At 48.6% G+C, this 70,518-nt stretch overlaps 1 protein-coding gene across 9 annotated transcripts; it reads left to right on the top strand.

The window, feature by feature from the left end:
* The first annotated feature begins 16,508 nt into the window (after positions 1–16,508).
* On the top strand, positions 16,509–67,638 carry STX16 (syntaxin 16). 9 transcript variants are annotated; one of them, XM_070801395.1, is made up of 10 exons: positions 16,509–16,670; positions 35,844–35,976; positions 41,082–42,413; positions 56,707–56,814; positions 57,429–57,569; positions 58,667–58,832; positions 59,861–59,952; positions 60,468–60,611; positions 61,981–62,061; positions 64,728–67,638. In XM_070801395.1, exons 3-10 carry the CDS (start codon positions 42,282–42,284, stop codon positions 64,830–64,832), a joined length of 969 nt encoding a protein of 322 aa, XP_070657496.1. In that variant the 5' UTR covers positions 16,509–16,670; positions 35,844–35,976; positions 41,082–42,281; the 3' UTR covers positions 64,833–67,638. The 9 variants fall into 9 exon arrangements, 7 of the variants coding, with proteins under 7 accessions (XP_070657496.1, XP_070657497.1, XP_019827683.1 ...); XR_011570150.1 differs by lacking the exons at positions 16,509–16,670; positions 35,844–35,976; positions 64,728–67,638 and adding exons at positions 40,586–40,737; positions 61,427–61,529; positions 64,265–64,720; XR_011570149.1 differs by lacking the exons at positions 16,509–16,670; positions 35,844–35,976 and adding exons at positions 40,587–40,737; positions 61,427–61,529.
* Positions 67,639–70,518: the final 2,880 nt, after the last annotated feature.

Raw genomic sequence — 70,518 nt, 5'->3', positions numbered from 1 at the left:
GTGACCAGGGACAGGGTCTTGAACCTCAGAACCTCAGGCTCCTCACAAAATAGTCACACCTGCTATACAGATGTCCTGAGGAATCCATGAGTTCAAGGCCACACTCACATTCTCCAAGAGTGGTGTCCCTCCCCACCTCGTATTTATGGGAGGTGGATCAAAAAGGTACTCACTTTATGTTCAAAGCACAGATCCGTAAAGAGATGCAGTTTATTTGGGGTATGAAAATTTCACAGGAAGGGGTGATTAGGAAAAATGGTCTAAAGAGACTCCCTATGGGGACAATGATGAACAATGCGTACAACGTGCCAACATGGAAAATGACGGGGGTTGGGGGGTGGGGGGTTTGGCGGGAATGGGTGGGAGTTAGTGTCTGGAACATAGTATGTGCTCAGCAAATTGGGGCTGCTTTGCAATGACTATTACCGGCAGCAGATGTCAGAGAGGAGTCATTGGGAGCTCTGCCACTTTCCAGCTATGTGACCTTGGACAAGTTGCTTGACTTCCCTGGGTCACCAGGGAAGCCCTTCTTCAGAGCCTGGTATGGTAATTGACTAATAAATGTGAGCTATTATTTATTATTAAATTATTGATATGATTATTACAAGCATGAATTATTAATATGATTATTATAAGCATGGGACTTAAGGACCAATGTTTCTAAATGGGGAGAACCATAAGAGATGGTGAGGTTCTCAGTTAGCCCCTGAAGAGCTTGTTGCTTCTACTAGGCACCTGGTTCCAGCCTCAATTACCAGGGTTCGTGCTTGGCACTGAGGAGGCGCTGGTTGGCAGTGGAAGGAGGAGAGCAGTAGTAACCCAGCAGCCCACTCTGATGTCAATAAGGTGAAGCTCTTTGCTCCCTAATGCACATTGCTGGTGCCCACAGGTATCCAGGGAACAGCTGTGTCTGCCTCAGAGCAAGGGGTCCTAGGTGCATAAACCAGCTGTCACAGGCAGCAGCCAGGGGCCACTGTCCCCAGCCCCCTAGCCACTGCCCACCCACTGCTGGGTGAAGACTTAGGATACCAGGAAAGTCTCACGAGGCCCTGCTCGGTCCAGACCTGCCTCTCTCTCCCACCTCTTCGTCCACCCTCCTCCTTGAGTGGACCCCACCTGCTGCTCATGAACAGGCCAAGCCCATGCTGCCTCAGGGCCTTTGCATGTGCTGTCCCACTGCCTGGCACTCTCTTCCCATATCCATGTCCCTCTCAATCTCCGAGTCACAGCTCCAGAGAAACAGACCTTCCTAGACCACCCAATCTGAAGTGGGCTCCCACACTGCCCACCTCTGGTCTTCCTTGAATTCATTTGTTGTTGCTTTAAGCATGAACAACAATTCTGTTTACTTGTGTACCTGTTTCTTGTTCTTCTTGAGCGAGAGGACAAGTTCTGCGGGATAGGGGCTTTATCATCTCCTCCAGCACCTGCTCTAGAACTGGCAAGGAGCAGGACCTGCTTAGTGTGGGCAAGAGGCCAACCCAGGTCAGTCACCACCGTGGTCATTAACTCCAGTTGTAACCCCATTTTATGGATGTGAACCCTGAGGATAGGTAATCTTTGTGTGTGTGTGTGTGTGTGTGTGTGTGTGTATGTGTGTGTGTCTGGAAAGCTTCCAGAATTTCCACCTGGCACCCAGGGAATTCCCTGGTGGCTCAAACTGAAGAATCTGCCTGCAATGGAGGAGACCCAGGTTTGATCCCTGGGTTGGAAAGATCCCCTGGAGAAGAGAATGGCAACCCACTCCAGTATTCTTGCCTGGAGAATCCCCATGGTCAGAAGAGCCTGGTGGGCTACAGTTCATGGGGTCACAAAGAGTCAGACATAACTGAACGACTAACTTTGACTTTTCACTTTACCTAGGGAGAGAGGGCTAGAAGGGAGGCCTTGGAGGCCACATGCACGGGGTTCAGGCCCCAGCTTTTCTGTTTCTCTTAAGAGGAGCATTTTCCTAAAATTTTCCTGTTGCCTCTGGATATGTGAGCAGGGCCATGGAGGAACCCGGAATTCAATTAGCCGGAAGAGTCTGACAAAGAGGACAGGTGGTGCTAATCAAAGCTGACGCTCAGACAGGCCTGCAAGGGCCCGGGGCTTTGTGAGCTCAGAGCACCTGGTGGAAACTTCCTTCTTTCTGGCTCCAGATAAACAGGGCCCTTGGAAGGAGGGCGACCAGCCAGCACCCTGCCCTGCTGGGGAGCTGTCAGTGGGTGGGGGGATGGGACCACCCCTGGGTCCTGCTAGCCCACTGGTGGGGCTGCCAAAGAAGGAAAGTGGTGCTACACTGATGCTTCTTGGCCCTGTCTCTGTCCAATGTGGGGATGATGAGTTAGGCAGTTTAAACTTCCCTGAGCCTCAGTTTCGCCGCTGTGAAGGCCACGGGCCCAGGAGCCACGCTCTGGCCTACCCTGGTCTCACCCCAAGAGCGGGTGCTCTCTCAGGGTCTGCAAGCCATAGGCTGGGCTATTCCTAGGCTAGGGGTCCTCCCTCTGGGCCCACCTAGAGTCACCTGCCTGCCCTGCCCTCCTGGGAGTGCTCTGATTGACCTCTCACAGCCCACCGCTCTGCACGGCCTCTCTACCTCCTTCTCCCAGGCTAGTACAGTGGCCACATGGACCCAGGCCCTGGCACTGAGCTGTAGGCATGTCCACAAGCCGTAGCCCCTTCAGCCTCCCAGGGGCCCCAGAAACCAGATTCTGTTCTTGTTCTCACTCACAGATGTGGAAGCAGAAATCCAGCAAGGTTAGGAGGTGCCCACAAGGTCTCAGCAGAGCAGGGGTACAGACCCACATTGGACCCCAGAATCTTTGCTCTTTAACCCTGGACTCCTCTGTCCATGGGATTTCCCAGGCAAGGATACTGGAGTGGGTAGGTAGCCATTCCCTTCTCTAGGAGATCTTCCCAACCCAGGGATCAAACCTGGATCTCCTGCGTTGCAGGCAGATTCTTTACCATCTGAGCTGCCAAGGAAGCCTGGATTTCATACTACTTGGTTTCAAACACCTGGGTATCTGGAAAAGAGCCCTCCTTCAGTCCCTCTTCTGTCCCTTTTTCCTCCTGTTTTCACTAGTCCCACCCCACTCCTGTGGTCCATCCATCCCTGCTCCCACGAGTCCTTCATCCCTCCTTCCTCCTCAGTTAGTCAACTCACACTTCTGGCAGCTGCACCTGCCAGGCTGTGAGCTCAAAGGAGGCAGAGGATCTCAGTGCAGCCAGTGCCCCTGCCTGGGTGAAGCCTGCCCCACATAACCCTCCACCTGTGACCCCAACAGTGGGCAGAGGAAAACACCCCTCGGGGACTGGGGTGTTGCTCAGCAGCAAGAGCCCCACGGGTCTAGGTCTGATTTGCTCTGGCATCTGTGAATAGACTTGCAAAGATGCCCTGCACTGGGCTTTCTCGGGAGGGCATATTGCCTTCTTCAAGCCATTGCGTCATGTGGGTAATGCCCATTCTTTCCATGTGGCCATCTGCCAAGATCAATGTTTGTGCTGTTTTAAAAACTTATATCACTGTGGAAATCTATGTGGACAGAAACCTTTGCTTTGTTTCCTTTAAGAGGAGTGGGAGGGAAGCAGAGGTGGAAAGGTTTTCTGTTTTTTTTTTTTTTTTTTTTTCACTTTCCCTCTATTACTTTAACATGAGACACTGAATGACTCTGGCTTCCCAAAGCTCCAAATATAGGAAAATGATAGTTGCTAAGTCATGTCTGACTCTGCGACCCCATGGACTATAGCCCGCCAGGCTCCTCTGTCCTTGGGATTCTCTAGGAAAGAATACTGCAGTGGGTTGCCATGCCCTACTCCAGGGGATCTTCCCGACCCAAGGATCGAACCCAGGTCTCCTGCTATTGCAGGCAGATTCTTTACCGTAGAAGCCTCCAGGGAAGTCCCAAATATATGAAGTTGTATTAATTATGTTCAGGACCTTCTTTCCCCTTCCTACCCTCTGAGGAGCATGCAGTCACTGGTCAGTTCCTAGAAAAAACTAAAATGAAAAGGAAAAAGGAAGAGAGGGACAGAGGGGACAGCAGGTGGGAGCTTCCTGGAGTGGAGAGGAAAGTCTGAAATGCACAGTCGGGAAAGAGAAGACAAAGCCGTCCATGTCTGAGCCATCTGTCCTGCAGAAGGGCGAGAGGGCTGATTTTAATTGAAGGGGACAAAATTAAATCAGGCCCAGGTATGTAGGAGCCTGGCAGGCCTGTCCCCTGGTGCCAGGGCCACCACCGTCATCTCATGCCAATTATGTGGCTGTGTAACTGACATCAGGATCTCCTGTGCAGGCAGGGATGCACGGCTGCCAGCAGCCCACAGCCCAAGACACTGGGACCTTGTTCTTCTGCAAACGCCCTGATGAGGCAGGTGAGGTGGGATCCCAAGGCCCTCCTGGTTCTCCTGCGTCATGATAACTGGAGGCTGTACCAAGGCCCCTGGGCCCCTTGTTAGGCAATAGCAGCAGAGGGTGAGCCCCGCGGCTGGAGGCCCCAACCACCCAGGCCTTTTCGGTCTCTCCTCCAGGGAGGAATCCTTGGTTGACACTCTCTGGGCCTCTTTGTACCTACCCTGGCTGGCATGAGAAGAAACTCTCCTCTGTACCTCCTGAAGTCTGCAATTTTGTCTCTTCATTTGCCACATGAGGCTGATGGCAGCCTCTGCCTTGTGAAGCCCCTCTGGTCCTGGGTCCCTGTCCCTTAATGCCAGTGCGAGTTGCCCAGGATTGGGCCCCTGTGTATCCCCATGTTGGTTTTGAAATGGGAGACGTAGATACCCCACTCCCACCTGGCGGTTGGTGTGCACAACTTGTCCACGTGTTACCTGTCACTGGGTGTCCTTTGGGCGCTGGGCGAAGCTGCTTTGCACAACATTTCTCACTGGGACTCACAACAGCCCATCCTCATTTCATGGATGAGGAAATGGAGGTTCACAGTGGTCCCAGGACTCACTCAGCGTCTCACAGCTAATGTGCCCAGAGCGCCCCTCCCACCACTGTCCCCAGCCCCATGCCGATGCTGGGGTGTCTCCCTGGCAGTCATGAACATGGTACACGTCTCCCCTCCTTGGGTGCCCCTGTCTGCAGGATGCAGGCAGTTCCTATGCCCCACAGGCCAGACGTCACCAGGGCTGGGCTGGGTTCGAGCGACGTGCTTGCTGGAAGTCCAGGAAACAGTAATCAGGAGCTGTCCGCACGCCTTTCCTCTGTTTTATGTTTTTCCTGTGACAAAGATCAGCAAGGCAAAGTGGGCCCTGGGGCCCAACCATGACGCCGTCTCCGAGGAACTGGACTGAAATCATCTCTGTGACCCCCAGAAGCAGGAAGCTGAGCAGGCAGATGGCCCCACAGAAGAGGCAACATGGTCGTGCCATGAACTCCAAGCTCAGAGAGAAAGTGGCCGAGGCAAGACAGGAACCCAGGTCCATTATTTTTTTAACAGCTTTACAGGGATATAATTCATAGTTGTACATCGTTCACTCATGTACAGTGTAAAACTCCATGGCTTTTGGTGTGTTTACAGAGTTATGGAACCATCACCACAAGCTAAATTTTAGAACACTTCATCACACCGAAAAGCCCACATCCACTGACAGGCAACCCCCTCCAGCCCAAAGCAAACACAAACCAGCCTCTGTCTCTACCTGCTGACCGTTCTGCCCATTTTATACAGATGGAATCACACAATATGTGGGTCCTTTCACTTAGCATCATGCTTTCAAGGTTCACCCAAAACATACCATGTACCAAAACTTCATTTCCTATTGTGCCTGACCCCTATATTAGAAATACACCACATTTTCTTTATCAGTTCATCAGTTGAAGGGTGTTTGGGTTGTTTCCACATTTTGGCTCTTGTGAAAAATGCTGCTGTTGGACATTCATGTGCACGTGTGGTGTGGACATGCATTTTCGTTTCTCTGTGCCTACGAGTGGACTCACTGGATCGTATGGTGATTCTATGTGTAACTTTCTGAGGTGTTGCCAAACTGTTTTCCAAAGAAGATTCTCCATTTTACCTTCCCCCCTAGTAACGTATGATAAAGAATCTGCCTGTAGTGCAGGAGACCTAGGTTTGATCCCTGGGTAGGGAAGATCCCTTGGAGAAGAAAATGGCAACCCACTCCAGTATTCTTGCCTAGAGAACCCCCTGGACAGAGGAGCCTGGCAGGGTACAGTCTGTGGGATCACAAAGAGTCGGACACAACTGAGTGACTAACCCTTTCACTTTCAGCAACATATGGGGGTTCCAATCTACAATCTACAGTTTTTTTATTCTAGCCATCTTAGAGGGTATGGTGTGGTATCTCATAGATCGGCATTTATTTAGCACTTTTAATATACTGCTCCCTCGTCTATTGAAGGAACAAAATGGCCTTTCTTTCCCTCCTTCTCCAAGTCCCATGTCCCTGCATTGGCTTCACAAGAGTTCCTACTAAGTGGGGCTCCTGAAGTTTCAGTGGGATCTCTAAGTAGATCAGACTGAGTCTCTTTTCTCCTTTTTAGTCAGTCAACAGGTCTTGACTCAGTGGGCCCGGCCCTACCCCAGGTGGCAAGAGTTGAAGGTGAAAGCAGGCGCTGTGTTCTGTGATGACCCAGGGTGTGTGCGGGGAGAAGGCACAACTATTCCATGGGGTCAGGTTCTTTGAGGAGGGCCCTGAAGGACAAGACTTTTATTGGAAGGGGGTGGGGAATAAGAGATCCAGAAGTTTCCCCTTCCATCATTTGGTAATTATTTATTCATCGCCAACTGTGTGTTGGGCATCATGAAAGTGAAAGTGAAGTTGCTCAGTCGTGTCCGACTCTTTGCGACCCCATGGACTGTAGCCTACCAGGCTCCTCTGTCCGTGGGATTTTCCAGGCAAGAGTACTGGAGTGGGTTGCCGTTTCCTTCTCCAGGAGACCATTTTCATGTCTGTGTACGATGCCCAACATCGTACACAAACATGAAAGGCACACAGGTGGGACCACGCCTGCTCTCTGCCCCTCACCCTAGGAAGGGACCTGGGAAGCCAAGCCTATTTTTCAACTTGGCTTGATCCCTCCAGCTATATGTGCCGTCCCTAAATTGTAGGCCAGCTTGTGTCTACAAGGACTGCGTGTGAATCACAGAGATGAGAAGAGCTGACATTTGTGACCAAACAGGACACATTTAAGCAGCCATCGGCACCTTTGTAACCATTAAACACGATGACCTGTGCAGTGGACTTCTAATTGATCCTGCACTTGTATGGAAAGTCCCCTTTCAGATCCAGGCAGGTCTGCCCAAACGGCACCAAGCTCTGTAGTATCTTAAGATCTTGTCGCTTTCCATCTTGGTAATGTAAAGCTCCTTAGCCATTGAGAGAACAGCGCCTTGTCCAAAAGCCCCTCCCCTGAGTTTTAGATTTTTATTTGATGGAGTTTCCAGATTCCTTATGACAAACCATCTTGGACACAGCAATTATTTTGCTCAAGGTCTCACTCACTCCGGTTTAGGGCCGGGGCATAGGACTTTGGGGTGCAGTTCCCACCCTTGGGGGGCTCAGGGATCTGAACAAAGCATAGCCCCCACCCGAGGTCACCCTTTAGTTTCCTGCCGAGGGCCCAAGCGTCACGTCAAGTCTGACTGTAATAACCACACAAATATCTCCAGTCATCTGCTTACTGTCTTTCAGGACGTCCCTCATGATTTATATGTTTTCCGGATATTCAGTTCACTCTGCTTCTGTCAGGACTTTTCAGTGAAAAGTGGGTTTGTTTACTTTGGGCTGGGGATGTGAGGAGCCTTTTCTTTTTTCCCTTTTCCCTTGTAAAACGTCTGTGCATTAGAAAATGGTGCCTTGAACACGTCGGCAAGGGAAAGGGCCCTGGCTGTGGGGAAATGTAAAAAGAGTATTCTTGGTAGGCAGGGGCTGCAGTCATGCAACTGGTCCCAAGGCCTCAGGAGGTGAGAAGTGCAAGCTTGGCTTGCTAATTATGTTTCAAATCTGCCCCAGCCTCGACAAGCTGGCTGTGTAAGCTGAGACGATGCCCGGGGGTCCCCGAGCTGAAGGATGCTTCCCTCCCCTGCTACTGACTGAGCAGTTCTTTCTCCACAAGCCCTATTTCGGGTGCTCCTCTGGACTTCAGACAAGCTTCCCCAAGTCCAGGTTTCTCCCAAGGCTGGAATTCATGGCCGGAGCAGCCACAGGGCCCATCTGCCTGCCCAGGTTTCTAGTACATCACTGGGGGAGAAGCAGAAACAATAAACTGGAGAAGAGACGCCCCAAATGGTATAAGATTCCAAGGCAAGGACTGTGGTACATCCCAGAGGCCAGCCCCCTGCCCAGGGCAGAAGCAACTTTGGAAATCACCAGCCCTGCTCCCACCCCCAACCCCCAGCTCCCGTGAGAGCTCACACCGCCTGGTCTCTACTTGGAGGGCAGACAGGAGGGAGGACCAGGCAAAGGAGCCTCCCTGTGCCCAGGGCCCAGCTCTGTCCTGAGCATTCGGAGCACTCATGGTCACCCAAGAGCCTTCTCAACCTCTCGACGAGGGTCTTCCTACAGCCCCCGGATCAGCCTCCCTACCACCCTTCAGCCAAGGGGCTCCCAGCTCCCAGTCCGGGCCTCCCTCTGAGGGTCAGACACATGGCAGGTGGCTTGGGGCCGTCCCTGTGCAGTGAGGCAGAGCTGTTGGCACCCTGCCCCTCACTCACTAAACCGAATCTTCTGTTCAATCATTCAGGGACTATTTTCCGTCAATGTTTACTGACTCCTGCCACTCGCTCGGGCTGTGCCGGCCCCCGCAGTGTGCAGTGGGGAGATAGCCCCACCCCACCCCATGGAGGCTCCCAGTCTGGTGGAAGAAACACAGGAAGCAAAAGAACCATACACGTAAACATATAATTACAAATGTGCAACATGCCATGAAGGAGAAGAAAAGAACGTGATGAGAGATCATAACAAAGCCTACATGTTTTAGACAAGGTGGTGAGAGACACCACGTTTTTACTGAGCTCTAAGGGATGAGTAACAATAATAATAATCAGTAATTTAGCTCTAAGGGATGAGTAACAATAATAATCATCAGTAATTTTTTGAGTGATTAATAGGTGGTATGGCAAGCTTTCTATTGTATACAAGTGTCTTTGTATATATTGACTTATTTAATGGTGTCAACAATTGTATGAATAAGTACTCTTGTTATCTCCATTTTGCAAATAAGCAAATTGAGGCATGGAAAGGCCCAGGGACTTGCCACTGGAATTCCCTGGTGGCTCAGACAGTAAAGAATCTGCTCGAAGTGCAGGAGACCCAGGTTCAATCCCTAGTCCCAGAAGATCCCCTGGAGAAGGGAATGGCTACCCACTCCAGTATTTTTGTCTGAAGAATTCCACAGACAGAGGAGCCTGGCTGGCTACAGTCCATGGGGTCTCAAAGAGACGGACATGACTGAGCCACTAACACTTTTAGGGCTGGTTCAAATGGCTGGGATGGGTGTGGAAGTGGGATTAGCATTTTCCCAAGCAGAAGCTATGCCCCAACTGGGTGCTTTTTAGCTGGGAAATGAAAGCACAGAGATGTCAGCACTTCCCTGAGGATACCGGCCCACAGTCCCCTTGAAAGAGTCTTGGCTCCTTTCCTGTTCACGCCCACGTTACTGCCCAGGAGGAGGGAGCTGCAGGAGAAGCTAGGACTTTGCGGGCCAGTCCCTAGTGAGGCCCATGTATACCTGACTTGATGGCAGAGGCAGGGTTACCCCATGCCAGGACAGCCAGTGGCACAGGCCCTGGTGCAGCCAGCAGTCTCCATACTGAAGCTGGGACATTCTCGGGGCACTGTAGGACTCCTGTGCTCCCAAACCACTGGGATAACAGCAGAAACCAAGAGGCCTTGGTACATGCATCCCTGCAGTCAGGGACAATGAAATATGTCAGGGCTGCCGCCCACAGTGAGTGCAGATGCCTCAAATCCTAGAGCCCAGGCCCCCACCCTGAGGCTCAATCCTGCTCCTGAGTGGGTCTAGCAGCTTCCTGCCCCCCATCCCAGTGCTCCTTGGCAGGTGAACTGAGAGGCGACCTGTGGAAGGGGTGGCTGGACAGGCTGGGGCCAGTGCGTACTTGGCAGCAGAGCCGGAGGCCTGGGAGGCACAGGGACCCTCTGTCTGGAGCCTGCTGACTGCTTCCCTTAACAGAAAGTACCCTGGGTTTGGGTGTCTGCTTTTTGGATGAGTTCCTCTCCCTTGACTCCCTACTCAGAGGATTAAGCAGATTGGAGGAAGCAGGGTAATGGTATCATGGTGACAGACCAATTTTCTTCCTTTCAGAGCGCACCTCATGTCTCCTCCATCCCGGCTCCCTCTTTCCCTGAGCTCCTCCTCCAGGCCTCTCTGCACCACCCTTTTCAACTTCTTTACGTTCATCTGAACCAAAAAGGCAGGTCCAAGGTCACCCTGCTTCCCCCACCAGGCAACCTGGCAAGGCAGTCTTTAGTCTGCCCTGGCCAGGGAAGACTCTGCAAGACGGTGAATGTGGACATGAGTCCACTGGCCACCCAGGTATACACAGGCCCTGGTTCCCGAAACCTAGCTCCACCCAGGGAGGCCTGGCTAAAGCTCTAGGGCTGAGATCTCAGAGACCAGAACTTGACTCTTGGTTCTGCTCTTACTCCCAGGGCTCATGGCCACTTGGTTTCTGTTTATCCATCAGAACAATGGGCCAGCAATGCCTTTCCACTTTACATCATCCTGCAGGGATGCTTCCCAGGCCTATGTGGGCTTTCTAAGCGTCACCTCTCAGAGTTAGAATCAGGTTGAGGTTGAGGTTGAGTTTGGCAGAGGTTGAAGTGCCATTAGGTTTAGGGTTAGGAGTAGAGTTTGGATTAGAGTTGAGTTGGACTGTGTTGGGGTTAAAGTTTTTCTGGGTTGGGTTCAAGACTGGATTTAGAGTTAGGAGTGAAGCGGAATTGTGTTAGGTTGGATTGGGCTGGAGTTAGTGTTGGGTTGGGTTTAGTTTAGGGCTGGGGTTAGGCTTGAGGTTGAGGTTGAGTTGGCTGCTTGGATATTGTGGTTAAAGTTAAAGTGAGGTTTCCAGTGGCATTGAGATCCCAGTAAGTTTGTTCAGGGTTCAGTTTGAGTTAGGGTCAGTTTGAGAAACATATATCTTTTTTTCTCCCCCTTTCTTCTCTGACTCCTTCCTGTGAATGGAATGGCAGTTTGCACTTGGGCATGACTGGGGCACGGAGTGACAAGACCAGAGGATGTTTTCACCTAGCAGAGCACTAATCCAAGTGATTTTTAAGAGTACAGTTACAGGGTATATGCTTGTAACATTCTTCCCCTGAGAGTGAGGAAGGGGTGGGGTGATCCAACAAAGGAGCAGCCGGTTCCCCAGGCCCTGTTCTGGGTGCTGACGTGCTGGTTTGGCTTGTCCAGAGGACCGAGGCAAGCAGAGTTGCACCTCATTGACTCACAAAAGAGAGAGGCTTTCATTCTATCCCCAATCAATTTTTGTTTGGGCAGCCCCCGCCTGAGTCCTTGACCTCTCTCTCCCAGACCACCCTTGCACACAATTCATCACTAAGCGCTGTCAATTCTGCCTCCTTGTAGCTCTTGAGTACATTCATCCATCTCCAACTCTACAGTTATCACCTACATGTGGCCACCACCATCACTCTGCGGAGTCCTAGCTCCCAGGCTTGCACTCTCCCATCTCAGCTTTGGGAGGCTTTTGAAATATAGCTGGGAAACTGCCTTTCCCTGCTGAGAACTCTACAGGCTCCTTCTGGTCCAGCCTCTACTGAGCCCCCTCACTTACCTCTCAATCTCACTTCCTACTCTTCAACCACCCTGGTCTCCCTGCTCCCCAAATGCCCCCTAACTCACATCCAGAACACATTTAAAGCTTCTTTCCAGCTTCGTTCTTGTGCATCCTTCCTGCCTGCCTCCAGGCCCTTGCTGGGAGGGTGTCAATGGCACAGTTGGGTCCCCTCATATCAATTCCACCTGGATCTTTAGGCAAAGGGATCTGCAAACAGAGCTGGACTCTGCTGGGAGCTTCCTAGAGGCCCTGGCTGGTTGGGGAGCAGCTCTGAGTACTGGAGTGATGCTAGGAAGCCATGTCCTAATTCCTGGAAACTGTGGAAAGGGATTTTGTGGAGGTGATTAAGTTATGGACCTTGAGAGGGGGAGAGTTTCCCGGATGATCAGGTTACGTCCAATCTAATCACATGGAGCCTTAAACATGGGACTTTTCCGGGCTGGAGTCAGACAGCAATGTGACAACAGAAGCATGGTCAGAGAGGCACATGCACGCTTTGAAGCTGGGAAAGGGAGCTGTGAACCAAGGAACAGGGGGAGGTGGCTAGAATCCGGAAAGACCAGGAAATGGATTGTCCCCTGGAGCCAGCTCTGCCTGCACCTTGACTTTCGCCCCGTGAGATCTGCATTGAACTTCCGACTCCAGGACTGTGAGGCTGTGGATTTGTTGTTTCACTGGCCAAGTCCTGAGCACCAAAGAAGTGATGCTTTCAAATTGTGGTACTGGAGAAGACTCTTGGACAGCAGAGAGTCCCTTGGACAGCAAGACCAAACCAGTCAATCCTAAAGGAAATCAACCCTGAATATTCATTGGAAGGACTGATGCTGAAGCTCCAATACTTTGGCCACCTGATGCTAAGAGCTGACTCATTGGAAAAGAGCCAGATGCTGGGAAAGATTGAGGGCAGGAGGAGAAGAAGGGGGCAACAGAGGATGAGATGGTTGGATGACATCACCAACTCAATAGATATGAATTTGAGCAAGCTCCAGGAGACAGTGAAGGACTGAGGAGCCTGGCATGCTGTAGTCCCTGGGGTCTCAAAGAGTCAGACACGACTTAGTGACTGAACAAGTGACCAAGTCGATGGTAGACTTTTTTCACAACAGCAACAGGAATCTCACGCCACTGTCTCTGGAGTTCTTCGAAACTGGGTGTGTATCTTCACTCCAGCTCTGTGGATCTGCGTGCTCCCTGCAGAGTAGCTCGCTCTCACCTTGATTTCCTTGTTGGTAGACTGTGTATTTAACCTAATGCAGTTTATCAACTTACGTCCTATTTCTTGAACACCAACCATGTGAGGGCACTTCCATGTCCTCTATTGGACGTGGAGGAGGAGCCTGGCCTGCGGTGCCACCTGGACCCTGGTCCTGGCCAGGGCAGGCCCTGGTGGGAATTGCTCCTTTGGTCTTGCTGTGGAGGGGTTAGGGGAGGCAGAGGGTGTTCCGTGGACTCTTGAGCCTGGAGCAGGGAGACAGAGGTGTCTCTGGGGCACATGGACACTCTGTCTGTTGGAGGAGGACAAACCCATGTGCTCCAGGACTCTTGAAGCAGTCTGCTCCCTGTCAGGGAGAGTGGGGGAGGACTGAGCTGGGTCAGTGGGGTCCAGAAAACAGTAGGAAGCCCACATAAGGGGCTTTGGCTGGCAGGCTTGGCAGGCTCATTGTGACCTTGAAGATTTGGCAGCTTCTCCACTCCTTCCCATCTTTTCTCTTTTTCTCCTTCCCTGCCTCTCTTCTCTTACTTACTATCTTTCTTCCATGAGTAAGAATTGTGCTATTTAATAAATCTAGCATCTAAACCTGGCCTGCTGCTGGGTGGTCTGGAGACCATCCCCTCCAAGCCCCAGAGTATTCACAAATGTGAGAACAATCCAACAACACAAATCTGCTTTGAGGAGCCATCTCTTGGGGAGGGCGGGGCTCCGGGGCTCTGAGCCCTCCCTGCTGGGGGCCGCTCATCCTGGTTGGGGTCCCTTTCCCGCCTCCCTCCCTTATCCTGTGCAAGCCAGATGGGTGGTGCTTGGGGCAGAGGCCCTGGGCTTCCAAGAACCCTGCAGGAAGCCTCAGTCACGCCTTCTGGTTTCACGAGGTGGTCTTGGACGGCGACTAGACCCACCAGATTGGAGCCCAAGAAAATGAAGAATGGGCCCCCCAGAGGGTCTGACCTCCATATAGAATTTCATTCTGTTGGCTCAGATGCACCATGATAAACACTTTCTGAAACTCTGGGGGCTCCTGCCATGGCCTGGAGCTAAGTGCAGTGCTTACGGCTGTGATGAAAATCACATCCCCAGACACCAGCCTCCCCACCCTGGCCGTCCCTCCACCTCCTCCAGAAGCCCACCCATCAGCATTTGAGTCTGGGGTCCCCAATGGCGCACTCCCTTCTACCTGTGGAGGGAATCACTGTCTCCTGCAGACCTGCTCATGCCCACCCTCCCCCCAACCCTGTTCTCAGGGAAAGCACAACCGCCATCCCCCGTCCTGGTCACGCAAGTTAAAACCCTCCCACCAGCCCTCACTCCTGTCTCCCGCTCTCCACAGCTGACCCTGGCCACGCCACCTCCTCTGGGAACTTTGCTGGCCTCATCAGGGGAAGTGTGTGAGTGCATGACATTCGCTCTGTCGCAGTCTCCTCATCAGCCACTAGCCAGTGAGCAGCACTGGGAAGCAGAGCTTGTCAATTTCACAGCAGCACTGGCTGAGCATCAGCACGTGGGTGCACTGGGTCGGTGCCTGATGACGTCCAGATAGATCAGCGAAGGAACAAATGCATTCCTCTGACTTGACCAAAGAACTCCAGTCTCTTCCAGAATTCTATACATTTCCTCCCCCAAAATCAAGCCCTCTTTCCACTGCCCAGGGTTGCGTTGTATCCCCCCACCCCACCAAGGAGGAACTCATCCTGGACCTCAGAATATGACTTCATTTGGCATAAGGGAGGTGAGGTCATCCTGGTAGGGAGGACCCTCAATCTAATGACAGGACATTAGAGACAAATAAGACAAAATAATAAGAGACAAAAGAGAAGGAGACGCAGGCATAGAGGAGAAGGCCATGTATAGATGGAGGGAGGGATAGGAATGACACGCCTACAAGCCAAGGATTGCCAGAAGCCATCAGCAGCTGGGAGAGATCCTTCTCCACAACCTTCAGAGGGAACCGGGCTGCCAACAACACCTTGACTTTGAACTTTGTGGTCTCCAGAACATTTCTGTTGTTTGAAACCTTCCAACATTTCTGTTGTTTGAAAGCTAGGGGTGGTTTACGGCAGCCTTAGGAAACCAATGCACCCTCTTACTGAATACGTTAACCCACCCCAAGGAGCTCCATCAACCCACCATAAAGCCCAACCTCTCCTCTACCTTAAAATCTGGTCTCTAGCTGGAAATATGGCCTGTCCTTGTCTCTCCAGTGCCCTCCTCCCACTCATGAATCCAGTCCACCTCTTGCCCTTCCAACCACTGTCTCTCTGCCCCTCTGTGGTTCTTTAAAGAGCAGACCTTCTTGCTCTGCTGCTAGAAAAGATGCATTCAGTCTCTTCTGGCAGCTGGACATCTATTCCTCTTTCTTCCAGCATAGAAGTTGGAAAACTTTGGCTCTCTTTTCTGGAGGGCTACCTTTCCTCTAGGGCTTCTTCCCTGGTGGCTCAGACAGTAAAGAATCTACCTGCAATGTGGGAGACCTGGGTTCGATCCCTGGGTTGGGAAGATCCCCTGAAGAAGGGAATGGCATCTTGAACCAGTATTCTTGCCTGGAGAATTCCAAAGACAGAGGAGCCTGGAGGGCTACAGTCCATGGGATCGCAAAGAGTTGGACAAGACTGAAGCGACTTAGCATGCAGGCACACACCCTTTCTCTATTTTCAACCCACAAGGTCTTTGTGGGGCTCACGACCCAGAGTGAGTTAATCAGAGCAGTCCACTCTCTGTCTACTATGGCTCACTTAGAGTTGGGCACATGAGCGGTAGGTCAAGACAGTGCAATCACAGGGCTTTGGGAGGAGGTTGTAGAGAATCAAGGTTTCCCTATGGCATGGCTGATATGAGAAGTTATAAACTGGGATCCACTGTGAGCCATCATGTGGGGAGAAGCTGCCTAGGAATGAAACTGACATGAAAGAAACCAGAACTCAAAGCAGAGCAAGATGCTTACAGCACTTTTAATGCCTCTGGATCTCACCATGCCTGCGTCCACCGCATTCCTCCAGAGAAGCATTTGCATGAGACAATGAAGCCCCATGTTTTACCTTGAGCCACAACGAACTGAGTTTCTTGTCAACCAGGAGGGTATGGCCGACACAAGAAAACATCCTGTACTTCACCCAGAGATAAACAAAAATGAGGGGCCCAGAGAGAGGGTTTTCTTCTCACACAGCCCTGATCATCTGCGGGTCCCTCTGACCAGCGGCCACTTCGCTGGCTCTTAAGTCCCCACTGACCCTTTCCCCTGACTGTTTGCGGAAGTAACTGAAAACGAGCTGCCCTGATCTGGGAGCTATCTTCCTGATTTCAATTCTCCCTCCTCATTATTGCTATGCTTTTCTTCCTAAAAACCCAGGCCTCCCGCCCCCCTCCCACTCCACTTGGTTTCCAGCTCTGTAACTCACTTGCTGCTTTGTGTGTGGCTGTGAGGCTGCAGAAGGGCACGTCTGACTCGTTTGCCTGCCGTCTCATTCCCAGACCTCTGGCTGCAGAGCCGGGGATGGTGCCCCGTCTGCTGGCTGGGTGCTTGTCGGATGCACAAATCAGTGACCGACGCCAGCCTCAGGAGCCCGAATGACCCCAGAGCACCTGTGACATGCCAGGCCTCATCCTCAGCCCGTCCCGTGGACTTGGATTCCTGCAACATGGAGTTCATTGTCTCCACGTCTAGAAGACGAGAACACGGGGGACAGGGCTGCGAGGTAACCCGTCGGTAGCTGCATGTGACTGGTGTGTGGTGGGTTGGGGTAGGAGGTCTCTGATTCAAACTTAATGCTCTGATCTTAACACAAAAGAAGCGGGGAGGTGGGGAGAGGAGAGAAGGTGGGGGTGGGGAGGGAAAGAGGGGCTGTGTGTGTGCGCGCGCGTGCTTGCAAGTGTGCGGTGAGCCCCCTGCTTTCACCAGCTGCCCGTTACCATGTGCATTTTGATGCTGGCTTCATCAGTGTGCAGAGCACATCACGGCCGAGCTGACTCACGCAGCCGCTCGCCGGGTGAGTCACTCCCCAGCGGAGCCGCAGGAGTGGGGGCTGAGTCCCCGCTGGCCGCCTGTTCTCAGCCTGAGCCCCGCCACCCGCCCACGCTGTGCCTCTGGCCCTCATTGTCTTGAAATGCCCCTCCGTGAGCTGGGATAGGAGATGACAGCCCTAGAGACCAGGGCTGCTCTTCCCAGCCAGACAGAGGGCAGAGGGCAGGCAGATGCGCCATCCACACCGCCCACTCCGCAACCCCATGGGTGCCTGCCATGTGCGGGTGGGGGGGCACCGCCGAAGTCAGGCAGCCCCTGCCCAGTAGGAGAGATGGATGCAAACAGAGAGACAGATAAACAGATAACAAGGAACAGACCAGACGGCAAGAGGGCTGCTCTCTGTTCCTTCGTAGGTGTTAGGACCACCTGAGATGCAGTCCATGTTTATCGTGTCCTGAGCACAGGCTCCTCAGCCAGGGCTGGACCCTGTGCCCGCAACAGCGCTGCCCACCCTGATGGGGAGGAGGCAGCCCCCAAGGGCTCTCCATGCATCCTGCACCCGGAGGTGCCCACCCAGCTCTGGGTGCCGCCAGGGTGAGCTCAGTCTACAAACCACATCCAAACACCCAGATTTTTGGACAGCAATGCAATCAGCTTGACTTTCCCCCATGAACTTGCCCTTGGGAACTGGAGGAACCATGTGTAGCCCTTTCTAAACCATTTAGAGGTCAGTTTTTACCTCTGAGACCAGAGAAAGAAATCAGACTGCAGTGGCAGGAACTTTGAAAGCTTAGGTTTTGGCTCTTACTTCTGACACTGTGGTCCTGGGGGCTGCAGACAGCCTCGGGCCTTCTTGTCATGCACGCTTTCCTTTGCCCAGCGTCTCCCTTTACTGGGCTCCTCGGCAGTTTTCTCCTCTGCAGCCAGTCCAAGGCCTTCTGAGGGCCCAGCTCAGGGATGGCCCACATGCGGGGTTTTGGGTTTCTTGGGTGAACAGCAGGACACTGGAGCTCAAACTGGTGAAAGTGGTTCCACGTCTGTTTGCGTCTCAAACTTTTCCTTCTGACTCTGGTTTTCTCTTCCTGTGTCTTCGCCTTTGATTTCTCCCCTCCCATCTTATTTTTCATTTTCTCCTTCCTTTCTTTCTCTCTCTCTCTCTCCTCTGTCTTACAACTTCCCTGTTCCTCTTGTCCTTCCGCTCTGTGTGGAATCCAAGGAACTCTAAGGACAGGATGAGAGCGTGTTTGTGAGGGTCCCTTGCCTGGATGACCAATATCAAACTGAGAACTGGGTTCCTTTGGCTCTATCTGCTGAAATCGCCTTTCGAGAAAAGTCTGTGGGGTATACATGTACGACTATGGTGGTGCCCTGGAAGGTTACCAGGTTCAATTTCCAAGTTCCCTGTAGTTGGATGCTAACAACAAGTCAAGGGCTCGCTTTCTTGGGAGGAAGCCAGGTACGGTCCCAGCTGGCCTGAGTATGAGGCAGGGGGTGGCAAGGTCAGTGGCAGAGGAGAGAAGAGGAGCCCTAGTTCAGGAAAGCCCCACAGACACCCTTGACCCTTCCCACTTCGGAACGTGGAAGAAGCAAACTGCGTTCTTCCTCCCTGGCTATCTACTCTCCCTACCCTCGGGAGAGTAACTGAGAAGGAAAACAGAGCCTTGGGACATTTTGGATGAAAAATCCAAGGGGACTTGGACTTGTAGGGGTGGGCCCTCCACAGAAAGTCCTGGTGCTGCCAAGCTGGCCACCTTCTTACTGCTGAATGCATTCTTTGCTACCATCTTCATGGAAAACCCATTTTGTAGGTGAAAAACCCAAGACTCAGCACAGCCAAGTGGCCTGCCCAAAAGAGAGTGGGGACTTGACCCCGACTCTGACCCCAAAGCTGGGGCCTCCTGACTCCTCCTTGGACCACCTCCCGTCTCAAGTCCATCATGGCCGCCTTTTAAGACCCAGCTGGGAGAGGTGCCCCTTGATGGCTTAACATCACTGGCAAAGATTGGGTTTTGCAGATCTTCATTTTTTCATGGGGGATTTAAGTCCATTAGGCTTGGGGAGGAGGTGGATGGAGAGAGAAGCAGAGAGACAGAGAAAGGTGCAGTCATTGTCACTATCTTCAGAGCCCTCTGGGCCTCTCTTGGCTCCAGAAGCCCCCCTCCCTGCTGTGATGTCACCAGCCAGCCCCCGCAGATGACACCATGCGATTCATTGTCAGCCTTCTGCTTTCTCACTGCCAGGGCCCAGAGTGGAGCCTACTGGGTTGGGGGGAGGACAGCTGCACCTTGATCCGATGCAGCCCCTGGATGGTTTGTGTCTTGGAAGATACAGGGAGAGGCATGGTCTCCCCCAAGTCTGCAGATAGCAGCACCTCCCTGACCCCGGTGGGACTTTCTAAACAGCCAGATGACCTCGCTCCCAGAGAAGCAGCCTGAACACCATTTATAGATAGCAACATGATTTAATGAGATAAAGCCTTGGGCGTCCACGAACCAATTTCTGGTATGAGATGTGATGAATAGCTGTTTCCCAGACTGAACATCATCCAGACCTCTGAGAGCTTCAGAAAAACCCCTCAGCTTCAACCTCTTGAAATTTGGGGCAAAATCCAAACACTTGTCAATCTTATCCCTACCATGAAAAAACATGTTTGTCTAATATGATGTGGAGCCCGTTTGCCAAGGGAGAGATGCCCCAACTACTTTTGGGGTTCAAAGCCAGCATGTTCACCCTATTTCACAGGAGGCATGCACCAAATTCCCATTCCACTTTCTAGAGGAAAGATCTGAGATGTCTGGCTTGTCCTAGAGAATTTTAAACAGCTGGAAAACGAAAGTGGTGTTGCTCAGTCATGTCCAAACCTTTGCAACCTGTGGACTGTAGCCCACCAGGCTCCTCTGTCCATGGGATTCTTGAGGCAAGAATACTGGAGTGGGTTGCCATTTCCTCCTCCAGGGGAATCTTCCCGACTCAGGGATCAAACCTGGCTCTCCTGCGTTGCAGGCAGATCCTTTACCATCTGAGTCACAGTAGGCTTTTCTTAAACAGCTGGAAGGGAAATAAATATCAAGCTTTCACTGGCTCCCAATTTTATTGAACTAGATGGTTTTCTAAGGACCCCAGCATGGGGAGACTAGAGCAAGTGGGTAACTAAGCATCAGATTTACTCCTTAAAAAAAAAAAAAAAAAAAAAAGACAGTCCCCTCAAATCACACCATTGTAGATCCCACGACAGCTCCATGGTCCCTCTTCAAAAGGACACTGACTTCCCCCTACCCATGTCTGTCTCTTCTGCCAGCCTTGGACAAATGGCTCCCTCCCCTGAGTCCCTAAAACATTTATCATCCCTATGACTCCCGGGGCAATTAATCATGTAGTGCCTTGAACATCTCTTCTATTGTTGTATTGAACGGCCGTTTAACCCTTATCAGTGGTGAAGTTTTCGGTATCTTGTCTTTCTAACCAGACGTGGGCTTCCAGAGAGCCAGGCAGGCATCCACCCTTGCGTGCAGCCAGAATGTGCCCAGTTTTGACACTATCAGGGGACAGGCTGTGTCTCCCGTTAAGAGTCAAGCACTCTGCACAGACTGGTTCCTCGTAAGTGCCCGATAAAGAGCCTCTAGTTTTTAACACAATTATTAATACCATTGCTCTTTGGTTTACTCAGATATTTATCCAGCACCTACCATATGTCAGGTACTTCTGAAACCACCTGGAAACGGTCCCCCTGGATTTCCCCAAGGCCTTCAGGAATCCAAATGGAAACTCTAGGTGCTCTTTCTTACTGAGAGGATGCCTTTATCTCCTGGGTGAGAACTTGTCTTTCCTCCAAGGCCCTCGCTCCATGTCAAGGACCCTTCAAGTCTGGGCGAAGTCAGTTGTTTGGTCTCTAAGAGCTGTGTTTGATTTTTCAAAGAATAGAGGGTTTATAGGCAAAATTCCTCACCTATTTCTTCCCCAGGAAAGTCAGGAAGCAGCTGGAAGGAGGAAGTGCTCCATATGGGGCATTGCTGGTCTTGGGGGCTCAGAGAGGTCAGTGCTCACTGTGGCTGGAGATATTCATCCATGTCCTGTGTCCTGGCAACAGTCCTTCCTGGTCTCAGTACAGGGTGAAAAAGTGTGTGAGGATAAGAAACTACATCTTTGTCATTCTCAATAAAACGGTTATCACTGGATCATCCCAAAGAGCTCTACCTAAGCCAGCCCCTCATCTGATTTCTAAAGTCCATCTGGTTCCTGTGTGGAGAGTGTTTGGGATTGCTGGGGGAAACTTGGGAGCCCAGTGAGGGGGGCTGTTATGGTGTCAGGGACCAGAGAAGCTGCAAGGGGACCAGATGGAGAGAAGCGGGTGTGTTCCAAAGCCCACCTTCTGGACCCTCCCACAGCTGGGTTCCCTGCCTTCTTCCACACTCCTCCCCGCAAGCCCCTGCCTGCGTGCTCATCTTTCCCATGAATAAGGGGCTCCCTGAGGACAGATTCTCCGGCTTGACTGCCTCTGAGCACTGGACGGCAGGAGGGCAGGCAGGCCAGTCCTTACGTCTCTTTCCTAGTTCAGCTCTTCCCAGGAATCCATCTGGGGCTTTGCTACAGCAACGCAAGCCCTGGAATAAGAGGAGGCTTATCTCCTGGGCCATATATTATTCCATTCAAAGCCCAGCATTTTCAGCCATGCTTCATTCCTGCCTGGGGTTTATGACTCTCCTGGGGTCCATTCTGCCGCCCGCTCTCCTGCAAAAGCAGGATTCAGGGACAGCTCATACCTGCTCTGGGCCCAGGAGAAGAGAGACCTATATCTCCCCAGAGGGACCCTGGCCCTGGGGACAGTGGGCCCTCTGTCAGCCTGTGGTGATGTTAGAAGGACCTCCAGACTCTTTTGCTGCTCTGGTGTGCCTTTTAAAAAGCAGAACAAGTTAAACACATACACACACTCCAGAAAACCAGTGCAGTCGATGGTGATGATGGCAATGGAATCCAAGGTGACCTGACCTCTATCCACCCCCTAAAGAAAGAAGGCAATGCAGGTCCTTCCCAAAAGGCAGGGCTACACAGACCCTACTGGGAGGGAGCTCAGCATTGAGGAGGGGCAAGAGAGGGGGTGGTCCCCACCAGGGTACCGAGCCAGCTGGCAGCTCTCCGTGAATGTCACCTTCAGCTCTAGGGAGTCTGGACCTGAGGACAGCCCTGGATATCCAGCAACTTCTGTCCTGATCTTCCCTGGAGTGAACTGAAGAGTGTCCACCCCCCCCTGCCCCGCCGCATTTCACATCAGCCGGAACCTCAATGAGCTTATTTGGAAGTAAGATCTTTGCAGATGTATCCAGTAGCCATGTATGGATATGAGAACTGGATCATAAAGAAGGCTGAGTGCTGAAGAATCGATGCTTTTGAACTCTGGGTTGGAGAAGACTCTTGAGAGTCCCTTGGACAACAAGGAGATCAAACCAGTCAATCATAAAGGAAATCAACCCTGAATATTCATTGAAAGGATTGATGCTGAAGCTGTAGCTCCAATACAATACTACCTCATGCAAAGAGCTGACTCATTAGAAAAGATCCTGATGCTGGGAAAGATTGAGGGCAGGAGAGAAGGGGGCAACAGAGGATGAGATGGTTGGATGGCATCACTGACTCGATGGACATGAGTTTGAGCAAACCCTGGGAGACAGTGAAGGACAGGGAGGCCTGGCTTGCTGCAGTCCATGGTGTCACAGAGTCAGATGTAAGTTAGTGACTGAACAACAACAAAGATCTCTGCAGATATACCCAGTTAAGGATCTTGTGATGAAGTTATCAAAGTTATCAGTGGGCCTTGTATCTGATGACTGGTGCCCTTATAAGAAGAGGAGAGGACAGAGGCAGAGAGAAGATGATGATTCAAAGATGGAGGCAGAGGTTGGAGGGATGTGGCTGCAATTCAAGGACACCCTGGACCAGCTGAGGAAGAGACCGAGGAAGGACCCTCCCCTAGAACCTGTGGAAGGAAGTTGGCCCTGCTCACACCTGAACTTCAGACACCTGGCCTCCAGAGTCCTATTTTTTAAGCCCCCTAATTTGTGGTCCTTTATTGCAGTAGCCCCGGGCAACTGATGTAATCCACCAGAGATTGACCTGGATCCCGGGTGGGAGACAGCTGTAGAAATTGAAGATGCCCGGATGGGAAGATGCACAACAGAGAGGGCACTTGACTGTGTAGCTGTTTTCTGGACAGGCTTTGCAAAGTTTTCCTTGTCGCCTCCCATGCAGCCATTAGAACTTTTTTCCTTCTTTCTTCTTTGGGCAAATATTTATTGAGCACCTACAGTATACCTGACCATTGGTGTCAGGGCCAAAGTCATGAGCAGGCCAGGCTGACTCTTATCCCCCCTGCCTTTCTTTTTTTTTCCATTTCCATAGTGTTTATTTTTATTTATTTTTTTACCATTAAAACTTTTTAAAATTTCATTCATATATATTTTAAATTGTAGTCATTCATTTATTCCTTTTTTATTGAAGTATAGTTGATGTACAATTATATTGTTGCTGTTGAGTTGCTAAGTCGTGTCCAACTCTTTGAGACCCTATGGACTGCAGTATACTGAGTTTCCCAAGGACAGAGGAGTCTGGTGGGCTACAGTCCATAGGGTTGTAAAGAGTTGGACATGACAAAAGGACTGAGTGCACACACACACACACACTCACACCACATCTTCTTCATCTACTGATGGACACATGGGTGGTTTCCATATCTTGCAGGCCAGATCACATCTGGTAGACAACACAAGGGGCTGAGATACAGATTTATGGGAAGACCTGGCAGCAGGGTGCAGCCAGGGCACTTCTTGGAGGAGGGGACTTGCAGCCAGGACTTGGAAGCTCATAAGGAGCCAGCCATGGTAGGAGCTAGGACAAAAGCATTTTAAGCAGAGGGAACAGCAGGTGCAAATCCCCTGGGGAGGGGAATGTTCGGCCAGTTCTAGGAATGTATACAAGTTGCCCATGGCTGGATAGCAGTGGGTCTCCCTGAAGGGCAGTGATGCAAGATTGCCATGTGATCAAAGGCCAATGCACTAGTGAGACAGCCAACACATTGGCAAGCCACCTCCTCCAGGAAGTCTTTCAGGCTGCCTCAGGAGGCAGGCAGCAACCCCTCAGAAAGCATAGACCTCCTGCCATGGCCTCATCTGACCATCAACATTCATGGCTCTGATGCTCTAGGGTTTTTGTTTTGTGAGGAGTGCATGTCTCATCTTCTCAAGATACCCAGACTATTTAGGGCAACAAGATGTCTGTTACTCTATTGATCACCAGGACAGATAAGACACATTTGGCTGGTGAAGTAGGTAACCCGTTCTGTCTCAGAGCTACATACTGAAAGACCTTTCCAAGGAGGAGCTGCCTGGAACTGTACATCAGACCAAATTCTTGAGCTCCATGTCTAGTGATTGATTAGCAATGTCTGCTAGGAGCACGGGCGGGAAGAACGGGGGCAGGCGCACTGTGTATTTGCCATTCTTCATCCCTGAGAGCCTCATTCCCCCCTTCCCCAAAGCCCCATACATTTTCCAGGTCTTAACCCAGTGGCATATACATGATAGATGCTAAAAATATTTGTTATTTGATCGATAGTTTATTCAACAGTCCTTTTCTAGCCCGGTGACTACAGGCTAGATGAAGCAAGGGGAAAGAAGAGCATGGGGGGTGGTGGGGTGGGCAGGAGGATCTGTCTGTCAGAGAGGAGACAGGGCAATGTGCTAGAGACAAAGACCTTGCCCATCTGGGTACAGAAGTCGTCTGTCTCTGCCTACTAAGTACTGCTGATATGGGTCCTGAATGCTGGAGGCCATGTAGTCCCTGCTCAGGAAGGCACCTTCCTGTCTCTAGTTTCATGAATCTGATGCCAGGAAGCCCTCTTGCTTCCCTTAAGCCCGGGTCTTCAGGGTGGAGACGCCAGCCCTGGTGCGAGGGTCTCTGTGCTGCCTCCGGAGTGGGAGAGGGGATCCCGGCTGCCTGACAAACATTCATGTGAAAGCAGTCCTCAGCAGGAGAGAAAGGCCCTATTTAATGGGGCCGTGTCAGAGTCTGGAGCTTAAATTTGCTTCTCGAGAAAGGAAAAATGCCATCAAGACCCACACCCGCAAATGCATAAATGTGGGCGTGATTTATTAACCACACGTCAACCAGTATTTTCTCTGAGTAACTGTGAAATCTTTCCTTCTCTCTGAACAAGACATCAACAGTATGGTCACTGTATATGTTTTTCCACTTTTTCCAGAGCCAAGAACCAGGGGAAAAAAAAAAAAGAAAAATGAAAGTGTAAGAAAAGTAGAGCTCAGACCACAGGCACCCCAGTTTGGGGAGCCATGTATGTGGGGGGTGGTCTCACGGAGCCTTCAGGCCCCCTCCTCTTCCTTGGGGCCTCATGTCCTGCTGGGATCAGCTATGCTGGAGATCCGAAGACCCGTCTCCCCCTGCACTGAGCACCTGGGGGGACACCACTCACCGAAGGGGCTGGTGCTCCTGCAGGTCACAGAGTGGCAGGATCTCTGGGGCTTTGGGAGGATGCTGTGCATCCTGGGGGCCTTCCTGAGCCTTCAGAGGAGGCAGCACTGCCTCCCAAGAGAGGGACCTCCTGGGCAATGAGGTGTCCAGGTGAGGTGAAGGGCCGCCTTGTACCAGCTTGGGGCCTAAGTCTCTCCTGTTTCCCCTGGCGTCAGCGTTCCCCAGCTCTTGAGTCACCAGGAGACCATGAAGGGTGCCAAGTCCAGACAGTTACGAGGGGACACCATCCGGGGCCTCGGGATGTGCTGAGCAGTGGATCTCAATGTGGGATGTCTGGCAGCGTCTGGAGACATTACTGGTTGTTACAATTCAGGTTTTCCACTGGCATCTCATGGGTGCAGACCAGAGATGCTGCTAAACACCCCACAATGCACAGCACAGCTTTCCCCCAGAGCATCCAGCCCCCAGGTTGGGGAACTAGTCTAGAGAGATTTCTTTCCTGCTTCCCTTCTTTCTAGCCCTTGCAGCCACATGGACAACACCTCAGCTTCTGTCTCTCAAGACTCTCCTGTGGGATGCCCATTTGAGGAGTGGACAAACTGAGGAATCCAATGGGGAAGTGACCTCCTCAAAGGTCAGGAACAGTCCCCGGATGGCTGTTCCCACCCCCGTTCCTTCCTTCTTCCCACTCTCCTACTCTGTTCTTCGATGTTGGCCTATTGCACCTTTAAAATCAAATGAAAGAGAGAGAGAGAGAGCCAGAAACAGTCCTGCAAACCTTTTCCACAAGAGGAAAGAATGTGAAGCCAGCTGGAGACCTGTGGTTGTTCAGAGACGAAAACAAATCAGAAAGAAAATGTTCTTCACGGTGAAGCTCCCTGGAGGAGAGTGGAAAGTGCTGGCCAGCCCTCGTGTCACACAGAGATGTTCCGTAGAAGTTTCTGGAGAAGGGCCTCAGAATCCTTCCATTCCAGGTGATGGCAAGGGCAGGCGGCCACAGGGATGGGGAATGAGACCACCCAGCCAGTGGGAGCCCGCCAGACCCAACGTTGAAAGGCCGACTCAGATCCTCCTCTGTGGCTATAGCTTGGAGGGACTGGATGGATGCTTCCAGATTGGGGGGAATTGCTGATCTCAGACCACAGCCCTTAGGGGAGTGAAGGTTTCACAACTGGAGAAGGAACCTGATTCGATTCAGCCAAATCCCAAGTCCTTCTGGCAACATCACAGATGCCACCATTCCCTTGCCCCGAGACACTCTTTCCCAGCCATTCTCTGCTCCAACATCACCTCCTGACACATTTGTCCTTAGAGGACTTGCTTACAAGGTGCTCTTGGCTGAGTGGGCTTAGCCAAGATCATCGTGGGTGGCAGTATTAGATTCCTTCAATATCCATAACATGATTGAGGAGCTGGGCATGTGCCCTGGAGCCAGCCGGACCTGAGTTCCATCTTGGCTCTGCCTCTCCACGACCTCAGAAACACTGGCCCCTACAACTATCAGGAGGGTTATTTGAGATGACTGCTATCAGGAGCAGTTGAGCCTCCACACCCCTCCCCGCAAGGAGAAGCATGGTTAGGCAGAGTTTCTTGAAAAATGGGATGCTTTTTCTTTGTGAGCCAAGAGCCTGGGGATTTTTTTTTTTCCCCAAGCAGGTCCTTTGGGGGCTACCAAATCATTCTAGCCTTCATTCGCCTCTCATTTTAAAAGACCAAGGAGCTGTGAAAAAACCACTCCCACACATGGGAAACTCAATCATGGGATTTGCATGAAAAGCATCCCAAAGCAGCCTTGTTTAGCGTTCAGACATGCACGGCCCCTTCCCACCTCCCTTTCTAGATGTTAAAGACGGCCCATCAGAGCTTCTCATGCTGGAAACAACAGAGCTGTCTGTTCAGTCACTGTTACCTGTGCCCGGCATTGCTCCCAGTGGCCCAGGGAGCCCCACTCTGGCCAGGCCAACCCCCAAGGAAGGGATGCTCCCCCGCCATCTCTCCTGGATGTTGTTCAGGCCCCCAGAAACCCACACCCCCTCAACTCAGGAGATAAGCCTACCAACAATTCTCCATTCTGGGCTGGTGATGGCTCGGCTTCTCACCAGCAAGGAAGCCATCATTCCCCAGGGCCCCCTCCTATCACTCTGGATCCATCTGTTGCCATGAAAATTTCTCCAGGCCCAGGGCCACAGGCCAAGGCTGACATGGGGGAAGAACAGCCCTCATTTCACAGGGAGCTGCACCCTGAGCCCATGGTCCTGCCGCCAACATGCCAGCTCACATGGCCTCCGGCTTAGCATCAAGCTCATGTGCCCTTGGCAGGGGGTGGTCAGCCTGCTGGGGCCCTGTGTGTTCTCCATGAGCCAGACCTGGGGTCCAGGACCACCCCCTACAACTGTCAGAGTCCCTGCTCTATTCCCACCGTGGGGACTGCTTCTCACTTCCAGAAGGTCCACAATTCACTGAACAATTTATTTATTCTTTCATTCACTCCACAAATGTTGACAAAGCCCCTGCCCTGCCTGAGCATAATATAGAGATGAACAGGTGGTCCTGCAGCTCTCTGTGGTTCTGAAAGGAGATGAGGAAATTTGTGTTTTTGGTCTTTGGGTCTTGCTGGTCCTTTTGCTAGCCCAGCCTCAACTTTCTCTGATTCTGGTGACAAAGCCCTAATGTTCCTTGGGAAGGTCTCCCCTGGCCTGCCTCAGCCCTGGTAGATGAACCAGGCCAGGACAGACAGACACCACCACCACCCCCACTGCCCCCAGTAGGAATGACGGATGGGTTTCCAGATGAGGAGGCAGGTGACCTAAATCTGGCTAATGAGACTCAATTCTGGAACTTTAACTGGAATCACCCATGAGTCCAGAAATTCTGGTCGAGGCCAAAGAATCCCTTCATCTTCCATCCATCCAGGAAGCTTCTTGGAGGCACTGCTTTGGATCTTAAATGAAGGGAGAGGTGAGCAACAAGAACTCTCACACAGTGATCAGCCACTTTTTGACCCATCCACCCCAAACTGGTTGAAGACATACTAAGTACCGGGTGGCTCCAAGAAAAGCCGGCCATGTTTTAAGCCCATGTGTTTTGCAACCCACTCCAATACTCTTGCCTGGAAAATCCCATGGACGGAGGAGCCTGGTAGGCTGCAGTCCATGGGGTCACTAACAGTCGAACACGGCTGAGTGACTTCACTTTCACTTTTCACTTTCCTGCATTGGAGAATGAAATGGCAACCCACTCCAGTGTTCTTGCCTGGAGAATCCCAGGGACAGGGGAGCCTGGTGGGCTGCCATCTATGGGGTCACACAGAATTGGACACGACTGAAGTGACTTAGCAGCAGCAGTGGCTTTGCTGAAGGGTCCGAATCCATCCCTTATTTGTAAGTGGTCCCCTGCTGTTGTTCTTTCTGACCCACTTCCTGCTCATGAACAGGCCACGATCTAAGTGATTTAGTGAGAAACAGGACCAACCCTTTATGAAAACCACACAGAAGATGTGCCGCTTGTTGCCAGGGACTCTGGGGAAGGACCAGTTCTTCTCAGAGGGACTCTTACTATGCACCAGAGGGCCGCTCTGGAAGTCAAGCTGGGTTTACAGCCAAATCCTGCCACTGGGCAGCGTGTGACCTTGGCCAAATGGCTTCCCTTCTCTGGCCTCCATGGTCTATAAGCATTTATCCAATAAATCCATTATTTCTAAATCAATTAGATAGAAACACTGAAGCCAGGAGGTCTGGAGCAGGAGTAAGGGTACGAAGAGCTGACCTACGAACCCTGGGGAAGGTGACTACCATCTGTCATGTTCGAGGGGTCCTCCCTGGGCTGAAAGGGGGGTGCTGTACTACCCCCTTCCCCGGCCCAGCTCCCCGAGACCCTTCCTCCCCTTTCGTTTCCCTTCTGTTCCAGGCAGAACAGGGTAAGAAATTCTGTTGAATACAGGCAGAAGGGCTCAGTGTTGCTAATGGCGTCCCAGGGAAATGAAACGTAAAACCACGTGAGTGATTCAGCTTTGCATGATTGTTTTATCCGGGGCCTGGAAAGATCTTCTTAGCAGAAGGAAGTCTGATTTCCTTGGAAAGATGGAATTCTGGTGAGACCAGCAGGGAGCCAGGACACAGGGCGGAAGGATCTGCAAGTCAGCCCGAGGCAAAGACCAAGACATGAAATTTCTCTCTGTCCCTCACACACACACACAGAGCAAGACCATGGTTTATCCCCACTTTTCAAAGGAAGAGCTCTGTGTGGGCTCTCTCATGGCCAACTCTGAAAGATGCCTTGACTTTAGGATGCTTCTAGAATAAAATCAAGATGCTGACTTGCAAGGCTATCGAGGCCCTCAGCTCCAACCCCACCCCTCACTCTCTCTGCTCCTTCACAATCCACCGGCCTGTCAGCTTCTTCCTGTTCCTCAAAGACTCCAGTGCGACCTACCTCAGAGCCCGTGACCCACAGTCTGAGCCTCTACAGCTGGCTGATGGGCAGTCCCCCCTGCCCTTCAGGTCAAGGTCACTTGTTCTGAGAGGCCTCCCTGAAACATTCTTGGCCTAAAGCAGGCTACTTAGTTTTCGTTTTCTGCTGGCATGACCTTACTTTCTGATATCTTATTATTTATTTGTTGTGGTTTTCTTTTTATATAAACTTAAAAAATTTTTTTTATTTGGCTGCTTCAGGTCTTAGCTGAGGCACCCGGACTCTTTAGTTGGGGCACTCAAACTGTTAGTTGCAGCGTGTGGGATCTAGTTCTTTGACCAGGCCTCCTTCACTGGGAGTGCAGAGTCTTAACCACTGGGCCACCACGAAAGTTCCCTTATTTGTTGTTTACTTTCTGATTCTTCCTTCTCGAAAGGGAACTGTAGGCGGGCAAGCAGCACACTGGTTTGCCCATCCTGGATCCCGAGTTGGGAACGGGGCCTCCAGAAACTTGCAAGGACCTCCTTGTGGCCCATCCTGACTACAGACAGAGAAGAAAGGGGGTTCTAGGAAACATAGTTCATCCTGGCCAAGTGCTGTGATTTGAATGTCTGTGTCCCCACTCCCAACTCCCTGAAATTCCCATGATGAAATCCCAACCCCCAAGGTGATGGTGTCAGAAGGTGGAGTTTTGGGAAGTAATGAGCTTCTGAGGGTGGAGCCCTCATGAATGGGGTCTCCTTACAAAGGGAGACCCCCCCCCCAAGCTCCCCACTCCCACCTGAGAAATTAACCAGGTAGAGGGCCCTCACCAATGGTCGACACTGCTGGCACCTTGATCTTGCACTTCCTAACCTCCAGGACTGTAAGAAGTAAATTTCTGCTGTTTATAAGCAGAGACATCACTTTGCCGACAAAGGTCCATGTAGTCAAAGCTATGGTTTTTCCAGTAGTCATGTAAAATGTGAGACTCAGATCATAAAGAAGGTTGAACGCAAAAGAACTTAAGCTTTTGAACTGTGATGCTAGAGAACATTCTTGAGAGTTCCTTGGATTGCAAGGAGATCAAACCAGTCAATCCTAAAGGAAATCAACTCTGAATATTCATTGGAAGGACTCATGCTGAAGCTGAAGCTGCAATACTTTGGCCACCTGATGTGAAGGGTCGACTCATTGGAAGAGACCGTGATACTGGGAAAGATTGACGGCAGGAGGAGAAAGGGACAACAGAGGATGAGATGGCATCACTAACTCAACAGACATGAATTTGAGCAAGCTCCGGGAGATAATGAAGGACAGGGAAGCCTGATGTGCTGCAGTCCACTGGGCTTCAAAGAGTCAGACGTGACCGAGCAGCTAAACAACAACAACCAGTCTGTGGCATTTTGTTGAAGCAGCCTGTTGGATTTAACCTGGCAACCGAGACACCAAGTTAGCATACTCAAAAGCCATCCTGCTCAGTCTGCATCAGTATCGACTGATGGAGTGGGTGAGTGTGTCCAGGCTAAGGACACGCCTTAGCCAGTCCTCCAGGCTAAGGTGTGAACTCCTTAGCCTGGAACATCATTCTCATTAAGGTGCATCTTCTGCCTGTGTGTCTTCCTCCCAAGCATCTTTACGGGCCTTGGAACACTTCAGGCTCCTTTGGGCATCCCCTCCCCCAGAACACAGCTCTTCACCCATCCACTGGCTGCTCTTCAGCACGTTTTAAACTTCAAGTGATGTCTCCCTTTGGAGTCATTTCACACCAAGGCTGAGTCACAGTCCTCCTCTGAGCTCTCTGGAAACCACCATCAGTCCCTGTTTCTTGCATCTCTTTCCAGAGATGTCTAGTCATTTACCAGCAAAACACACACATCATTTTTCCTCACATGAAAGAGAGCAAGAGAGCATACAATATATTTTTTTCTGGATCTTGCTTCCCCCCTCCTTCTCTTAATACTACATCTTAGAAACCTTTCCCAATCAATATATACTGAACAGCTTTATCCTTTTTAACTACTCTACAGGGATACCATATGGATGGACCATCATCTATTTCATCAGTGGCTTTTTGTTGAGAATTCAGATGGTCCACCCTCTCATTGCTGTGAACATCTTTGTACACGGCCAGGTCATGCTTCTGCCTCTTCCACACCTGGATGATTTCCAATGCCCTCCAAGTTTCCCTCCATGAAGCCCATGTTAATCTTTGCTAAGTGAGGCTGGCTGCCCATCTCCGGCTTCCCAGCTCCTGGGGGTACCTCCCCTGTAACACTTACTGAAGGATATTTATTAAAGTGTCTGACTTTCCTTGTATTTTCTTAATTTCTGAGCCTCCAGCATGATTCACAGTGCCCATTACACACAAGATAAGTGCTTATAAATTGCATGAGTGTCACATTTATTTTATGATATTTTAAAAATATTAAAAAATTTTATTTGATTTGACTGTGCCACGTGGGATCTAGTTCCCTGACCAGGGATTGAACCCAGGATCCTTGGATCGGGAGCACCAAGTCTTAGCCACTGGACCAGCAGAGAAGTCCCTGAATGTCACCTTTAAAGCCCTGACATCCAGAGAACTCCAAGTCTGGCTCCACCCTGAGTGATTTCTGCATCATCACCTCCCCAGTGCGTACTGGGTTCTGGGGAGCTCTTTCCTTGTCCCTCACCCACCTTCTTCTTCTCCTGCTTCTCCAGCTTCACATGTGCTGTTTCCCCCTCTCTGGGGTGCCCTCACCTTTCTGAAGCCCTTGCCCCTCCTTCAAGGAAAGGGTCCTCCCCTGCCTCCTTCATGAAGGGAGCTTTCGCTGAAATATCAATCTCTCCCTTTTCTGAACTGCGGCTGCCTTCATAGTCACTTTGGCATATTTTTTCAAGCTCCAGTGCTCACTAATTGTTTCCCGTCTGTTGGTTTTGTGTCCCCAGCTAGACTGTGAGTTCTTTGAGAGCAGAGCATCTTTTGAAACTCCAGCAGCTCTACAATGCCATGCCCATGGTTCAATACTTCTGTATTGGTAAAGCAATGGGGGTCTCCATCAGTTGAGTCGGATCTTAATACCAAGGGCTGGAAAAGGTCCTTGGGGCACCCAGGAAGTGCTAAACATCTCCATCCTGGTAACCTTTGAAGTGGGAGATGTGACCCATGTAGAAGAGCCTGTGGGAGCTTGGCTCTTCCCTAGCCTGCTTAGACTGGGCCTCCGGGGAGTCCTGTTACTCTGCAGTCCTTATGGGCCTGAAGATATCTCTCCATTGCGTGTTGCACACAGCACATGCCCTGCTTCCCAGGATCCATGGGAGACACAGAGGACCCAGAGAAAATCGAATGAATTTCACTGAGACCCATGTCCAGTCATATTTCCAGAGGTAATTTGACTCCAGTCCGACTGGCTCAGCCTCCATTTCCATCAAAAAGACATGAAGCACCCCATCCATCCCATCAGGGGAGAATAGTGAAGTCACATCTCATAGAGACAAAGGAAACACTTAACCAGTTTTGCAACTGGACTTTGAAAGCAACAAAAGGGAAAGAAGGTAACAGAGTCATGTGTTTACCACTGACAATCCAACGTTGAGGCTCAAATTGATTGGGACTGAGGCTAAGGACAAGCCAGCCTTTGGTAGATAGGAGATCTGCCAACTGGAGATGCAAAATTCAGCTGGATCTTTCTCCATCTCCACCCCTCAACCCCATCCTCGCTTTACACTACCTTCTCTTTAGCCGAAATACCTTGAGCCATTTGAGCTTATGGATGACGCCTGATCAGAAAGAGCTGGCCCTCAAGACATCTATCAGGACTTTCTTTGCCCAGCCTGGCTTACAAACCTCACATCCCAAACCCTGGGATTTGGTGGTTAAACAACGATCCATCTTCACACTGTGATGTTCTGTAGCCTGCCTCCCTCCCCATCCCCCAACAGCAATGCCCAAATGTCACTCATCTGGTCACACTCCATGAGCAAGCGCTTCCTCTGGCAGTGCCTACCCTCCCCACGGTCCCCGTTGAGTGGAGGAGGCAGATGTGGAAACAGATCAATGCAAGACAGGGTGGCATGTCCTCCGCGTCATGAATGAACATGGTGCTTTGTGCTCCAAGAAATGAAAGTGACTGATGTTGCCTGCGGGGCTGGGGAAGGACTCACTGACGACAGGGAGCTTCATCTTGAAAGGTGAGTGAGTTTTCCAGGAGGAGGAGGTGGGAGTGGAGGAAAGAATTCAAAGCAGAAGCTATCAAATGTCACAAGGCACAGAAACGGTAACCACGGAAGGTGCCAAGAATGTTCCACAAGGCGAAGGATTCCTGGCAGGTCTGGCTTAAGAGGCATGGGCACTACAGGTGTTCAGAGGCACGGTTAAGGAGTTCATTCTCCCCGCCGCCGTAGGCAGTGAGATGACAGAGCAGGCGTCTAATCAGGAGAGGTGCACGACCAGATTAATCTTTTTGGAAAGGTGATGGTTTAGAGAACATCCTGCATCGGGGACCAGCATCAGAGGCACGGAGACAAGGCAGAGAGGCTTCTTTTGTGATTTTTGAGGCAAGAGAGAGAATGACCAGTGGAGCGGCCGTGGGCAGGACAGTTGGTAGGTAGGAGGCAGAATCTTCTACACTCTGATCGTGGATGGTATGTTTACCTCAGGTAAAGAGGAGCCAGAATGGCAGATGAGGCCAAAGGCTCTGTTTAGGGGGCAGACTGACTCTTGGTGCCATAGATAAGGGATCCAGGAGGAGGGGGAGTATACCTGGGTAGGAACCCAGTGGTTCACCAAAGGGTGGGCAGGACATCCAGGAGGCTCTGTGCAGGTGGACACGATAGAGTCTGTAGTATCTGAAACCACGGGCAGGTAAAGTCTAAGACACAACAGCAAGAATAGAACATCTGGGGACCGGCCTACAGACAGACTGAAAACGAGGGAGCGACATTCAAGGAGAGGCAGATGGCCATGTGCGAAGGGCAGAGTAAGGATTGAAAACTGGCCTGAGGCAGAAATCTGCTGCTTATAGTACCCAGCATTCTTTCTCTTAGGCCCAACACATGTTGTTGTGTTATTGTTGTATGTGTGTGTGTTCAGTCATATTTGACTTTTTGTGACCCGATGGACTGTAGCCCAGCAGGCTCCTCTGTCCATGGAATCCTCCAGGCAAGAATACTGGAGTGGGTTGCCGTTCTCTTCTCTAGGAGATCTTCCTGACCCAAGGACTAAACCCTTTTCTCTTACATCTCTTGCATAGGCAGGCAGATTCTTTACCACTGTGGCACCTTGGAAGCGCTGGGAACCTCAACACAGTGATTTCAAAAAAGGGATAGCTAACAGTGCATCTTGTTTGAGTGACCCAGACCCGGCTACCCTCACCTTCCTGAGTCCAGAAGTGGTCACATGACCCAAGCCCAACCAATCAGATGATCACTACTTTCTGGCTATTAGCTTGGCATTTTAGGGTCCAGGGAGGAGGATGGGACTCAAGATAGGCCAGTGAGAGTCAGTTCTAGACTTTTTATCGAAATTATTAAGAAAGAGAAGTGTACTTTCTACTGGGGTTGCTATGGTGTGAGACACCAGAGCTGGGCTTCCAGACGTCAATTTACCACCTCCTGGGGAGAACTAGCCTGAACATGAAAACCCTGCAGAGCAAGGAAGAGCTGAGAAATAGACTCTTATGGATACCATTTACCCTCTGGATCCAGCTATGTCTAGATATTTCTTTTCTTTTCTCTTTTTTCTTTTCTTTCTTTCTTTTGTTATTTGGGCCAATACATTTGCTTTTAAGTTTAAACCAATTTGCTCTGGGTTCTGTCCCTTGCAGCCCAAGGAGTTTTGACTCTTATAAGGCCACATGGTTAATGAGAGGCTGCTGGTTACCAGAGTGGCATCTGGAGAAGACTGGATCCAGCTCTGTACTTGACATCACTCAGAATACCATGTCATGTGGTTACTGCCATGGGGGTGGGGGTGAGAACAAACTAGAAATGGAGGAGCTGGCTGAGTCTCAGTACCTGTTAGCGAGAAAATACAATAATTTCCTTTATATTTTTCAAGGGTTGAGTCATCCTGGTCAGCCCCAGCTTGGCACTTCAACTAATTGTTCTTGCCAAGGAAGATGGTGAAGACAGGAAGGCTGATTTATTTGAGGATACACGTATCAACATCATCCTACAGGAGAAAACCAAAGGTATGCTTTGCTGGTGTGAGCTGTTACCTAAGAGGTTTCTTTGGAGACCTCCAAGACCAAAAGCCATGAGGTTAGATGTTCTTTGAGTCTTGAAGTTGATCCAGCACAGATACATGGCATGATGGCCCAGGACCCTGGGAGAGGACATTCCTTTCCTGACAGCACCGACAAGGTTGGAGGATCACTTTATACAAGGTGATCTGAGACCCGGGTCCTGAGAAGGAGCCAGTCGTGTGAATGACTAAGTAGGCAGGAACAGCAACTTCTAAGGTGGTTTGAGAACCAGGAGGAAGGCCATTGTAGCTGGAGTATGGTAGGTGAGGACAGAAGCGGACGACTTGACCTCCTGGTATATGCTGGTCCTGAGTATATTTCCTCTCATCTTTCCATCTGTCAATCCATCCACTCATCTATTCCATAAACATTTGTGACATGTAGACAATGGGTGATGCTAAGACATGAAGGAAATGTTCACAAAGCAAAAGGGGAAAGACCCACAATCTAGGCAGAGAAAACCACATTAGTCAAGCCCTGGAGAGGGACAAGCACACTGCTTGAGGGTTGGGGGCTGTTGGGAAGGGTCTTGAATGCCTGGCCTCCCTCCCAGGGCACCCCCACCATGTAGAACACATACGTGCGGAACAACAGGAATTTTTTTTTTTTTATTTACTTATTTTTGGGTGTGCTGGGTCTTCAGTGCTTTGCAAGGGCTTCTCTAGTTTTGGCAAGCCAGGCTACTCTTCATTTCAGTGCACAGGCTTCTCATTGTGGTGGTTTCTCTCGTTGTGGAGCACAGGCTCTAGAGCAAGGGCTCAGTAGTTGTGGCACACGAGTTTAGTTGCTCCAAGGCATGTGGAATCTTCCCAGACCTGGTTCCTTATCCACTGCACCAGGGAAGTTCCCAGGAAATACTGAGATGTGAAAAAACAGTTTCAGTAAAATTCATGATTCTGGAATAAATCAGATATAGTCTTATACTATATTCTAAACAGCCAAGGGGTAGCAGGGACCAAAAGCTTAAGAAAAAGTGAGGGGGAGAAACACCTAACATGGAAGACTATTCCATCAATTAGCTTAATTTTTTTCTGCCAACCAAGCAAAGACCATCATTAGTTACTATTAGCAATGGCCTGGCTTGGAGAACACCTGTTTTCTGCTGAACGTCACTGGTACAGGCCAGAGGGAGCTGTTTCGGAGCCTCAATCAGGCGGTGACATGATGAGATTTGTGCTTTGGAAAGGTCACCATGGCTGCAGCGTAGAGGATGGATGGAGGGGAAGAGAGAGCATGTGTTAGGCTGCTGGAGAAACACACACGATGAGAACCAGCATTTGGGCAGAATTAATGGAGGCTGCATTCCTTGAAGGCAAGAGTTGTGCTCTGTTTCAGCCCTTGTAGCAGCGCCTGGCAAGAGCTAGGCAGAGCCACTGGTAGATTTTTTAGAAATGCTTCCTGAATTGAATTGTCTGCTATAAAAACCTAATGGAGTCTGGACAAAACAAAACTTGCCTCTCTGCAGCATCTCTCTGCTCATGAGAGGTGTCGTGGCTAGAGACAGACAGAGCTAGGGAGTTTCCAGAGGTTGGAAGTGCTCAGGGTTTTGAGGAGCTGTTTGGGGTGACAGAACACAAAGCTCCTGTCTCCTGAATCTGGCCAGAATCTGCCTGTTAAGTCAGATCTGTGCAAATGAGACATTCATTAGGCTCGGGGGCTTCTGTTGCTCATCCTGATTTAGAAAAAAAAAAAATGACCATCTGTCTTCCAAGAGGAGCTAGGAAGGCCCAAGTTAAGAGGTGTCCGTTTGAAACTGTTTCAACCCTTTTTCCACCTGTTTAGACACATCTGGATTTCTAAACCACAGAATCTGAATCTTAAAATGTATTCAGGACCCACCCCCATGCTCCAAACTCTTTGGAGTTTGCTGTGAAGCTTTCCAGCAGGGAGTGTAGCCTGTGTGAGCTTTGTGCTGCTGAAATCAAACACATGGCCATATATGGAGCACTTACTGTGTGCTGGCCCACGGAGTGAGGGCTCCATGAGACCTATCTCATCTAAACGTCTTCCCTGAAGGGTGTGGGTCTCGCCCTGCTGACCCATTTTGTCTAACCACTAACCTGTCAGCACTTGAAAACCTCCTCCTGCCCCTGCCATTGTCTGTCTGCAGCTGGGAAAGTCCATGTTTATGGTTCCCTTCCGCACTGATTACGATGACAAGAAGACAATGAAACACTTGTCTCCCAAAGTGACTTCTTGGATCCACTGACAAAATGTTAGAAAGTGGGTACAAAGCCCAAGAAACAGGACACCCAGGCTCTGTGAGCTTGGGGAGTATTACAGAATCCTATCGCAGGCCAAGAATGAGTCACAAAGAAAGCTTTTAAAATATAAAACCATCAACCTAGATTTCAATTCCAAGGAAACACATACTTGGCCATGAGGGAATGCTTGAAAAAAAGAAAAAAAAAATCAGGCTTAAGCCACTTGACAGGAAAATAAAACAGCCAAGGAACATTCAAATATAATGATTTATATCCTCCCCCCACCAACCCACCTCACTCCCAGTATGGGTCAGGGTGTACACAGACTGGACATGGTCTATAGCAGGGTGGGTGTCCCAGCCAGGGCTTCCATTTCACTTAACACAATTTCCCGCACACGATCCCATGCCTGGACGCAGCCGGGTTCTTACTGCACAGTGCTGCCTTCGGGTTGCTATGCCAATCTCATGGATGCTTCATGGTTTCCGTGCTTTCGGGCTCTTGGGTTGCTTGAGGTAGCTGTTCTGGGAATACGAGGTTTTTTCTTCCATTATTTATGTGAGCAAGTGCCTGTTCATTTCTCTCAAAGAAATGGAAGCTTGATTGATTTCCTAAACGTAAGAACAAGATTGTCCTGCAAAAAACATTTAAGACTGACCAGGAAGGGCAACCACCATCTACTGAAACACAAGCCCAGGAGTCTCTAACGCTTTCCCAGGAAAGGGAATGAATGAACGGCTATCCTATATAATATTTGCTCAGCACCTGATAGTTGACAAAGGTTTTCACTTAGCTCATTGGATCTTCACAATAGCCCCGGGGAGGAAGACAGGGAGCACATTACATGGATTATTAAAACCCCACATTTTCCCCCTTCCTAACCGTTAATGGCTCTAAAGGCTTAAAGTCACTCCAGGGCGGTCAGAGAGTTTGTGGAGGATATCTCAGGTCTCTAATTCACTCATGCACAAATTTAAAAAACATTTATCCGGAGCCTAGTACTAAGTAAATGCAATGGCCGAGGGTACAAAGATGAATAAAACACTAAAAACACGGTGCCCGGCAAGAAGATCGCGTTCTAGCCTAGGGGAGAAAGCCACAAGTAAACATGTCCCTGCTTTGCAAGGTGCTGAGAGCTCCAACGAAAGGAACACGATGCCGACCACGTTTCTGTCTGATGTCTTGCCTAACACCAGCTCGGTTGTTATTTACATTGTCTATTCTCCGAAGCAGGAGTAGGGGGCTTAGCCATGCGCCTTGGGTCAGGTCTCACTGCAGGGATCGCACGCGCTGTGGGTGGAGATAGGACTTGTCCCTCTTTCGGCAAACAGGCACATATGTCCCGGGGTGCCGAGCTTGCCTGGGGTCCGCACACAGGCTCTCTGAATTTCCCTCCCCGAGATAACCGGGGTCCCTGCCTTTGGAGCAGCGGCTTTCTTCAGCCGCAGCCGCCTGCTCGGAGAGGCAGGCAGCTCGCTGTCCGCGGTGTCACGCGGCGGCGAGGTTTTGTTTCGCCTGGGCATCGTCCAACGTCCGCGAAAGCCCGCAAACGAGCGCCCCTTCCCTGAGCACCCCACTAGCCCACAGTCCGGCTTCGGAAACCACAGCCCCTTCCTCCAAACCAACGCGCCAGCCCTGCTCTCTGGCTCTCCCGGTTCTTTTTATTTTATGCATTTGGACATTTCCCTCCCGAAGATATGTTTCACAGTAATTTTTCTTTACACAACAGATGCACAGAAACGTTCTCCTTTAGAAAACAAAATTATATGTATGTATGTATGTATGTATGTATGTATGTACAGGGTGCCGCCAGCGACACGGCGAAACCCGGCGGGACCCTCGCCCCGCGCCCCGCGGGTGCTACTGACATCCGCGCGCGGGTCTCCGCGCCGGCCCGGCTGCCGCCCTTTGTGAGCGCCGACACCAGCTTTGTTTCCCGTGTTTGCTATCTTTCCTTTGCAAACTCGGCGCTTAGCACGGGGGAGACGCTCGGAAAATGCACGTGTGTGTGTAAAGTTTGTTTCATGCAGAAACAATTGCAGGGATCGGGCCGTTCCCGGGTGCCGGGGCGATTTTCCTTTGTTAAGACTACACTCTCGAGTGCGGCTCGGCGGCCCCACGGTGGTCCCGGCTCGCCCCGGGAAGGGGAACCCGTTGCCGCCCCAGCCCCGAGCCCCTCGGGAGGGGCGGTTGCCCGACTCCACGACCCCGATCCACTCGGGCCCGCGCGCCCGGCCCAGGCTTTCTGGCTCGGGCTTCGGCCTCTGGGCGCTGGGGGGGTGGGGGGGGGGGAGGGAAGGTGACCTCGTGCGGCCAGTAGGGTGGCCTCCTACGGCCCGTGGCGTGGCCCCGGGCAGGACACCCCGCAGGACTCGGGCCTCGCTCGCGGGGCGATAACCTGGCCCCTGCTTGCCGCGCTCGGGCTCGGGCGACTCGATTCCAACGCGCCCCGGCGCAGCCTCTGCCCAAATCCCGCCAACCCGAGTCCGCAACCAAGTGCTAGGTTTGGCGGAGGGCTCCCCGACCCAATTCCAGGGCGGGAAAGCGGGCTGGGGGTGCGGGGGGCGCGGGGCTCGGCTTGGCACACGGGCGCGCTGGCCCACTAGGCAGGGAGAAGTGGTTGGGGGCGGGGGGCTGTCAAAGTTTCGGGAACTTTTCCACTTGAGATTGTACAACCCTGCAGTGCCCCCTACAGAACGCGGCAGCCGGGCAGGTCCCCACGACCCCCCAACTGCGGGCCGCGGCACGGCCCAGGCGGCCTGCATCTCTAGCTGGAGCTTTTGCTTTTTTTTTTTTTTCCTTTCTCCTGCTTGTTTTCCTGATACATTTTTTTTTTTTTTTTTTTAGAATTGGGGAAAAAAAAGCGAGTGCGAGCCGCCGCCTGCAGTGGAGCGTGCTCGGCCTCCAAGAGGCAGTCGTCTCCAACTTTTCCTCTCCCGCCCCAACTCCGCGCGTCTCAAACTTCGGCTCTGCTGGAACCCAAATCTGCCTGCCGCTCGACTCCACTCTAATAAGGGCGCCAAGGCCCCTGGCAGTTGTTTGCAACGTGGGGCCCACGTTCTCGAGGCTCAGGCCTGCCCGAAGGCCTGCTCTCAGCGCCTGGGCCCAGTTGGCAAGGGGGAACCTAGCGTCCCGGCTGCACCCCGGGAGAGGGCGGAGCGCTCCCGTGCCCCGGGGCAGGGGGGTAGGGATCTCCCGCGCCCGGAACGTTGCGAGCAAGGCTTGTGAACGTCGCAGGGGGGCACTCTCGAGAGACGGACAGGAAGAGGGCCAGGGGGGAACGCCAGAACCCGGGACCCACAGCACGGAAACGGCCCAGGGGCTGAGCAGAAGTCAGATCCCGGGATGGAGGGAGCCGAAGAAGAGGAGTGAGGAGGCAGTGAAGGCAGGCTCTGCTGCCCTCCTGGAGGCCGGCAGCCTGCTGGGGCAGTGGAGGACCAGGCCACCCATAAAGGGAAGGGGTCAGGAGGTCGGGGCCCCGGCCTTATAGGGCTCAGACCAGGCCCCAGCAGGAAGCAGCAGGCGTTCAGGGCCCAGGCCTGGCTCGGTTGTCCAAAGGGGGGCCTCAAGCAGGCCTCTCAGGCCTCTGGAGGGCAAACTGAGCCAGAGGCAAGCCTGAAAGCACGGCCCAGACGCGTGTGAGCCAAGTCAGACATAGAAGGTTCGGGCCCTAGGGGGTGTCAGAGACTGATGTGGTAGGGGGCTTACGACTCTTCCAGTCCAAAGCCGGATTGGCCAGTTAGACGCTTGTAGATCCAAGGTTGGATTGGGGAGGGGTCTCTGGGAAGTTGGCTAGCAACGCAAGGATTGGGGGGATTTGAGTGCTTTGAGATCGAAGGCAGGCCCTGGGTAGGGGGAGTCAGACAATTGGAAAGCCGAGGTGCCATCTGGGGAGGGGTCTTTGCGCTTGGAGGAAGCACAGAGCAGCACCTGCTTGGCTGCAGGCCTGCGAAGGGGACCAGGCCAGGCCAAGAGAAAGAAAGTGAATAAACCTGGACTCTTAAGTGGGCGGGGGGCCCCTGAGCTGGGGGTCACAAAGGGTGAGACATGGCCACGAGGCGTTTAACCGACGCTTTCTTGTTGTTGCGGAATAATTCCATCCAAAACCGGCAGCTGTTAGCCGAGCAAGTGAGTAGTCACACCACCTCCAGCCCTCTGCATTCACGTAGCATTGCTGCGGTGAGTCTCCAGGCGGCCTCCGACACACGCCCTGTGTGCACTGCGGCTCTGCCTGTCTGTCTGTCTGTGTCTGTCTCTCTGTTTAAAAAAGAAGATAAGACTAGCATGGAAGTGCGGGGTCTATTGGCTGGGGTCTGCGAGCTTCGATAACCCTGGCTGGGGAAGAAGCATCTAGATCCTGCTCCACCTCTGCCTTGCACGCTCTCTTCACTTCCGCATCCCTCTCCGTCCTCCCCCTTCCACCCCCCGGGTTGTCCCCGCGCGACCGGCGCCTCCAATTTACATATGTTTTAGCACTGAGATTTGGAGGCTTTTTTTCCTGAAGCCTTTTTGTTCCGTTTTGTTTTAAGCGCCCCCCTCCTTCCCCCGTCCGCCCCCGCAGACAGCCTCACTTTGGTTCTGATGGTCGGTTTGCAGGCTGGCAGATCCAAATCCTTGCAAATGAAGGATGCCCTCCTCCCTAGAGAGGAAGGAGTTGGGGTTTTGTTTTTTTTTTTTGGGGGGGGGCTGTGTTGTTCGTTTTTTTTAAATGGCCTCGCAGCCCTCTGTGCCCGTGTTCTCTGTGAATAATTGCTTTGCTGTTTTTCATGGGGGTTCTTGTTTGTGAGGCTGTAAGGTGCTTGCTTCTTCGTTTTCTATTTCCCAGACAGGAAATTAAGCTTTTTCTTCCATAGGAACTTTTTAAAACGAACGTGATGTGTATGTGAAAATTAACCCCCCAAATAGCCCACGGTTTTGATTTAATTAACCTGAACCTTTCTTTAGCCCAGCTGTAGAATCTCTTACAGGAAGGGCCTGGAAGGATGACTGTTGTTTTCCTGTTTGTTTATGATAAAGGGCTACTTTCCCCGTCCAAACCTCAGTCTCCTGCTCTGTTGAACAAGGAAGTGGGTGTAGATAGTCTAAACAAAGGGTGATGATGAGCTCTGGGTAGCCTAAATTGAAAAGTTATGATACTAATTTGTAATGGGGGGCTCCTGCCTGTAGACAGGTTGGGTTTGAATAGAAGCAGCATTGGGGGGAGAGTAAAATCACTCTAAGACCGGATTCTTGGGGGTTATGCTTGACATAAGCAGTTTTGGGGCTCTCACACTTACTTCACCTGTTACGGATTATATTCCTTTTAAATTTTTTATGACTTGATCTAAATGCTTCACACAAAAAAATGGCTATCTGTCTTGATTATTGACAGAGCACCTATAAAGACAGTTTTTCCTTTTTGTTAATCACAAAAGGAAAATGTATTTGTCCATCTTGCTTATGTAGAAAAGCTATTGTAAACTGTGAACAGCTTTAGGAATAAAATCACGGTAAATTCAAATCAAAAAGCATAGAAAACAGGGACCAACTGAGTGTGTGTAGGTTTTCAGTTACTTGAGAATGTGAAGATTTTTTACATTTGTAAACTGAAAAAAAAAGGTATTATACTAAGTGCAAAATTGAAAACAGGCTAATTCCAGCGCTAATTTTGAAAAGAATGTTCTGGAATAAACTAAGAAATAGAGAGTAGAAATTCAGTGGGGAAAAAAAAAATCCTCAGTGGAACCTTAGTTTTGCTAAGATGTAAAAATTGCATGTTCCTCAAATGGCTTGATTTTATGCTACCTTGTAGAAAGGGAAAAAAAACAACTAAAACTCATGTTAATATTTCTAAAATATTAGTTTTTAACTGATTTTAAAACGTTTGCTTTAAAATTTTTAATCATATAACGTTCAAAATACACTACACCATAGGATAACGTGAGGCTTTTTTGTTATCATTATTAACCATTTGGTCAGACAGTTTAAAAACCTGATGTCCGAGCCGGCAGCTTTTTAAAAGTGCATCTCTAAGTAAAACCTATTTTTTAAATGGATTTCTTAGGCAATTTTAAATATATATATAAACTAAGTCATATAATTTAAAATATATAGCTCATGTGTACAAGTTGGAAGAATAGATATGTCAGAAAATGTACAGGTATATTTAGCTAACTCAGACATTTTCTTGAAAATAGATTTCTAAGTCAAACTAAAAATACATACCTAATTCAGAACACTAAAAAATATTTTCTACATAATATACCATTGAAAATTTTACATATATTGGTTTGACTATTTAAAATTTTTCTTAGATGCTTATAAGAATCAGATCTTTTAAAATATCCTTATAAAAAAATCCTTGTAGTCAATTCATATTATCTGAAAATAGGTTTTGCAATTAAACAAACATGTTTTGCCTAATTTAGAATTAAATAAGTCACATGTATATATATTTTTATCGTGTGCATTAAAAACACATGGCATGTCATAGATTTCTGAAGTGTTTAGGGGTAAATTATTATATTTTCAGCTTGCTTGCAATTGATTCTACAGAAACTATTTCTGCATTTACACACAGAAACAAATATGGCAAGACAGCATGACTACATAGAGGGTACAATATTTTCAGCTTTTCTGCAAGCTGAAAAAATGTTGTAAACATTTTGGGGAAAAAGCCGTGTCTAACAGTTTTTAAAAACTTTATTAAATATTTTTAACTGCATATCTAGCTCATACAAATTTAAAAACCTCGTTTCTGGGTTGTAAATTTTCAAAATCTTGTAGCAAATCAAACAAAATTAATGCTGTCAAATTTGACTGGGTTTTAGGTGATATTAAGAAATTAATTAAAATTCAATAAATTTGTTAGACTTATTAGTGAGATCTACTGAAACGTTTACTATTGAAATGTCCAAATATCACTTACTTTATATTTAATCATAACCCCCCCCACACACAAAGGAAACAAATAAGGCAGAGTGTTCCTTACTAATTGCTAAGTCTACTGATGAGTATTTCAGGGGAGGCTGTTCCATTTTACATACTTTTCTGGGTGTTTGAAAAAGCATAAATAAAAACTTAAAAAATAAATACCTGTCATGTTGAAAACACAAGTAAGACAATTAAAATACAATTTGCATATATTTACTAAAACTCAGGTAATTAAAAAAGAAATAACAAAGCTCTAGAGTCTAACTTAATTTAAAAAATCATAAACTGAAATTTCTATTTTCTAGTTAGAAGAAAAGGCTGTAGAAGTTGATATTGGGGTGGGCAAATTATCTCACAATTAGAAATATATCACAATTTTTTTTAAGCCTGAATTTTCACCTCATTTTGGGTGAAAGCTGTGGAAATTGTAAAGTGGTGTTTGTGCATGAATGTACATATGACACACCTCAAAACAAAGCTCACGTAAAACTATATTCTTCAGAAAATTTAAACAGGCTTTTTTTTTTTTTATTTTACATCCCTGTTGGAGGAAAAAACTAGAAGTTGGTGGTTGAGGGTGGTGTGGTTCATTGTGTGCACCTATAAATGCACACTAAAACAGGTTTTTGCATCCTTCAGGCAAATATGTCACAGCTAAGCAGAATTGAAGGAGGATATGCAGTGACAAAACAAAGTCCCAAGGGCCAGGGGGGACCTAAAGGTCATTTGACCCAACATCCCCTCTGTGATAACCCCTTTGCCTGCTTGCCTTGACTGCATTCTGTGATGGGGATAGGAAATTCCAGCAGGCGTCACCCCCACCTCAATTACTACCAAAAAGCGCTTGCCTCCGTGAACCCCATCTGTCAGTGTCTTGCATCCTGTGATCCCTGGCCCTGGCCCCGGCCCCTAGGGTCTGACACAGGAAGCCCTTTCCTCCTCCTGCAAGACAGATAACCCTGCAGCTTGCTTGTGCCCCGGACCTTTCTCTAGCTCAGCAGTCCTGGCTCAGGCAGGGAGGTTAAGTTTCTTGCCTATGCATGAAGTCTAGTTTTCTGGTTTTTTCCTGTGGGCATTTTAAAGTTCAGCGCCCAGAACTGAACAAAATTCTACTTAATTGTGGTCTCCATTGTGTTGATATTAGTAAAACTAATTGTGAAAGGCCAGGGGTTTGATTTTTTTTTTTTTTTTTTTTTTTAGACTCTCAGCAAAATGCAGCTGTTGCCATTTCCCATTCATTCTGCTTTGGCCTCAGTTTCAGATGCCCCGTCACGGTTGTGCCTCAGGGCAGCATGAAATACAGGGAAGAGCACTGGACTCCAAACCTGGGAATTTAGGGCCAAGTCACACTCTGGCTGACTCAGAATGTAGGTCTCTGGGCAAGCTTTTAATCTCTTCTGACATCTTTTGCCTGATTTGTAAATTGAGGGTTTGAGTTAGGGGAGATTTCTAGTAAGTAGTCCTGTGGATTGAGCAGTGCTTTCTCAAATTCTCTTTTAATGCATTGTTTCTCCTAACCAAGCCTTGCAGTCTTAGCTTTAATTTGAAAAGGAGGAAATCATAGTCAACAGCATTGCCCTGTCCACCAGCCAGATGTTACCGCAAAAATCCTCAAAAGTAGCTCCAGTACTGTGGAGAAGTAGCTTTGACATTCCATCTGCCAAGTGCAGGTTTTAAGGCAACACCTCATTCAAAAAGTTACAGGCAGCTTAGCTTTAGGAAGCTAAGAATTTATAGTGTTAAATAGTCACTCAAAAAAAAAGAAAAATGTGTAAAGTCTTAAACGAATGACAGGTAGATGCTAGGTTGCTGTTCTGATCTGATGAGGTGTTATGTGGCCTGTGTGATTCCCTTTCATCCCTGGAAACAGATCTTAGGAGGGGACTTGAGCTGCTTTGCCTAATCTATTCTCTGCTTTAAAATAATACACAATCTATAAATGGAAGCTGAAGTTAATTGGTCTTAGATTAGTTTGAAAGTAGCACATTATTTTTAATAAAATACATGGTGTGTTTTAGGGGGGGAAGACTGAAGGTTAAATAATGTTTATAAGAAATCTGAAGTCCTTCTTCAGTCTTGACAGTGATACTAGTCCAAGATTTATTGAGCACTCACCGGCTTGGGGCTTGTCCTTCTGCACGTGTAGCCTCACTTAGTCCTCATAGAGCTCCATCACACAGGTGCTGCTGTTTTTTTCTCTGGATACAGATCCGGAAACTGAGGTTTCAAGGAGTTAGGAAACTTGCTCAGTGGTGCCCACCGGGCGAGCCAGGGAGCTGGGATAGGAACGCAGGCAGGCCTGGCTCTGAGCCCCTGCTACCTAGTGGGCCACAGGAGTGCTGGCAGCTTTTCCTGGACATGTGCTGCAGGTCCTGGAGAAAGGAGGAACCCATTTAAAAGAATATATATACACACATATATACATATATTTTTTTTTTTTTACTATAACATCTTTATCTCACTTTACAGTCACGCCAGTCCATTTTAACCTCCACATTGAAGATTCTAAGTTTTAGTCCATGCCGAGTCTGTTGGAAAATTAGTCCCCTGTCTTTAGAATCCAAGTATGAAATCATTGTATATTTCTCTTTAGATCTATTTGCTTTTCTGCTTCTAAAGATTCCATTTGAGCAGAGAGGCTTACTTGAGAATAAGGGTACTTTGTTGGATGAAAGTGAAGCAAACTTTTATTTTGGCAGTAACGGAAATAAAGTAAATATCACTATAGCATAGACCTGTATTTCCAACTCATTTTGCTCAACTTTTCCAGACTTCCTGAGTAAACACAGATGGGTTTCCACTTATTTTTCAGTTTTCTGTAGAAAGTTCTTTAGACCTTAAATTCCACATGCTACTTGGAGTTTTCAGTATTTGCTTGATTGCACGCCGTTGGCAGGTCAGAAGCCTCGACTCAGACATTATGAAGATTTAGAAGGTGGTGATGCGTAGCATCGTGTTTTTCTTTGGCTCTGTTTCGGTTTTTCCTGATGGTAATTCTAAATGTTTTCATTCAGGTCTTGACAAAGTTTCCTGGTGAATTGGTGGCAGGGGGAGTTTCAAAACCTGCTAAGTTTAAGTAGCAAAGTCGGAGGGATTGATGTGCTTCAAAAAGATGATCTCCTGAATCTAGTTCCTGATGTGGTACTCGTTGCCTGTCACTAGTAACTCCCTGAAGTGCTGGTAAAAGTAGAGAGGCTGGAAGGTGGGGTAGAAAGAGGCCTGAACACCTGGGTCTGTCTGAATCTCAGCCCTGTGCCTTTGGGGAAATGAATTTATATATTCTAAAACTTGATTTTCTTATTTGTAAAAGAAAAAAAGAAAAATATACCCAAGATTCTGATTTCACCTCTTGTCAACTAATAATTGCAGAGACTGAGAGATCGGGCTGTGTGCTTCATTAATAATCCAAGAGGCCAGGCTCCTGTGCAGCAGAGATCTTAACCAGGGTCTGCAGTAATATTTTATCCAAAGATTAGACGCCAAGGAACCCCTGCAAAATGGGTAGATATGCAGGTTGAGATACCGAATTAGAGGTTTTGCCCTGTGTCTTGTATTATTAATAAAAACACCTCAGTGCTTTCGTGCTGAAACATTAGCTTTTTTTTTAAAAAAGGAGGTTTTTCTTTTATTAAAGGTAATTAAATCAGATTTCCATTTGACACTGTCTCCTCTATTAGCATCTTATAGTACTGCTGTCATGGCAGGGTATACACAGAAATACAGTTCTTGCTCTCATGGCAAATTGTAGAAGGAATGAAGGGGCCTTTCAGCTTCCTATAATGTCAGCTAATTGAATTTTTACACGGAGGAATGTTGTGTGGTTACACTGTTATTACTGTCACTGTTTAATAGTATTTTGGCCCTGATAGACCAGTTTCATTTGCACTATTAATTTTTAAATAAGGAAGTTATGTTTATTTTCTAAATTTACTGCTCAGGATAAAAAAAATATCAACACAGTTGATTATTGAAATTCACCACTAAGTATTTCAGTGATCAATACTGTTAAAAAAAAAAAAAGGACCTATTTGTTCACATTATCTATCATTAGTAAAGATCTGTTTAGAAAATAGAGTTCCACGTTGATTGTAAAAAGATCCTTTCCTTTTAAATTGAAACTTAATCTTCTGCCTGCCGATGCTTCTTCCTTTCTGCTCCTCTTAAAAAAAAAAAACTCCCCTTTTTGTTTTTACTTTTTTTAATAATAGCCTTATAATAACAGTGTGCCTCCTAGACTTATTATAATACATGCCAAGCACATGGGGAGAGTTTTCCTTTTCTTGTACCACCTGTGTCTCTCTCCGGGGACAAGTGGTTCTCGGCTTGCTTATTGCCACGGAGGAAGCCGAGTCTGCGGGATTTAATTTGCAGAGCCCTTACATATGTGGTCACTCAAATATCATCTGAATACGGCCATAGACAATTCTTGTGGGCTGTTCACGTTCTGATTTTGCTGTATTTGCAGTGCTGATTTACGTGCTAAAATTTACTTTTATTTGACACAGTGAAATTATGTTTTAGCTTTGCTCTCTTATCTTCCTAAGGGAAATTTAGAATATTGTATATGCTATTTGACATTTGTGAAATAGAAATACCATATTTTATTGCATTTAAAACAAGTATGTTTTGTTTCTATTGTATTTTAATTTTTACAGCTGTTTATTGTTTGATTCCTACCTCTTTTACCAGAACAAGCACAGTAAATAAAAGTAAAAAACACAGTAAATTAAATATTGATACAGCTTTTTTTTTTAAAGCAAGAATTAGAAGGGGGAGATTTTTTAAAAGCTTTGATTAGTAGATCTGTATTTTTAGTCAACTTAAGAGTTGCTTGAAATCTCAGTGTTTTCTCAACTGACCATCCCTTATCTATCTGTCTGTCTGTCCCCATCCTTTGTTGTTTTTTGTTTTTTTTTTTCCCCCCGCTGTCCCTAACTGGATGGGCTGATGGCAACAACATATCTCTTCAGGAGCTGGATGAGGTATTGTGTTTTCAATATTTTTGAATGTCAGTATATACAATTAATGCCTGTTTCTCTGAAATCTTTGGTTATATGTAAAATGCTAACAGAGTTTACACATATTTTAGCATTTGTCATGATTACTTCTCCTTGTTGTGTTTTACAATTTAATCCTTAGGATTCATTTACTGTGTTTTCATACCAGGTGAATTGACGATGTAGAGAAGGGCTTGGTAACAGTATCTGCTACTCGAGGATGTAGAGAAGGGCTTGGTAACAGTATCTGCTACTCTTGGGAAAGTGTCTCAACTCTGGAGGCAGTAAAGGTTGAACGCGTTCTCCCACTTAAAATCAGCCAGATTGTTTTCAGATGATGCACGAAGCTCCCTTGGCTCCCCAGGCTGTGCAGGGGGGTCGTGGGGGCGGGCTGGTGGTGGTGCAGGAGGACGTGATGTCTGGCAGAAGCCCTCAGGAAGCCGGCCCCAGAGCCACCAGACCTGTTGAGCTGTCTGCTGAGGTGTCACTGGTATGGAGCGAGTGACCCTTGGGTCGTGCTGACTGACTAATGGTTACGTGGCCCCCTTCCTAGCAGCACGATTTTGGCCTTTTCATTACTTATTAGCAATTCTCCCGGAAGATGGAGAGGGTACGTGTTCACAGCACTTTATTCCAGTCATGCTAATAAAGCGTGGAGGAAAAAAGAGATTGAACTGTGATGGTTGGCTTTGTGTTTTCTATTAACTGTTTCAGCCAGGAAGGGGTTGGAAATACTTTTCCTCAGGATATACATTTTTTAAAGGGCCCTTTTAAAATTGGGGGTGGGAGGGTGTCCTTGGCTTTTGTTTTAATTTGGAAGTAGGAACTGTGAGGTGGGGTTAGACCCACTCACTGTCTTTGAAACCAGTGGGTCCCTTACTTGTTGGTAATAACTGCAGATGGGAGACAGCCTGAAGACCCTTCCTGGGGAGCTGGTTGCATGAAGTGTGCAGCCTCGCTTGCTCCCTGTGCTGCGCCTGTGAGAGGCTCCAGCCTGTCTCAGGCCTGCGGGGCAGTGAGCTCCCAGATGCAGGGCCATGTGGGAAGAAGCCTGATGTATAATGATGGATACTGCAATTCCCACTCTTTTTAAAAAAAATTATTTATGTTTTATTTATTTATTTTTTTAAGAACAATAACTCACATTCAGGCTTGTGAGTACTTGGGAGATTTTTGAAAAGAGACACAAGAAGCTGTTGACAATGGATAACTTCCAGGAAGTCTGGGGTGGAAGGGAAACTGCCAACCCTTTTCTTAGGTCGGGCAGATAGTTTTAAACCATGCGCGTCTATTGCTTGAGTCATTAAGAACCAATTAGTATTGAAAACCAAACCCATCCATCTAGGAATGGGTGCTGCCCTTACTGAATGGTTTGGAAACGTGGAACCTGTGGCCCCCAAAAAGAAGTGTGCCCTGGTTGGGATGGTGGGGGGGCGGTGCTGGGAAACAGTCACAGTGGCCTAAGTTTGAACACTTCTCCCACTCGGCTCATCAGGGTCATCTTTCCTGAGGGCTCCGCCGTCTGAACCTATTTCCAGGCTCTCCTACTTCCTCTTCAGGCAGTAAGTTCCAGACACTGGCTCCCCCCGCCCCACCCCAAGTTCTCTCTGCCACATTCTGGAGCAGAGACCCAGAGTGAGAGCCACCTTTCCGGCCACATGCCCCGAGGCCCAGCCTGTCCATTCTGAGGCCGCATGGCCCCTCAGCCCGCCACCTGTTCACTTCCCCTTCTTGTCCTTTGTCCAGAATCAGCACATCCGTTATGAAGTGAGTTGTACATGACATGTCTTGTATTTACTTCATTAATTCATTGCATTTAGTGTTGACTCACGCACTTAATTATGAGTGTGTGTTTATTACGACTGCGTGCCCGGTGCTGAGCAAGAAGCGGGGCCGTGTTGTGAACAGCGTCCAGAGTCCCAACTTTGCCAGGGTGCAGTCGGGCTTCCAGTTGCCCCCGACGTGGGTCAGATGGAGGCCATCCCTGTGTCGGTGAGGCCCAAGCACGCTGTCCTGACTGTGTCATGGTGGCCACATGGGTTTGTCATTTCTCCTTCTCAGATCACCTTGAAAATCAGCTGCACCCTGGGGATACCAGGCTCTGCTCTTCTCCAGAAACAAGTAAGGAGTGCCCTGGGAGAACACCACCCCATCACTCTCCTGGCCTTGATCTCGTCTACTCCCCACCTATGACAGAGTCATCTCCCAAATTGTTGGCTTTTTAAGTTCATAGAAGGAATGATTTTTAAAATTACAAGATGTAAGCATCAGGTTCCCAAACCACATAGCCTGGGAAGGGCAGGGTGAAGTGGCTGGAGCGTGGGGCCAGCCAGCATGGGCTGCTCCCTGGTACCCCTGCTGGGGGCAGCATTGAGAAGGGAAGTCTCAGCCCCTTGGTATCAGTGTTTGAGGAACAGGGCGCCGTCTTCTCTGCAGGTCTGTCTTGGGCTGAAAGTGGGGGTTCAGTCCATAACCTATGGTGCGTGCAGTTGTTGCTTCCTACTTTTTTTTTTTTAAGTTTGTTTATGAGAGTTGAGGGGAAAAGGAAGGTTAGTGAACCTAGCAACATTTTGTCTGGGTGGTGAGGTTGTCAGAATTTTTAATTCTATATTTTTTGCACACATAAAGAAATGACTATCTTGAACATTTATTGTTTCATAATCAGAAAAGGTAAACACTATTTTAAAACGATCACAGATCAGAGAGAAAAAAATGGTGCTGATAGCCCCCAACTCTTTTATATAACATGCTTCTTCACTCCCTCCAAGGAAGGAGGTTTCTTCAGCCTTAAATGTCTGTTAGCCATCTGAGCACAGTGAGTTGACTGCACCACGTACATGCCCACCTTGTCTCAGGTGGAAACCAGGGCCGCCAGGCGGTGTTTGCCAACTTCCCATCTGGACTTGCCGCAAACGATCCAGAATTGTCAGTATTGGTTCTTATTACCAGTGCATTATGACTGACCTTAGTTTATTTTTTTTTAGATGAGTGTGCATGTGTGTGTGGATATATTTGACTTTCCTAATCTCTCCAGAGGCTTTGCATATCCTTAATCTTATGGAACACTAAATCAGACTTCTCATAAAGGTCGGGTTTTATAAGAGGAGGAAGGCTGTATAGTTGGAACAGCAAGATTTATAAGGCTGTGTCGTGTGTGTGTGTGTGTGTGTGTGTGTGTTTTCTGTCCATAGATCAAGCGCTTGTCCGTGCTATCTGGTCTTCTTTAAAGGGACAGTTGTCGATGTCTGAAGTGGACCGAGGGCATAGATAACTTTGATGAACTCAACAAGAAGCCAGTGGGCGTGCCATTGTGAGCAACCGTTGGGATCTTCCTGCACTGATGCGCTTGAGCTGGGTGACTCTGGGGTGGGGTCACACACCCTATAGTTCTTAGAGGACAGAGTTACAAATAAGAATTCTTAAATTCTTAATTCTCAGGAGTACAATTTTATTTATATATTATTTTCTTATTTAAAAACATGGAAAGTTTTTTTTTTTTTTTTTTTTTAACTTGAGAAGCATAAGTTCGTTAAGAAAAGCTTTACTGCCCATCATCGTCTCTTCACTGGGGGGACATGGAATGGAAGAGCAGCAAGTAAAGTGAGTGAAAAACCTGACAGCTTTTTAAGGCCTGAGTTGACTTGAATGGCAGCTTGGAAACGAACATATTTTGGATCTTAAAAATGAGAAAACGTTGAAATGAGAAGTGAGGTTTCTGAAGTTGAAAGGGTGATTGTTTTGCATTTAAAATGTATTTTTTTAATGTTCATATTTGTTCCCAGTTTTAATTGACGGTTATCTTCCATTAGATTTTCCCTTCCTAAAACAGTCTTTTTTTTTTTTTAAATGGTACATACTGTGATATGTATTACAAGCTGATTCCGATCAAATAAATGACACGTTTCTTGTAAGGCTGCCTGTCTTAATCATGGTAAGCTCTTGCTATAGATGGTATCATAAAGGGGACAAATTATTCCCTGTTTAAAGTTTTTAGTCTTAGAGAATCAGCTATTCTGTCTCATTGGCACAATCCTGATACAGCCTGTGGAAAGCTGGGGCTGGCTAGCTGGGGAGTCATCTCTCCCCTTGGTCCCCAGCAAGCTTCCTTGGGACGCCTAAAGAGGGTGTGTGTGCGCAGTCTTTTACCTGCATTTTTTGGAGGCACAGGTCTATTATGTAAAACCAAGTACTGCTTAAAAAAGTGTTGAATCCACTTCAACTGATTTCATATGTGATTTATAAAAATTTCTCACTTGTTTTTGAGAAATTGATACTAGTTACTACTGTGCAGATAAACTTAGGTAGACCCTCTGTATCTTTTTTGGTTTAGTGTATTTTGGTTAACAGTCACAACAGTACAGAATTGTGAGTTTAGAATCTCTTAATAAAACAAATGACTACCATCATTTTATTGAGATATGGTTCAATAGTAACAGGCAGTGTGTTAGGTGATCCACTGGCGCAGTGGAAACTCAATGACCCGCAGGTGTCACTTTGTGGGAACAGCTGGAGGTTTAAGTTCTGCTCCAGGTAGGCAGCAGCTCTGTGTCCAGTGCCTGCTGTCCAGCCAGCAGGTGCTGGGTGCTGGTCTATGGTTGGTCCCTTTTGGTTTGGTCATTGTGCCCACTCCAAGACTGCACAGCTCTTGGTGGCTTTGGGGGCAGTTTTGAGGAGTACACAGCTGTGTGTGGGGTGAGGGGCTGTGTCTGCAGAACTCGAGAGAGGCCAGTTTGTCCAGCCTCTGTGCTCAGCTGAGCCTATCCTGTGGTCCCTGGTGCTGCTGGTGGGAAATGGATCCGAGGACTGTGTCTTGTGTTGTTGTTGTTTGAAGGTGAGGGCTTGTTATCCTGATAACATTTTCTTAGCAAATTGCAGTTGTATTTCATGGGCCTGCCAAAGTGATTGGCAGCTGGTGGGGTGATTGGGGCTTCCGGAGTCAGCCAACCCAGGTTTTAATCTGTCACATAATAGCTTTGTGACCTTGGGCAAGCTAGTTAACTTTTCTGGGTTTCAATTTCCTCATTTATAGATTGGAATAATAGCCCCTAGCTCACCTAGCTTGTGCGAGGGTTAAAATAATAAAAGGAAGGTAAAATTCCTATTAGTGAACTCTTAAAAACAAACAAGGTGGCTGTGGTTGAGAATTACACAGCACAGACGCAGAGCCCCGATAGCGCAGGTGGGGTGACGCACCATTTGTTCAGGACCTGAAATGACACTGGCCCTGCAGGGTCCACGCCACTGCGGAAGGCGCTGGGCCTGATCACGATTCATATGCCCAGGGAGCACTGCTGGGGCGGCTGGTCCCTTCAGCGTGGTCATTGCGTCAGACGGCCCCCCCCCCCCCCTCCCCGAGCCAGTGGGGGCAGCGCCTCCCCCGCTGTGACAGAGCCGGACGCAAGACTCCAGTGTGCTTTTAGGAATTTTGCTGTAATCTCCCTGTTCCGGGTTTAGGGCTGTTGCTTGAAGAATTCTTTTAATGTAGGCTTTTCCTTGTGTGATTTTTTTTTTTTTACCCCCTTTTATCCTTATCTGAGGATGTTAAAAATTTTGCCTTGTTCCTTTATTGTTAGAAAAAAAAAAAAACATTTGCCGAATGAGTGAAAAAATAAATTTAGATAAATGCAGGGAGTGGTGAAGAAAAGCAGTATACATTCTCTACCCAGTTCTGCAGTGCGATTTAGAAAATGTACAAAGTCCTACCTGTAGCAGACTTCTATATGCTGTTTTCCATTATTTCCTGATCATCATTTGCATCTTTTGAAACTGGCGTTTATAAATTCTGAACTCTGGAGGGGTACCTCAAGATCCTTTCAGCTGTTCACTGCCTCCAGGCAAGAGAACAGTTTAACCACACCAAACCTGTGATTTCTCTCCCATTCTTAAAAGCTTTCCAAGGCAGTGTATTCCATAGGTAAAATAAACAAGTACTACGGAGATCATTTGAAAATAAGGGAAAATGTTGCCTGTGGACATTTAACCAAAGAAAGGGAGTGACAGTGTAAGATTGCCTTGAGATTTTAAGGATTGCTTTTGCCAAATGGTAGATAATTTGCGGACTGTTTTAGGCAGCTCTTTGACACATTTTAAACCTGATTAATGATCTTGTGACTAAGATAACTGGATCAGCCCTATTTACGAAATAAGCTAAGTGTCTGTAAGTAAACCTTGAAATGTTTGCATTGGTTCCATTTATAGCCTAGAATATTTTCTTTTTTAATGTGTCTGATCAAATGAATTGCTGAGTTTCATGCCACCCCATCATAGTACAATACTAAGGTTTTTCTTTTAAGGATCTCTTGTTGACTTTTTCATTAACATTTTCATAGCCAGATCAAGTCAAATTCATATTCACAAGTATGTCCAAGGAAATTAAGAAGTGGTACGTGGAAAGATAGGAAAACAGTTCCATATCCTAGCAGTATCAAAAGCAAGTTTGTAATCCAGGCAAGTGCATTTGCTCCTCTATTTCTGTCTTAGTGAGCGACATTTAAAAGGGAGTGAGAGTGTGCTTGTCTGGACTGAATTTGAATAATTTTTAATGTCCCTTTATTTCTTTGTAGCTCGCTGATGATCGAATGGCTCTGGTGTCAGGCATCAGCTTGGACCCAGAAGCCGCAATTGGTGTGACAAAGCGGTCCCCTCCTAAATGGGTGGATGGAGTGGATGAAGTAAGTGGAATGTTCGTTTCACACTCTCTTATTTATTGAGGTAATTATGACATTAATATGTTTTAAGGTATCTGCCATAAAGATTGATTTGGCTGCAACTTGAATGCATGTCCTTGTAAGTGTGTTGGCTTTAGAATTATTCAGGTCACACACCACAAGAAGGGTGTGTATGTCTGTGGGCATGCTTGTGATTTTGGTTTTAGTAGTAACTGGTGGCTCAGTGGTAAAGAATCCGCCTGCCAATGCAGGAGACTCGGGTTTGATCCCTGGGTTGGGAAGATTAACCCCTGGAGAAGGAAATGGATACCCACACCAGTGTTCTTTCCTGGGAGATCCCATGGACAGCGGAGCCTGGCACGCTACAGTCCATGGGTCACAAAAGAGTTGGACTTGTCTTAGTGACTAAACAACACCCGAATTACAGAAAGAAACTGAAGAACTGTGTAACCAGAAAGAGTGGTATTTGAATGTCTGGTGGTTTGAATTAAAGGTTGCTCAGTCAACTATGAATTGGCTGAAGACTGAGCTCCATACTCTTGCGTGTAGCTGGTTGTCTCAGAGGCAGACAGACACTTGGAGGGAGAGAGTAGAGCTCTGGGATTTCATTTGTTTAGATACAGTATGATGTTGGGCGGATTAAACAGAAGATGAAGGAGTTAGCCAGCCTTCATGACCAGCACTTAAACCGACCTACCCTGGATGACAGCAGCGAGCAGGAGCATGCCATTGAGATAACCACACAGGAGATCACCCAGGTGAGGGGGAAGGGGTCCTCAGGTGGGAACTTGGTCTCCCGGCCTCCTCACCCTCTCAAAAGCCAGCCCACAGAACAGTGCTAAATGAGGCCTAGAGTTTTGCTTCCCAGCTTGAAGTTCACAGAGGGACCCAGGAGGCCCTGAGCTCCTCCAGGTTTCAGCATCTGCACTCCTTGTCCTGCAGGAGTGGGGACTGTTTTTTGATTGTTTTTAAATACTACTGTGGATTGATCTGAAAATTAAATTCAGAGCATTATTGAGTTCAATCATTTGATTTTAAGATATGTAACTTCTATTGTATACTAGTTTGCAAATTTTTTTCTTGTTTAAAAAAAAGGGTAGTTGTAATTGAACAGATGGGGAGCAGTTGCCCAGGCTGAATCTCTTGATATCCCAGAGAAACTCAGCCTCCTGGAAGTGTCTCTTGTAAAATGTTAAACTTGAGTAATTTTAAAATAATGTGACTCAGGACTTCCCTGATGGTCCAGTGGTTAAAAATCCGCCTTGCAACACAGGGGACACAGGTTCCATCCCTGGTTGGGGGAGCTAAGATCCTACATGCCCCCTTGCCAAAAAAAAAACAAAACATAAAGCAGGAACAATATTGTAATAAACTCAATAAAGACTTTTTTAAAAAGATACTTTAAAAATCTTAAAAAGCAGTGTGACTAGTGTATAAATAAGCAGTTACATTTTTCATTTGTTTACACCTCCTGGGTTGCTGCTGCACAGGGATGGGGCATGATGCGTGGGGAAGCCCTGGGGTGTTAAGAGCATCTGGGTCCTGGCTTTTAGCGATTAACAGTAATATGATTCTCCTTTAACTTCTCAGACCCCAGTGTTGTCATCTGTAAAATGGAAACGATAATAGTAGTACCTGCCTCTTAGTTAGGGTGGCTGTCGGGACTAAATGAGAAGGCTGTGAGGAGCAGTGCGCACGCATGTGCACACTCAGCATCTGTTCAGGTCTGGTTCAGCTGCGATTTCCTGGCCATCCTCAGCGCCAGCCTGTGCAGCCAGAGCCCCTGTGTGTCTCACTCCGGCATGCAGGCACCTTGGGGCCCCCGGCCCACTGTGAGCGCCCCCTGTCCTCCCAGCTCTTCCATAGGTGTCAGCGTGCGGTGCAGGCGCTGCCCAGCCGGGCCCGCCGGGCCTGCTCGGAGCAGGAGGAGCGGCTCCTCCGAAACGTGGTGGCCTCGCTGGCCCAGGCCCTGCAGGAGCTGTCCACCAGCTTCCGGCACGCACAGTCCAGCTACCTCCGACGTGAGTGTCCACCCCCGCCAGGCTCTCCAGTGACGAGCGTCCCAGCGCTCAGGTCACAGGACAACTCTGTGTTTTGTGTCTTCTTCTGCTGGTTCTCCATTTTGTCCTTTGCTTTTCATGGTTAGCCTTTGCATATCCTCTTACTTCGCGGGGTAGAAAGTAGCTCTTTCTGCCCCCAGAGGTAGCCACATCCAGGTTGAGGCCACCCCATGGGGCATTGACAGTCCTCCTCTAAAACAACAAAAGAGAAACTCTTTTGTCAAGTTTAAAGTATTTGAAAATCAATCTAGCATATTATAAAAGCATGTAGTTTTCTAGGTGTTAGGCTTGCAGGAGCTGCTGATAAATGGGTAAAAATAGTTGTAATCATGTTGAAGCTTTATATTTGCCTATCTGTCTAAACACCTTACCTGGGAATAGTTAAAGCAGACACATTCTCTCCCAGCCTCCCTTCCTTCCCAAATAGTGCAAAGTCAGGTTTCAGCTACATCCTCATTCAGAGCACCCATAAACTGGCTTTTTCTGTATTGCCATTGTAATCAATGATATCCCCATATGCTCCCCCAAAAGCTAGTTCTCCCTCCTGACAACTGGCATATTTGTGTTTGTGCTTTCATTTTACTACTTCTAAAATTTGATTAGGGCCACTTGGAATTCTTAGCAGATATACTTTTAGAGAGAAATACTTAATGTTTTAAATGTTTTTAGCAGCAGCTAAGTGTTTCTGCTCCACTGAGAGCGTCTCAGATGATGGTGTTGCATTGTCACTCACCTGGCACCCAGTGAACTGTTCACACTCGCAGTGTGGTTTCTGTCCTAAGTAACCCCAAATGCTTGCCTGCTGTTGCATGGTTGTGGTCCTTTACTGTCCCCCATCTCTGCTGGAGGTGAGCAGGGCTGCTTCTAAAGTGGCCAAGAATGTCTCCATTTTGACTGTTGAGTTTTACTCTAGATGCCCCCTTTTAATGGTGGAACAGTAACCAGAACGGTTTCTGTATTCAAGTAAAGTGAATTCCTATCCACGACAGGCATGAAGAATCGAGAGGAAAGATCCCAGCATTTTTTTGCTACATCAGTACCGCTGATGGACGATGGCGAGGATAATACTCTGTATGACCGGGTACGTGTCGGGGCCACAGACCCGCCTGCTGCTCATGTGCACTCTGCTCTGTTTCCTTCTCTTTTCGGACCTTTAGCTTCCCTGAGACACAGCTGGATTGGCACTGTGTGGCGTGCACATCCATCAAGTGCTTTGCAGCTGGCGGGAGAACAGTCGTGGGGGCCATACTGTTTCTTCCTTTCTAAAGACTGCACGGAGACCTTGTCAGGTGCCTTCCAGAATCTTCTGGAAAGCAGTCTGCACACCCCACTCCCAGGAAGAACCCTGAGACACGCAGGCTTCTCCCTGGTGCTTTTGCCGCTTGGCTCTGGGGCAGCTGCCGACAGGGGTTCTCTGTGTCCCCGCTTTGGCCGGTGGTGCTTTAGAGCCCGCTGATTCAGGGAGATCTTTCTTGTTAGGAAAAATAAGTGCTTGTGTGTGGTGTGCTCTATAGAAATAGTTTCAAATTTTATTTTCTTTAAGTTATATCTAAAATCGTACTTCATGTGCACATTTCGTCCTTTTTGTTTGGCTAGGGCTTTACAGACGAGCAGCTAGTGCTGGTGGAGCAGAACACGCTGCTGGTGGAGGAACGGGAGAGGGAGATTCGCCAGATCGTGCAGTCCATCTCTGACCTGAACGAGATATTTAGGGACCTGGGAGCCATGATCGTAGAACAGGTGTGTGCATTTACCTGCCTCGTCAGTGGGCTCTTTTGCCCTGATACCTCATTCTTCCCCAGGCTTTTCGATTCTGCACTTCTGTCAGGAAAGCAGTTGTAACCCATTCCTTCTGTGTATATACAGTGTGTGTGCTCAGTCATGTCCGACTCTTTGTGACCCCATGGACTCTAGCCTGCCACGCTCCTGTGTCCATGGGACTCTCCCAGGCAAGAATACTGGAGTGGGTTGCCGTTTCCTACTCCAGGGAATTTTCACGACTCACTGTGTATGTGTGTATGTATATACGAGTACAGATTCTATGCAGACTGCTGTCATGCCCCATAAAAATACTAATAAACTATTTTTTAGATGAGAAACAGGTGTCAGTGACAGTGCTCACGTCCTCTGCCTCCATCCCAGGGCTGCTCCCAGGAGCACCCCGTGCCGGGAGCCTGGCTGGCTCTGCCCACGCTCAGCGGTGATTGTGACGATGGATAAGTTTTCCCATCTAATTTTGGCAGGTTATTGTGTAAAGGCAACTGGAACCACTAGCCCTCAAGTAGAATTAGATTGTTTGTTCACTGTTAAAATCTGATTAGGGTGTTTTATTATCTTGCCAGTGGGGATTTGGGTCCTGATCCCCCGAAACCAGCTGCAGACTAGAGCAGACAAGGCTGTAGAAGATCTAGTTAGGTTAATTACTCCCGTGGCTCTCATGGAACTGTTCGTGCTGTCGTCTCCCAACGCAGCACACTTCTGTTCAGAGCCCCATCCTTCCGTGGAGCCTGGTGTTCTCTTCTTCCTGTTTGAACCCAGCAATTAAAAAATTACAGGCAAAACTCTCCTGGAGGCGAACGTGTGATTTTACATGGTGTATTGGAGCTAGCCGTGTTTGCTCTGACCCATGGAGGCGTGTGGAGATTCTCAGACATGATAGTAAGTTTCCAGACCTCATTCTAATCAGGCCTGGCTTAACTGGCCTTCTCTGCTTCCTTGAACCTGTGAGTTTAAGCCACAGATGGGCACAGAAGCAAGCCCTTCACCACTCAGAGCCTGTTTCCACTGAACCATGTATTTCTTAAAGCCCCATTAAGCCTGAATATGGAGTATCCTGTAGTGGCTAAACCCAAAAAAGAAACCTCAATTTGTCAGTATTTTCTTCTCATGAGCTAGGCTTTCCTGCAGCTAACGGCGGCACTCTGCCACTGAGCACCTCACTCTGCTTGGTGATGGACTCCAGAGCTGACAGGATGTCCCTTTACCCCACAGTCAAGTAGAACAGATAATCCCGTGGATGACAATGCCTGCAATCTGCATCTCTCATTTCTGAAGCTCCATTTTCCCAGTTGCGCTTGTTGATTGTCTGTGACTGTCATTTATCACCCAGGGTACCGTCCTCGATAGAATCGACTATAATGTTGAGCAGTCCTGTATCAAAACTGAAGACGGCTTGAAACAGCTCCACAAGGTAATGGCATATCTTTCAGTAGCTGAGAATTTGAAGAATTGTTTTCCCGTATCAAGAATTCATACGAGGCTTGTCTTCTGTCTTAACTGTCCCTAGCACTTTCGTCTGTCATCAGCTCGAGATGGGGCTGTGAAAATGCAGCCTGTCGTATTCTTCAGAGCCCACCGTGTGGGCTGTGGCCGTTTCCCTGCAATTAGTGAATCCCAGTGCACCCCACATGCAGAGTTGAAGTTGCTGAGAACCCCTTTCTGTGACAGCAAACTCTGAAAGAGTCGGGGTTTTCTTCCTTTTAGAAAATACTTTATTCCTTGGCTAGGCCCTCTTGTTTTAGGGAATCGATTGAGTGGGTGTTTGTTAAAACCCGTGTTGCGCGTTCTGTCTGCTGGTAGCTGCTGACTCAGGCCTCCCTTGTTGTGGTACTTTTCTGATGAATTGCTGCTGGGGATTCATTCTGGAGAAGATAAAAATCTAATTTTCTCTTTTAATTACCACAGTATATCTGTGTACCACCTTGAGGAGAGAGTAGTCTGTTGAAGTGAGAGTATTAGCTTTCTCATTCTTTGCTAATACTCTGATGGCTGTCTCCAGAATGTTTTTCATGATATTTGTTAAAAATAAATGGAAAACATCCTTAAAAATCTTGTAATCAACCATGAGAAGCACATATGTACACTGCTGAGTGACTCTCATATATAATTGGCTGCATGTTTTCTTCAGAAGGAATGAAATACTTCACAGATGAAATAAATTCTGTCCATCTCCTCATGGACAGCGGTACTCCTAGCCATGTGTGATGGTCATTTTCTCGATTCACTAATGTACTTCTCTGTCATCTCTCTGAGACCAGTCGCTTCCTGTGGGAGAGGTGACCATACCTGGCCGTGGTGCCAGGTTTATGGAAGGTGAGGCCTCGCACAGGTCTGACCAGGAACCCTCACCTTCCTCTTCTATATGCTTGTTACCACGTGCAGGGCAGGAGTGGGTGGGACGCCAGCAGACACTGAGAAAGAGGAGGTCTGCCTTGTGGACATAGGAGGCTTTTTAATTTTTTTAAGCATTCGGTTCATTTGGTTGCCACATTTTATGTATTAAAAACGTGAAAGCTAACTTTAGTTTCTCACTCTGTAATATCTGGGCCTTCATATGCTGTTGAATTATGCATCGGTTTTGAAGTTTCTTAAATAAAAACTAGCAAAATATGTTTTGTAATACAACAGAGATAAAGGGGAACAGCTTTCTCCACGAGGGTGTACATATCTAGTGGGAACTAAAAAATTTGTTTAAGGTTTGACTTTATAAATCATTTTGAGAGGTTTTAAAGTGTATCACCTGGTGTCAGCTTCAGTGGTGGTTACTGACTACAAGAGTGAGCACGTACTGTCCTCTCTTCGGCTTGGCTGGCCATTACCTTGGCGATCAGCTCATCTGAAGCTGGCGGGGCCTTGGAGTCACTTCTTCCGAGCCAGGCTCTCCAGATGGGTGAACGGGTCCTAAGGTTTCCTCCTGTGGATGAGTGGCCTGGTGGGTGGGCGGGCTCACTTAGGACACAGAGCTGCTGGTCAGAAGGTTGGTGGGGATGCAGAAGTGGGCGTGGGAGGCTGGACCTTCTGAGCAGGTGCTGCCCTCAAGCCGTCCCCTCGCTTTCACTTTCACCTTTGCCATGAGGCAGTGCCGTCCACAGAAGTGTGGGGAGTGTGCTCTCCCCATGGGCGGAGGGGGAGCCTGGTAGGCTGCAGTCATGGGGTCGCTAAGAGTCGGACATGACTGATCGACTTCACTTTCACTTTTCACTTTCATGCATTGGAGAAGGAAATGGCAACCCACTCCAGTGTTCTTGCCTAGAGAATCCCAGGGATGGTGGAGCCTGGTGGGCTGCTGTCTATGGGGTCCCACAGAGTCAGACACGACTGAAGTGACTTAGCAGCACCAGCAGCATGTGGTCAGGGACACTTCGCTACTCTCTCCTCCCCTCTGCTTTCTCTGAGTCACGTTCCTGCACGATAGGCGTGTGTCACTAGCCACACAGGATGACTCAGCTTGGGTGGGTTCTTTCTGCACCTGACCCCATGGGGCAGCTTTCCTGTTTCTGTTGGGTTGATGGAAAAGTCTGTTTGGGTTTTCCTGTAGCATCTTATGGAAAAACCTGAATGAACTTTTTTGGCCAACTCAATACTTCCATGGATGAATTTCTTCTTGTTTGCAGACTCAGAGGAGGTAGAAGAGCTTCTCTGGGGCCCTCACTTCTCTCCCTTCTGGCTGGTGTCACTGGAGCCAGAAGTTTGACTTCTCAATGAAGGAGCTGTGCATTCCTCCAAAGAACCGTGTCTGGAAGTGAGAGGCTTCCATAGAAAGAGTGGGTCCTTGCGGTCAGTGGAGGGGGATGTAAGGAGAGGCAGGCTGTGTGGAGCTGAAGGCAGAGCCTTAGACTTCTCCCATGGCCCTCAAGTGATGGTGGATCCCCAGCAGGTGCTTCATGAAGCCTGTAGGTAGGGAACTCGGGGGTCACGGGAGTCAACTGAACTCTAGGAGTTAATGGCAGTGATTGTGATGATGGAGCCGGTGGCAGAGGTGTTGGGTGTGCAGGTATAGCCAGAAGCTAGGACCAGAAACGAGGCAGACTTGATTTTGGAGAAAATGATGACCCTTTCTCCTTCCTCTTTCTGTAGGCAGAGCAGTATCAGAAGAAGAACCGGAAGATGCTCGTGATCCTGATATTGCTCGTCATCATCATCGTCCTCACTGTTGTCCTCGTCGGCGTGAAGTCTCGCTGAGCGGCATCGGGCCAGTGTGTGTGGTGCGTGGACCCGGGCACGAGGCCCGGCGCCCGGGGGCTCTGGCGGAGGTGCGGCCCCGGCCTAGCTGGGGTGGCGGCGGTCCCATGGACTCCTCAGCCCGGTCATGCTCACACGAGGGGAAGGGGCATCTGTTTTCCTTCATTGGCAAGACGTGAAGGACCTTGGATACTGCTGCAGAATAGAGATGAGTTCTCGCTTTGGTTTTGTTTTGTTTTGTTTTGTTTTGTTTTCAGAAAGAAAATATCAGTTGAACGTTTACAGGCCTCGTCACGCTGTTCGATGTATCATACCTGTATATGCTCTTTTTTTTTTTTTTAAGCAATCATGTTTGAGCAGCATGTTAAAAGAATTTTTGGAAAAAAATTTTTTAAACCATCTGGTTTTTAAGAAATTTGGTACCAGAAATTTATGAGTAGAGGCAAAATTGCCTCTTCATCTTTGTCTATGTATTTTCCAGTTGAAAACAAACTGAGAAGTCCTTTAAGAATTTATAATCCGTTCCCCATTAACTTAATTTAACTTTTCCATCACTGTTAATGATCAGAGTAACAAAGTGTGAAAAATAAGAAACCATCATTGATGTTAATTAACACATTTAGATGGGCCAGTTAAAACAGCTTCATAAGTTTAAATTAATTGTAAATGGAGTATTCCTCATCTCAGATTTGTGCACTGCATTTTCTCCTGTAAACCGAAAGGGGTTACTAAGCAGAACCAGCCAAATGCAAGAGTTGATGATTTGAAAGAACCTCACATTAAAAGGGCACTCGGCAGTGTCGGAAAAGTCACCAGAGCTGGCCGGTGTGTCCCCGTGCCCATCCCCAACCATCCTTGCTCAATCCATTACTTATATAATAACTACATAAAGACCTGTTCAAGCCAGACACCATTTAATGGACTGTGAATTTACATGGAGGCCATTCTAAATGGGTCACCCTATTTAGGATTAGTGGGTCTCAAATTATTAACCAAACATGACTCCATTTCAAAGTAAAATATTCCCCCAGTGGTTTGATTTATTGGCCCTTCCATTGCCATTGAACATGCCCAGAAGGTAGGCATATTCCTGCTGTTTGTGAAAATCTTGGCTCAGAAAACCCCTCATTTGTGTGAGCATGAATCCGGTCTCCAAAGCAGGACTTTGTTGTTCACTTACCTATTATCAATATGGTGCTCAAACATATTCCTGGACCTGTGGAGTAATGTGGAAAGTGATGATAACTTTGAAACCTGAAGTTGTTTGTGTTTTAACGGGTCTTGAGACACCAGTATAGTTTTAATGGTCTTTGTGTCATTTTTGATGGCTTTCCATTGTTTTTACCTCTTGTAAAATGTTTTAAAAGAGCATGACCTCATTAAGTGTGCTACGTTTTATTTGGACCAGTCACATAACCTGTCTCTCTAGAATTGACTTTGAAGTTATTTCCAGAAATTTAAACTCAAACCCCGAGATTCAAGTTGTCCAAACAGGTCATGTGCTTAAAACGCAGACCACTGCCCAGCCTTCCCGTCCCAAGTGGTTCATGAAGCCGGGCAGTCCCTGGTTCCCTGTTCCTGACGTGGGCGTGGGGTGATCTAAAGGCATCCCTGGCATATCAGGAAGTAGCATGGCATTCCCTGACAGCTACTTACTAAGGAGGAAGGCCGGGAATGAGGTCCAGCCCCTCCTCAATTGCCCCTGAGATGGGGGGCTTCCTTGGTTCCTGAGAGCAACTGTGGGCTCTTTAGCCTCAGTGGTTTTGAGCTCAGGGAGTCAAGCTGCTCCCAGGATGGGGGCTGTCCAGATGAGGGGCTCCCCTCCTAGACAGCCTGGGATGGTGTTAAGGGTTCTTGTAGGGGAGCTTTTCCAGTGCTTAGGCTCACTGACTCTTGAAGGAACGTAATCCTTTAAGAAAGGATCACTATTTATTTGTATTTATTTTTAGTGAACAGGGTGATTAGTTGGATTTTTTATCCAATTCCTTTGGGTAAAATAATGAATCTGACTAGGGATGGCTTGAAGGATCCTGTTTGGGATCCGGACAGCTGCCCCCTCTGACTGGATCCCCGGCAGCACCAGCTGAAGCCCAGCCATCGGCTGCCATCACCGTGTCCCCAGGCCAGCAGCAGCTGGAGCACGTGTTCCAACTTGCCAGGCTCCACCAAACACTCCTGTTCTGTTGCCACCTCCTGGGGACAGATCAACAGCAGGCAGGCTGGAAGGGGAGGTTAGTGATTAGTGTCCTGGCACCCAAGGGTCCTCTCTTTCCTTGTCTCGCCTATGGCTCTGGTGGCAAAGGTGGCTCTTCCTGGCTCTGCCCTCGCTGCTGCCCGTTGTGACGTGGCCTGCACGGCTCTGTTGACCGGGGCTGGAGGGGGGACCCATAGACGTTGCCTGTCAGGTCCCTGGAGCTCCTCATCTTTCCCGAGATGGGGACTGAGCACTACTGTCTCTTGTTTTATTAATTTGGGGTGGGGGGAGGTGCTGACTTGCTGGCCCTGGGCGTGAAGCCGTGTTCATCTCTAACGAATTTACCACAGTCTCTGCTAATTGAGAGAGCATTATTTATTTGTTTTGACACAAGAGCTTTCAGTGTTTTATGCTAGCTAATGGCTTCTTAAAGGTAATAAAAACCTTCCAACCTAATTGGTCAGATAAGACTTTTGTGTGTGTGTGCTTAAATAAAGCAATTAGTGAAGCGCTTCTATCCAAAACGACTTTTTTTTTTGTCCTTTTTAGAAAACTAATTTACTGTTACTGGAAACTTTTTGTACAATAAAGCAATCATCAGATTCAAGAACACTCTGTTATCCTAGTAGTAATTTTAATGATGGGCTGCCTGTTTTCCTCAAGTGCATCCATGTTTCAGGGGAGCCTGGCCTGCTCTGTGACTGTTGGGGACCGATGACTGTTTGTTGTGTGCTGAGGCCTTGGCCTTAGTGTTGGGGAGTCTGTCTGTCTGATAAATGCTTTCAAGGGGACCCATCAATATGCTACCCACTGTCCCATGGACAGAGGAGCCTGGTGGGCTACAGCCATGGGGTCACAAAATGTCAGACATGACTGAGTGACTAACACTTTGACTTTTGTACAAAAACGGCAGATAATTACATTTCTTAGAAAAATGTATGCTTTGTGTACCCACCAAGAAGCACTGGAGATCTTCAAGGAAACCTAGTTACATGTCCTTGCTTAGAAGTAATTCTTACACACGGGCTCCCAGAGACTTGAACTTCTTTGAAGTCCTCCTGCCCTGCTAATCTGAAAATTTCAGGGGTAGTGTTTGCCAGTATTACTCAAAGCTAGGACTGTATTTCTTCTCAAAGGCCAGGATGGTTCTGTGTTAACTCAGTGCTAACTCTCACCCATGTGTGCCTGATGGGAGGTGCCATCAGGGGATGGGGTGCACCAGGCATCTATCTTTGGGTACACCCCAGGGTCTGTACACACGGATGTGTGAGCTGATTGCAGGTGGTCCCCTGGGCCAGCTAGGCTTTCAGTCCTTGGAGGTTGCCCCATGCTCAGGGCAATGCAGTATCTTCAGAGCCCATTGAACAATGTGAAAGAAACAACCACCTCTTCCTGTGCGCTCACCTTGTTTCTGGACTGGAACTACAGCCCCCGGCTTGCTTGTCAGCCGCTGGCTCTGTCCGCTGTCAGTTCTGCTCTCCAAGGGCTTCCCTCGTGGCTCAAACAGTAAAGAATCTGCCTGCAATGCAGGAGACCCAGGTTCAATCCGTGGTTCAGGAAGATCCCCTGGAGAAGGGAATAACAACCCACTCCAGTATTCTTGCCTGGAAAATCCCGTGGACAGTGGAGTCTGGCGGCCTACAGTCCATGGGGTTGCAAAGGGTCGGACACATCTGAACAATGAACACGAGACATTAAAGAAACCTTCCGTCCTGATGGGCTGCAGGAGAAGTAGCTGCTCACGTGTGCCCTGCTGGGCTCATGTTCTCAAGAGATGATCTTGTGGGTCGTGTTCCCACTGAGGTTTGGGTGGCTTTCTCTTGAGGTGGCCCTCCAGGCATCTGCAGGTACGGTGATTGGAAGCATTGCCTGCTGGGCAGCAAGCTCCCTGGGTGCTGGCCCTCAGGCATGACTGTGCTGCGCGGACCCACATTGGTGGTAGGACAGGCCGTGTGCAATTGACCCTGTTGATGTCCTGAACATCCTCTCAGGACTCTGATCCTAACCCAGAGCTGGAGCCTAGAACTCCTCTTGGTTTGTCTGTCTTAAGTCGTGTAGCACCAACAGAATGACTTACCTGGGCTGGCACCATTTGTTTCTCATTTTATCAGCATATTACTCTACATGCTTAATTTTGATCACCAGGATCCCCTATTCTAGTCAAAATGTGGGCACCATCTGGAGAAACCGGCTCCCTGTCTCCACAGAGGAAACATTCATTAGTTGGGTGTAGGGAGGATGGGACAGTCCTTTGGTACTCTGATCCATTAATTAGTTTTCCTAAGTGTCCTCTTCTCAGACTTAGAGGACTTGGTATGTTTAATGTCAGTCACACTTTGAAACTCAGCCCTGTGGACACGTGGGCCCAAGTTGTAGATTCCTGTGTGTGTGAGCCTAAAATACCTAATTTCCTCTCTCCACATTCCCTTGACCACCCAAACACTACCTCTCACCTTGCTGCCTGATGTTTTTGTTTAGTTTTGTTTTCAAATTGAGGGAAAATACCTCCCTTCAAAATGATGGGTAATGAGAGTAATAAGGGTGCTGAGTGGGCATGTGGAACCTCCACCTGTTGACGTCAAACTTCCTGAGTCCTACACTGACCACCCCCACCCCCAATCCTATATGTTCACGGATGTGATCTCAGTGGGCAGAGTCCTCAGCAAAAAAAATGTTTGGGGGTGGGTGATGGCTAATTCCTCTCAAGTCTCGGGAAGTTTTCACAGGTCCTCTCATCCTGCTGGTTGGGAACAAGAGATTTAGAGAGCTGTAGGCGGGGGAGGCAATGGCACCCCACTCCAGTACTCTTGCCTGGAAAATCCCATGGACAGAGGAGCCTGGTAGGCTGCAGTCCGTGGGGTCGATAAGAGTCGGACACGACTGAGCGACTTCACTTTGACTTTTCACTTTCATGCATTGGAGGAGGAAATGGCAACCCACTCCATTGTTCTTGCCTGGAGAATCCCGAGGACAGAGGAGCCTGGTGGGTTGCTGTCCATGGGGTCCCGCAGAGTCGGACACGACTGAAGCGACTTAGCAGCAGCAGCAGCAGGTGGGGGAACTCTTGGGTGACATTTTAGGGTATGTCTACTTAAAAACAGTTTCTCTAGATCTTTTGGGTCCCTTGAAACCGTAGAGTTTGGCTAAGTGGAATGATGGGGAATGATAGATCATTTCCAAAGAAGATAACGTCTGAAAGTGCTTCCGACTCAGGACCTGGAGTTGGACAGTGGGCATCAGCTGTATGCAGAGCCCTCCCTGACTCCACGCCACCGCCGGCAGTCTACCAGTCTTCTTACAACACAAAGGGACATTCCACAGCATCAGATGGCAAGGACTTGTGTAACAATCATCTGGTCAATTGAGGCAAAAGAAAATAATCGTTTGTCCCGTTGTCCAAATGAGCTTTCTGGCCTGTCCTGAATGTTGAGGATAACTGCACAGGTCCCTGTCTCAGCTCCATAATCTGCCTAAAATGGATCCCTTAAGCGG

This window comes from Bos indicus, chromosome 13, assembly GCF_029378745.1.
Source record: "Bos indicus isolate NIAB-ARS_2022 breed Sahiwal x Tharparkar chromosome 13, NIAB-ARS_B.indTharparkar_mat_pri_1.0, whole genome shotgun sequence".
In the NCBI taxonomy this organism is placed as follows: Eukaryota; Metazoa; Chordata; class Mammalia; order Artiodactyla; family Bovidae; genus Bos; species Bos indicus.
The sequence above is the reverse complement of the archived record's forward strand: the minus strand, read 5'-3'. Positions and strand labels throughout refer to the sequence as shown.

Excerpts from the sequence above, each read along its gene's own strand:
- STX16 (XM_070801395.1), top strand. The coding sequence starts at position 42,282 with ATGGCCACGAGGCGTTTAACCGACGCTTTCTTGTTGTTGCGGAATAAT. Across the intron at positions 59,953-60,467 it reads ATAATACTCTGTATGACCGG|GGCTTTACAGACGAGCAGCT; the intron begins GTACGTGTCGGG and ends TTGTTTGGCTAG. Across the intron at positions 62,062-64,727 it reads GCTTGAAACAGCTCCACAAG|GCAGAGCAGTATCAGAAGAA; the intron begins GTAATGGCATAT and ends CTCTTTCTGTAG.